This window comes from Lutra lutra, chromosome 3, assembly GCF_902655055.1.
Source record: "Lutra lutra chromosome 3, mLutLut1.2, whole genome shotgun sequence".
NCBI lineage: Eukaryota > Metazoa > Chordata > Mammalia > Carnivora > Mustelidae > Lutra > Lutra lutra.
This window is the reverse complement of record NC_062280.1, coordinates 27,182,887-27,254,515: the sequence shown is the minus strand read 5'-3', so window position 1 is coordinate 27,254,515 and position 71,629 is coordinate 27,182,887. Positions and strand designations below refer to the sequence as shown.

General features: G+C 48.2%; 1 protein-coding gene across 1 annotated transcript; it reads left to right on the top strand.

The window, feature by feature from the left end:
- The first annotated feature begins 45,722 nt into the window (after positions 1-45,722).
- On the top strand, positions 45,723-66,453 carry IGFBP5 (insulin like growth factor binding protein 5). Its single transcript, XM_047721428.1, has 4 exons — positions 45,723-46,836; positions 60,049-60,278; positions 60,490-60,609; positions 61,854-66,453. Exons 1-4 carry the CDS (start codon positions 46,503-46,505, stop codon positions 61,983-61,985), a joined length of 816 nt encoding a protein of 271 aa, XP_047577384.1. The 5' UTR covers positions 45,723-46,502; the 3' UTR covers positions 61,986-66,453.
- Positions 66,454-71,629: the final 5,176 nt, after the last annotated feature.

The following is a 71,629-nucleotide window of genomic DNA, read 5'->3' as shown; positions in this document are numbered from 1 at the left end:
TCTGGCAAGCCCTCAGTGGTCAGCAAGCAAGACACAGATGCTGTGAAAAGGAGCTGATGATTCTTTTGACTCATTTTTTAGAAATCATAAAATATCAATAGCTGGAAAAAGGACCTCAAGGTTTGTCTCAAAAATTCTTCCTTTTGCAGATGAAGGCATACAAGCTCAGTCAGCCCAAAGTCATGGCAAGTTAGGGCCAGAGCCAGGGTTGTAGCCACGGTGTCTTGAATCCAGCCCTAGGGCTTTCTGCACTGCTCTGTATTCATGTTCACACCACCAGCATGGAAGCCCCCCAGCCTCACCAGGACATTCCCCTCCCCATACAGCACCCAGATGCATCCCACTTTAGAGTGAAGATTAGTTCCCATCAGGGCTACCCTGCCTGTGATTGTATAGTCTGATGCCATGCAACAGATGGAGAAGCATGTGCAGGGCAGGACACCGAGCACAAAGGTCTCTAGGGAAAATCTTAGGAAATGACAAATGGCTGAGAAATAGGAAAAGAGTGAAGATCTGAAAGCATTTGCCATGGGTGGGGTTAAAAACCTACAGTGATACTGGAGGAGAAGCTAGGAACTTCTGCTCTGGGCAGAGCCACAAAATGGAAGCCTTTGGGCTCTCAACCTTCCTTTTCCTTGCCTCTGCCTCTCCCAGACAAGGCTCTTCTTCTTCATAAGCAACATTTTCTTTCAGGAAAGCAGTTAATGAGCACATCCACATGGAAGCAGAACTGCCTGAAAATTCTCTCCAGCACATTCCATAAGATGTCAGAGCTAGAAGGGACTAAGACATCATGTTGCCAACCTAGCCTGCAAAAATGTTTTAAATCCATAAGCTAAGTAGTTAAGTATCCTCATTATCTGCACTGTCAAGACTGTAAATCTGACCACTTTGCAGCCTGCCTGACATGTAGCAAGCCCTCAGCAGAAGACTATACTTCACAGTACATCCCTTCTCAAGACCTCAGTATTTGCAGGATCCCACATTATTTCTTGACATAAGTTCTTTTGAGATAATCTGCCGCAGGCTTCATGTGGGGCCACCCTCTGGTCACTCCAAGTATTTAAGACCAGATTCCTTCCAAGAGGTCATTAGCACTTCTCTACTAGAACGCAGGAAGAGTCAGGATGGGACAATACTCCCCTTTCCTTTTCCTTGGCCACCATAAGCTCACACATGAAACTGCAGGTACATGCAAATTTCTTTGTTGAAGAATTAGAGAAAACTCAAAAGGGAGTGATCCTTTAGGCTGACAAATCTCAAGTGAACTGTGAACATGGACTCTTTTTCATTTAGCTCCCAAGGAAGTCATCTAACATTTAGGCTTTCACAAGGAAGAAGTCATCTATGCAGGGCCACCATATTGCACAATGCATGAGAGCACCATTCGCATGAGGGTCTACATAATGCCTCCCCTGGGGTTGTGCATGGCCTTGCTTCACCCTGAACTTGACCCACTTGCATTCAGATTATCCACATGGCCTCAAGCACCCACTTTTAGGACACCCAAGTCTCTGTGTCCTAAATGTTACTTTCCTTCAAGAACCATCTCTCCTTTCCATACAAGGAGGTCTCAGCTCCCTAAATTATTGTCTTTTACTCTCCCATATAGAGCTCTAGATAGAGCCATTTGGTCATCATTGGCATGTTGGCCATCACTGAGTCCCAACGATACTAGTGGAAGAATGGGCTCTGGTCCCATGAGCAAGAATGAATATAGATCCTCTAGTCCTCCCATCAGGGAGAGCTACTCCAAGACAAACATGAAATGGGGAAAGGAGAAAAAAAATACAATTTAAAACATAATGAATAAATGCCCTGACTCCACCCTGGTCAGTGGGTGCTCAATATTGTACAAAAATCATTTGGTTTCTTTGAGGGTCTCTCCTGTGGACAGCCACACCCATGAAAAATCTACAATGGGGTCTATTCGCTTCTCCATCGAATCAAAAAACTTTAATAAAAAACCTGCATGATTTCCCCAGATAGCAGAGCCTCTCTCTGATACGCATCCTCAAGATAGGCAATATTGTTGTAAAAATTTGTCTGAGGGTAAGGGAGGATAAAAAAAAAATCTCAAATATGGCAATAATTTGGACCACCAAAAGTCACAGTATGAACAGATATCAAGTATATAAAGGAGGAGGGGAAATGTTAAGGAAATCATAACACGCATATGTGTAAAAAGGCTCCTTAGGGGAGTGACAACCAAAAAAGTTGAGATACACTGCTCTAATACAGGAGGGAGACAGGGATAGGGAAACTTGCCAATCCTAACTGCTGTCATAGTTTACTATTACTGTTACTATTATTATCATCATCACTGCAATCATCATTGTAACTAAAAACATTTTGTAATTAAAAACATTTTGTAATTAAAAATTAAAAACATTTTGTAAATAAAAAAACAAATTGTAACTAAAAACATTTTGTAAAAAAAAAAAAAAAAAACATTTTGTATGCATACCCTAAACTAATCCTCCTAACAATCTTAAGGGGTATGTACTGGGGAACCTGAACGGCTCAGTCAGTTAAGCATCCAACTCTTGATTTCAGCTCAGGTCATGATCTCAGGGTGGTGAGATCTGGCCCTGTGTCAGTCTGCACTCAGTATGGAGTCTGCTTGAGATTCTCTCTCTCTCCATCTCCCTCACTCTAAAATACATTAGTAAATCTTTTTTAAAAGGGGGGTAAGGAGGGTAAGTACTATTGTACTCATTTAAGATGATGAAACTGAGCTTTAGGGGTCTTGTCCAAGGCCACACAGCTAGTAACTGGCAAAGGCACAATTCCAACACCATTCTGTCTGACTCTGAAGTCCATGGGCTCGACCATCTTAGAATACTGACTGCATCATCCATCCAGTAGAAGAAACGTTGACAACAGAGAAGCCCATCTCTAAATTCTACCATCTACTCTACCATCCCACAACCACCTCTAAGACGATGGAAAGTAGTTAAGTTCTAAGAACAGAGATAGACAAATCCTGAGAAAATTCAGGTTTAGGTTGAGGACGAGGAGGGAGGAAGATGGCCCCACTGTCCCCTGAGTCTGCCTCCTCCCCCACTTCTGGGGGGCACTGAGCCACTGGGACCAGGATCTTGGAACCTGGGGCAGAGAGAGAAGTGAGAAAAGGGAGGGCGGCCCCCGCTGTGGCTCAGCTGGGGCTGCAGCCAAGCCCCAGAGATGGGGTGACCTCTATGCAAACAGAACTTCCCCAGGCGGTGCTTCTGCAAATATAAACACGGACTCACCATGTGATGGGTTCAACCAGTTCATGTAAACACTCCAGAGAGAAAAAATTCAAGGGAAAAAAATATGCTCCAAGGGACAGAGCAGGGTATGGAGCTTTGTGACTCAGAGGGAGGAATTTCAAGAGCTAAGGGGCTTGGAAGCCACGGGTTCTGCAGTAGGGTCCCAGGGGCTACTCCATACCTGGGCACAGGGAGCCTTGATCCCCTCACAGTGTGGGAAATCCTTTGTCAGGGCAACGATCCACGCGTGGTTGGCTTTTCCCCTACAGCTGAGGTATATCGGGTTAGATTTCCATCGAAAATGGAGAGGGGAGTCCAGAAGCAGGAGGACCAGCCCTTTGCGATCAGAGGGCCTTCCCCACTGGCTAGTACCTTCGTGGAAGGAAGGCTCTTCTAGAGAGATCCATGTAAGCTTGGTAATAGCCGACCCTCATGGCAGCTGGAGGATGGATGGATGGATTGAACTCTGAACGGCACACCCTTCCTTCTTACCCACATGAGCCCTCTCCCTGTTGTTTGTGCTGGCAAAAGGGATGCTTTCCCCCACAGCCCTTCGTTATCTGTGAGAATGCCAGCACAAGCTCTGTTGTTTTTGCAAATAAACCCACGCCACCCCTGTGGAAAGAGGGCCCTCTCCAGAGCATTTGCAAATAGCACGTGGTCCTACAGAAGAGTTTGGACAGCACTCTGTCTCCATCTGTCCCAGGTACCAGTTACCCTAAAATAAACCGGCCAAGGAGCGGGTTGGCAGCTGACCCTGGTGGACAGTGGGAGACAGGATGCCCTGTGCTGCTCTGGTGGTCTCCTAAGCATTTCCAAGAGAAACCACAGCGCTCTAGGACACCCCACAGCCAGGCAGTTGGCAGTCTCTGACTTTGGATGGCACCAAGAGGACCATGGGTGCCACCCCAGGCCCCACCATTGTATCGGGATTTTTCCAAAGAGGTTTGGCCTCCTGGCAGCACAAGGGACTCACCTGGCCCCGTTGGGAACTAAAATTGCACCCAAATCCCATCCAGCATCAGGATGGGAGAGGGACAAAGAGAAGGACACATGAGGAGCCCTGGCTAGAAGAGTCCGGAAGAGGCTGGAAGGGCATATAAAGAGAAAATAAATCCCGGTGGGCAGGGAGGATTGTCTATCCGGGAAGAATTAGTAACAGACAAGTCCCATAAGCAACAGGAGATACACTCCAGTGGTCTCCTAGCTGCCCTTCTGCCCCCTTCTTACCTGCGTGCCCTTGGGTGAGTAATAGAATTCCTCTGTACCTGGGTTTTGAAATGGCATTAACAAGAGTACATATCTCATAGAGTAGTTATGAGAATTAAATGAGTTACTATTTGGAGAGCACTTAAAACAGTGCCTAGCACATAGGAAACATTAGCATTTGTTAAACGCTCATAGGCCAGGATGATTTTGCCCCTACTTCATGCCAAAGGGCTGCTCACCCTATCCTTTCTCTCATTCGCTTGTCTATTCAGTAAATATTGATTGGGTGCCTACTACATGTCAAGCTCTGCGTTGACCCTGCAGCTGTAAAAGTGAGCAAACACAACCATGGCCTGCCCACTCCTGGGGCTTAGTGGCTAAACGTCAGCTCTTTTGACGAGCTTTTCCTCTGAGCACCTCCAAGTCCCTGTCAGGTTAAACCGGCCCAACCTAGATCAAATCTTGCCTATGGGCACACGCCCCCGAATGCAGGATCTGAAAAGGAAAACAGCCTGTGGTTTTTACAGCCTTAGTCCCAGCTTTAGTATTCAGGAGAGCAAGCAGTCCCTGAACCCCCGTGTCAGAATGCCAGAAAGCCGAGGGCGGAAGCCCAGGCTTAGCTGGGGTGGGAGGGTAGGCAGCCTACCTTGCTCAGCACCCATTCCGGCGTCTAGCAGGCTTTTCTCCAACCACAGAGGCTAGAACCCCAAAACCCACATTTCTCAGATGCCCACGCAGTTAAGGGTTTGAATGTGTCTTAATTTGCAATCAAGGTATTAGGGAAGAGAGAACCAGTATGGGATGTCTGTTTAACTGGAGCAGACTGGAGCCAGGGCAGGTGGTCCCTGAGTCAGCTGTGTCTGTGGCCTCCTGATTGAGCAGGTGGCTTTCTGAGCACGGCAGATGGGGCAGCTCCCACGGGCACCCAATTCTGCTGCATGGTTTTGAGAGACATTCCTGGAAATTCGCCTAGATGCTTTTCTCCCACCCTCCCCATTGGTCCGTGATATATCTACACCTGTTTTAATAAACCCCTTTCAGCCTACACTAGCTGGAGTGGATTCCATTATCAGCAACTAAAAGCAGGACCACCCATCCAGAGCCAAGCACCTGTTAACAATGCAATTATGATCAAACCAAGGCAGAAACCTAATGAGAAAACTCTATTTCCAAAGGTGCCAGGAAGGAGAAGACACCAGTTTCCCTGTCATTTGGCCAACAATGCCAGCAAGGCCAGTCAGGAGATTCAATGAATCCCTCCTGAGCATTCTCTCTTTGGAGAAGGTTTCCCAGGATCAGCAGGCAGAGCAAAAGGCTGGAAGATGTGGGCTCTAGAGGCCACAATGGAGTAAAGGAGAGAAGGTGGTACAGCACTACATCCTTCCCTGCCTGAGCCCTCAGTCTTATAGCACGTCTTTCCCTCTCTCAAACACACAAAGTGTGTCCCTGCCCCAGGCCCTTTGCCCTTACTGTCCTATGTGCTGGGAAGTGACTTTTTTTCTTTAAAAAAAAAAAAAAAAAAAAAAAAAAGATCTTATTTATTTGTTAGAGAGAGAGAAAGAGAGCACAAGCAGAGGACAGGGCAGAAGGAGAGAGACAAGCAGACTCCCCTCTGAGCGGGCAGCCCAATGCAGGGCCCCAAGACCCTAGGACCAGGACCTGAACTGAGTCAGATGCTTAACTGACTGAGCCACCCAGGCGCCTCGGGAAGTGACTTTCTAGCCCATTTCTCTATTCTATCTTCTTTGCAGCATTTATCAGTTATTTTATTGATTTATTTGTTTATGTTTAGATTATCTGTTTTCTGCCATTAAGCACAGGCTTTTAGAGCCCGGGAGATATGACTTGTTCACACTGACTCCCCAGACACCCAGACTATAGAATATGCCTGATGCATAGTAGGGGCTCCAAATGAATCTGTCCACTGACTCTCATTCCTCAAAAACCTCCTTCCTAAGGTCAGAGGCTTTTGAACCAACCAAAAAGGTCCAGCCTTTTAAGTACGAATTAAATCCCAAGTACATTTTTTTGAGAACAGAAGGGGCTCATGGGTTAAAACTTAGAGGTCAACGGCAGGGAAATCCTTCTCCCCTGAGAAATTAATAAGTTAAATCAGATGGAAATAAATTTAATCTTCTCCTTCTTCCCCTTATTACCCTAATTGGTATAATTTTGTGGCAAACTTTTCAGTATTCTCACAATAGAAAGCAACTCATGTTGCATTGGTAGCCCAGAAAGTAATTATCCTGTGGTTTTATCCTAATTCACTAACAGACACTCTCCGGCTTTGAGGACCCCTCAAAGTGAAAAAGTAAATAAAGAAGATCAGAAAATGATTTTTCCATTTCTCAGGCTTTTTTTTTAATTAAAAACTATGATAAAATGATTAGATGTGACAGTCCTCTTTTTTTGAAATTAAAAAAGAAGGTACATGGTTTAGAGCATGATGTAAGACAAATAAATGGAAGCAAAAATCTAATCAGACTCACTGGGCGTCTCATTCACTAACCTTTAACTGGTTTGAAATATTGCTGAATGCAGCCTTGGTTTTATTCCAGAACTGAGTAAATTAAACTCTTTTTGATTATCCTAACTTGGACATAAACTTTCCCCGGGACTTATCCCAAGTCTAGTGTGCTTTGTGTCTTTGTAACAGTGTTTTGTTAAAAAAAAAAAAAAAAAGACAAGGAGCTTCTATCCAGCTTTGATCTTTTTCTAACAAGAAAGATCTTTAATGTCTTACTTGCAGTTTATTAGAGAAAAGTCCAATTTGTCCTTTTATGTCCCCAAGCTCTTTTCCCCTGCTTCCTCTCCCACTTTGCTGCCCACCGAAAACAAAGTAAAAATCAAACGTTTTCAGCCTTGATACAACCTCACTGTGAGATTTCCAAGCCAAAATGTATCTGAAAATTTTGCATAGAATCATGCCAGCACTCCCAAGCAATGTCTGCCATGGATACAGACTATCCTGTTAAGAAAGCATCCCTTGAAATAAAATTAAAAAAAAAAAAAAAAAAAAGAAAGCATCCCTTGACACCACACTTATTTTAAACTGGTGAAAATGCTATTTTCGGAAGGTATGGGAAGTGATTTCTCTACTGTGTTTGCAACCCACCCATTACATCCAAATGTATGTGCAAAAATCTTCTGAAAGTCCTGAATCAAGTGACAAAATAGAAACTAGCGCGATTGTCAACAGAAGGAGAAGGTGCTGGGGACAGTCATCCCAGTGCCACAGGTGCCTCTTTCCCATCCCCATCTCCTTTGTTCTAGACTTGGTGGCACAAATAGGAGGTAGAAGCCTCTCGGCTGTCCTGGGGCGCTGAAGTTTAATCCCCCACTTGTCAAGCAGCGGAGCAAACTTTCTCAGCTGTCACCATGAGTCAGCTCACCCAAACAGATGTGGACAGTTTGGTTTACAAAGAAGAAAGCCAGACAAAGACAGGGGGTAGGGGGAGCAGAAAAGAGGATGGGACAATGGTGTTGCTCAAGGAGCCTGGCTTTCAAGGACACACCGGTCTCCAGCTTCCCCAGGGAACCCTGTTTCTGCTCTTCCTCTTTCTCCCTGCACTAGAACATCGATATGTAGCAAACCTTCTTTGTCCCATCATCTTGACTCTCTGATACGCACTTCTTCTCAGCCTTTCCTCCTTCTTGGTGGCTCTTCAAGCTTGGAGAAACCTGCGAGGATCATCTTATGGGGTGGTTTACAGATTATTGAGAACAGCAAGATGTCCTCCAAAGTTTGGGGCCAGTGTGGGAATGACAACGCCTCATTTTCCAAGGGTGATATTGTGATTTATGAGAAATATAGATATTTGATCTTTGTCCCCATTTCTGGCACAGAGCTCCTAAAACCTTTGGAATTTCCTAAGTAAGGAGAGCACTAAAAGTGTCCTTTGTTATGTTAATGGAGTAAATTTTGGAAAGAACATAAGGGTGAGGGTTGGTTGCCAGGAGAACCAACCTTGTTTAGTGGGTTGGAACTTTTTGTACCACCCCCTTGACCTCTGGTGAGGGGAAAAGTGTGAAGGGCTAGAGGCTGAGTTTAATCACCAATGACCAATGACTTAATCAACCATGCCTACTTCATGAAGCTTCCAGAACACCCTAAAAGGATGGTCCTCAGAAAACTCTGAGGTCAATGAACATGTATTGAAGCAGGGAGAGTAGTAGCATGCCTAGAGTGGCCATGGAAGTTCTGAGCCAATTTCCCCCCTCTTGCCCCATGCACCTGACTCTTCCTGACTTACATCCTTTCATAATGCACCGATATCTACTGAGTAAAATGTTTCTCTGAGTTCTGTAAAAAGCTCTAGCAAATTAGGTGAACCCAAGGAGAGGGGTGTGTTGGAACCTCCAAGATCAGAAGCTCTGGTGATTAACTGGGTTTACAACTGGTATTTGCAGTTGGTGGGGAGGGCAGTCTTATGGGACTGAGCTCTAACCTGTGGGATCTGAAACTACCATCAAGTGTGAGAGGTGAGTTATTTGCTTGGTAGTGTTGGAAAACCCACACGCACACTGGATTTTGGTGTATAATTCTACCAAGTAAGTGTTATATCAGTTAAGGGGGTTTTCAGAGACAAGTAACAGAGAACCCAACTCAAACTGGACCAAACATTAAGGAGATTTAAAGGATGAGAGTGGCTTCAGATACGGTCACATCAGCAGCCTAATGACATCCTCCATGCCCTGAGGTCCTTCCATTTCCCCAGTTCCTATCCACAGCATCCATATTCTTCCATGTGGTTGTAAGAGGCTACCAGTGGCAATGAAGCCTACAAGTAAGTTTTCACATTCCAATGAGAGAAAGCAGAGAAATCTCTGCCCCAGACATGGAATATAAATCTTTCCATGATCTAATCTGATTGGGTTAATTTGGATCACTGACATAACCAAAAGCTGTCACCAGATTAAATCAGTGGTTCTCAAACTCTTCCAACTTGGGATCCTTTTAAAATTCTAGAAATTACTGGGGAAACCAAAGAGCTTTTGCTTTGCTGGGTTATCCATTGTTGTTTATTTTATAATAAATTAATACTAGGAAATTTTTAAAAATATATACTTATCAATTCATCTTAAAATAACAATAAACTCATTACATGTTAACATAAATAACATGTAATGAAAAGTGACTATTTTTTTAAAGTATAGTGAGATGTATGGCATTGTTCCACATTTTTGCAAATCTCTTTAATTTTTAGTTTAATAAAAGACAGCTGGATTCTCATATCTGCTTCTGCATTCAATCTGTTGCAAGATCACATGACAGCCTCTGGAAAAATCCAGTGTATACTCATAAAAGAATAAGTGAAAAAAGCAAATAATAGCTTAGTCTAAAAACAGTTTTGACCTCCCAGATGCCCTAGAAGGGTCTCACGGCCACACTTTAGGAACTGCTGTGCTTAGATTAATCGGGGTGTAGGGAATGGGGTGGAACTCTGAACAAAACTGGATCCTGATGGAGAAGGGAAAAGGGTCTGGGTTTCAGTAGCAATCAACTGTGCTGCTTTCACTGATACTAAAAGCAGGCAAACAGACAAAAACAACTGTCATCTACCATCCCCTACATTTCTTTATTTTATGAGCATTCTGATATGAAAAACACTGGGTGAACACAATTTCAAGATGAAGGGTAATAATTTTGATTGAATACATAAAATTTTATGAAAATCTTACCATGATGATTGGACATGGAAGGACAGAGGAAAGAAATGGATGGTCTATAGCTTGAGAAGCAGGAAAGAGAGGAAGCCATTTACTGAATGAAACAGAGAACCAGATTTGTGGGGGTGGGCAGACTTGGGGCAAAAATGATGAATTCCACTCTGGACATGTTGAACTTGATGGGGCCTGGGAGACAGCAAGTGGACAGGTCACAACTGAGCACAGAGATCTGGAACCAAGGGAAGGGTCATGGTTAGAAGAAAAGCTTTGGAATCCTATGTATGTGAGTGACAATTGAAGGCCCTGCCAGAGAGGAGGTGGCCCTGAGCGACAGGACAAACAAGACGTGAGAGACAACATGGGGGAATGCTGACTGGCACCTATCTTTAAAAAGAGTGGGTAGGAAAGGAAAGACAGGCAGGGAATAATGAAGAGGAGTTGCCAGAAAGTTAAGAAGTCATGTTTCAATTGACGGTCTTGAGAGCATTCAGGAAGAGAGAAGGATGATGATCAGAATGGATCTGATCTGCTAGCAGCCTTCATGGTTAGCCTCTTGCCTCCAGTGCCCACAGCCTCAAGCTTCTCCCTATTTAAAAACAAAAACAAAGAACAAGAAAACTGTATTCAGAAAAGAATCTCTAGAGGCATCTGGGTGGCTCAGTCAGTTAAGCCTCGGACTCTTGATTTCAGCTCAGGTCATGATCATGATCTCAGGGTATGAGATCCAACCCAGGTGTAGGCTCCATGCTGAGTGTGGAGACTACTTGGGATTCTCTCTCTCCCTCTCCCTCTGCCCCCGCCCCCTGCTCAAGCTCACATCCTCTCTCCCTCTCTCTCTCTCTCTAAAAAAGAAAAAAAGGAATCTCTAAAAAAATGTGTAAGATTTTATTTATTTATTTGACAGAGAGAGAGAACATAAATAGGCAGAGTGGTAGACAGAGGGAGATGGAGAAGGAGGCTTCCCACTGAGCAGGGAGCCCAACGTGGTGCTCAATCCCAGGACTGTGGGGATCTCGACCTGAGCTGAAGGCAGACACTCAACTGACTGAACCATCCAGACACCCCTCTAAAAATTATTTTTAATAACTGTGTAGTACTCTGCCATTTAGATATGTCATCCATGCATAAGTGTAAGTACTCACAGTAGGTAGACTGTCCAAAAAAAAAGCAAGACACCAAACAGTATATGAAGCGTGATGCCAGTTTTGTCGGTCTACGTAGATATGTCAGTACGAGTTTATACATGTATATAAATCGACCCACACATGGTTAAATAGAACGAGGTGCCTGGGGTGTTCTTGGATGGGATTTGTCTCTTTAGTTCTACTGCATGCAGCTGTGAGCTCTGAAAGCTGATGAGATTTCTAGGGGGTGGGAGGGTGTCTGTGCCAGGTGGCTGGAGAGGCCAAGGAAGATTTTCTTGGGAAAGAGAGAAGAGACAATGAGAAAATTTCCACCTGAACTAAAATTTTGGAGAAAGCACACAGATGTTTAAAGTGTATGGAAGAGAGGCTTGATTTCTTGCACAGCATGATATAAACATCTCCCCCATCTCCCAAGAAATTCTAGAACAATCTACATTACCCAGAAATGATTTAGAAATTGGAACGGATAGGACTAGGGGGCCCAGAGAGACTTCATGGCTTATGAGTTACAGCACAAGACTAACGGCAATAATAACACAGAGAGCTCTCAGTTCTTGAATCAGGCAGTGCTCACTCAATCTTCAAAACGGCCTTATAGCATAGGCTCCGTGATCATCCCCATTTTACAGATGAAGCAGGTGAGGCAGAGAGGAGTCCATCATCTGTAGAAGGTCACAGAGCTAGTTACTGGCTTTGCACCTGCTTAGGGGGTCCTGCTTCTAGCCTCTGCACACCACTGTACCTTCAGTAAACTAACCAGTATGCCTATTAGAACCAGAACAAAAGTTCTGCCATTGTCTCTGAGTTATACAAGCATGGGTGATTTGGGTTTCCTTGTTTATGCATATTCCATATATTTCGTCTTTTCTATGGTGATCGGGTGGTACTTTTACAATTGGATGAAAATACAAAAAGGATCTTATTACATCATCAGTTACATAAACATGAGTTACAATTGATCAGAGCATAAATGAGACCTCTCTTCAAAGGATTTACATTTTAATCAGAAGCAAACTCCTAACCGGAAGGAGAGAGATTTCTCATCAGCAAGCAGGCTGTGAAATGCTAGAAGGGAGGGGAAATCCCTCAGACTCTGAGGTCAGGCCACTGCTCACCACCAGTGCCTGGCCACCATGGTGCTCCCTAGAGCAGCCCCTTGGAAAGAAGAGAATTAAAGGGAGAGTGACCTTTAAGATAATCAAACCTTAAGGAATGCATGAGCCCCTGACTTGTTCTTCAAGGTGCCCCCTTAAGTCAGCATGATATTATACAGTAAGTGCTCAGTAAATGCTTATTAATTCATGTAATTTCCATGTTCACAGATGACCTATAAAGAAGGAAAGAAGGCATACCTCCCCCAAGGAGGAAGTTTAAGAGGACTTCTGAAACCAAGGCATGGGGTCCCAAAGAGACCAAAATGGCTACCCTGGAGGTATTTCCCAACATGACCAACTTCGGCCAGCCTAGGAGCAGTGAAGAGGCAGAGGGATGGCCACCAGGACTTTTGATGACTCCAATGACCTAAGCACAGCCAGCATGCCCCAGCTGAAAAACAACCAACCAATGAAACATAACAAAATACCTCCAGGCCTGGGTTCGAGTCCCAGCTCACAGAGGTTTGTAGAATCTGGGGTTTGATGAGACCTCATGGATCTTCCCAACCCTGCTCCCAGCCCACATGCAAACCGCTCCTACCATCTTGCCGGCCGGTGGCCCTCCTACCTCCCTCTGACCACGCCTCCCTCAGTCCCCAAAGAGCCTGTTCTATGAACAGTCCTCAGGAAGACACAAACATCTCCAGAAGTGTCGATCACCTGAGAGACAAATGCTCTGAATTCCCTAGGACAGGAAGCCTAGTCGGACAGGCAAGCCACAAAGTTCATGAGACCCACCTCTGCCCTCTCTCACACCCTCCGGGCCACAGACTGTCATCAGAGCACCCCACCCCACCTCCCCCCACCGATGCCCTCTAGAATGCTGGATTCATTTCTTTAAGCCCTATTTCCAGATGAGACAAGCCACCGCTCACTCCGTGAACCTGATCAAATCTCCAACGGTTCTTGGGCCTTCATTTGTTCATCTGGAAAATCTGAAATCTCAGGCTAACATTGTGATCCTGTGATTACCCTTCAGGGTCACGTGGAAGGTGGGGGAGAGAGAAAGTACTCCAGAGTCATGTAGGAGTCACACCTGAGCCCCAGGTAGAAACGGCCTTGGCACTTAGCAAAGTCTCAATCAGGAAAAGTGGGAGTATTAGCACTTGAGAGCTGGATGGCTCCCAAGGTCCACGTACACATAGCAAGGCCAGGGTCTCAGGTCAGCTAAGGGGAGGGCCCCACTGGCCCAGCATCTGTCGGGCTGTGGGGGAAGGTGCCTACAGTTCCCACTTACACCAGACCTCAAACCACACCCACCTAGAATGGCTCTGACCCACAAGGGCATGGGGAAATGGGGTCTTTTCTGGCAGAGTCTCCCAAAACTTGCTTACAGGGCTGAGGAAACCACTGAGGTAAGGGATAAAGGGTAAGCCCGCAGGGAAAGCAGGCCAAAATAAGAATCTGGATATCCAGAGGCACTGCCCAGAAAGACTCGCCTGTTCCATAGACAGGATGGAGTGGCCCCAAGATGCACCCACCATGTTCCTCAGCCCCGTCCTGGCACAGAGCCGGGCTGGCAGGGTGGCGAGGTAAAGAGCTCCCTCTGACATTGTCTGGCTCCCAGTCCTACTCCTCCCCCTGATTCACAGCTGGACTACTTGGATCCAGTAATTAACTTTTCTGAGCTCAGTTTCTTCATCTGTATAATGGGGATGCTATTAACCTCATAAGCTTCTTATGGGGATGAAGCTGGATGATTTCAGTAAGCACTCAGGGAAGTGTCCAGAACCTAAGTCATGGTAAGGTTACTTAGCAGCAGGGATCATCTCTGTCCACCCTTAGACAGGCCCTCACCCAGCCCCATGCCAACAACCTAGCTACTGCCCGTTCCCAAAGTTCCTGGGTTTGGGGGAGATGATGAAAGGAAGGGGGCAGGAGGGAAACCCATCCCCAGGGATAAACTAGAGGAAAAAGTCTTTTCCTTCCCTATGCTCCACACCCAGTCTGCCCCCGTAGCTCCTGGCAGGGGACTGCGGCATCTATACCCACAGCTGATGTGGACTCGGGCCCATTTCTTTTCAGTGACCTAGGAGCACAGGTGGCAGAGAGGGCCTAAGGGACAGAGGGGAGCAAGTGGGTCATGGCATGTGGTGGAGAGATGGGAAAAGAAATGTTTTGCAGTAATGGGAACGGGGAAAAAAAAGGAAAATCAGTGGACAAAATCCAATGCGGAAAGTGGAACAAGAAATAATTTTATACTACAAGTAGGAGTAAATACCGCAGGGGGCACACTTACACTTAAAAAAAAAAAAAACTGTTATTTATTTGAAATTCAGATTTAGCCTGACATCCTATGTTTTTATTTGCTAGATCTGGAAGTGTTGGCCGGAAGCACGAGGACAGCAGGCTGGAAAGGTTCCTGTGGATGGGAAGAGGGGAGCTGGGCTCAGCCTAGGAGGGAAGGAGGAAGAACAAGGGCCATCAAGGCATCCAGGAGTCAAGGGAGACTCACCCCCCAAGTGCTTGGGCTATGAAAGGTGACAAGTCGGTGGGGCAGAAGAGAGAAGAGAGAGCACTCGGGCCTTGCGTGCAAAGGCCCAGAGTCTGAAACAGCACATGCTCTGAAAACAGCTAGCATCCAGGGTCACCGGTGAGGCTGGAGCAAAGGGCACGAGGCAGGGAGAGCAGGGCAGGGGGGGTCCCCACCTCGAGAGGCGGTCCTCATTCAGAACATGTTCACGCAGAACCCTGAGAGCTGCTGCAGTGTGCCAGGCTTGCTTCCTAGGACAGGCAGTGAGCAGACGGACAAGCTCACCGTTCCCATGGTGTGGTTTACACCCTAGCAGGAAGCGAGGGCATTTCAATAAATAATAAATAAGCAATAAATAAGCAGCGGGGGGATGAAAGCCAGCGACAGTCGGGATGAAACCCCTCTCCCATGTTTACTTGGCTAATTCCAAGTCATCTTTAGGTTTTACCAGGATATTAGTCCCTGGAGGAAGCCTCTCCTGAAGCTTGCAACTGGGGCTGGGAGCCCTCCTGAGTTTCCCTGCGCGCAGCACTTAGCACACAGGATTGAATGGAGTGGTCCCTTCTCTGTGCCACACACTAGCCCTGAGCTCCCTAAGGAAGGGGAAATCTCCAGTAGCCAGCAGGGTGATCAGTACCTAGCACAAGCTGAAGCATGATCTGTTGAAGAAACATGTGGGTTTTGGATACAAGACCTGGCTATGTGCCTCCTGGTGAAGCCTAGTCCAGTTGCAATTACGGATCTGGAAACAGGGGAAAGATCAGGTATTTAAAATCGGAATTTTCAATTCCAATGTATGGATGGTATGTTGGGAGTCATGGGTGTAAATACTCTTGTCTAGGGAAAGCATAAAGCATCGTAAAGTTTTGTGGGGTTTTTTTAAGATTTTTTTTTTTTAATTTGACAGATATCACAAGTGGGCAGAGAGGCAGGCAGAGAGAGAGAGAGGAGAAAGCCAGCTTCCCACTGAGCAGGGAGCCCAATGCGGGGCTCGATCCCAGGACACTGAGATCATGACCTGAGCCGAAGGCAGAGGCTTAACCCGCTGAGCCACCCAGGTGCCCCAAAGCATTGTAAAGTTAAGTAAGTTTCCTCGGTTAGCCACAAATAGGACTAACCCTAGCAGGGACTAACCCTGGCAGACTTGAAGAAAAAAACAACCTGTATCACACAAACAGTAACAAAACCCATTGGAGGTAGAGATCATTTTGGGGGCTAACACAAGTAGCTCCCAGAAACAGCAACAACAACAAAAGTTGGGAATCAAATTTAGAAAGGCCAGATCCAGGGCACGTGGGTGGCTCAGTGGGTTAAGCCTCTGCCTTCAGCTCAGGTCATGATCTCGGGGTCCTGGGATCAAACCCCACATCGGGCTCTCTGCTTAGTGGGAAGTCTGCTCCCCCCCACCCAATGCCTGCCTCTCTGCCTACTTGTGATCTGTCTCTCTCTGTCAAAAAAAAAGAAGAAGAAAAAGAAGAAAGGCCAGATCCAGAGTGGGTCCAGGCATCTGGGTGGAGCAGAAGCTCTGTGTGCCCAAGACCCACAGAGCACACCAGTATGACTCACTCATCCTGCCCATTGACACCCACCATGCCAGGAAAGAAGATCTAGATGGCATAGCTTGGGGCACGGACCCACCTCTTGGTTGAACCAGGATAGGACACCTCTTGGTTGGCCAAGGACAGGACTTATGGAGACCAAGATGCACCCACAGATAATTTTACCATATGACATGAGGGTGGTGTCATCTGAGAGAGGAGAAAATGGATGCCCAGCAGCCAAAACACACACATCCTCATAATTACAAAGCTTTGCCAAAGAGTCAGAATGCAAAATACTTGCATGAGTGAGCCAAGAAGACCACAAAGCCTCCTTCTATGGTCATTCCTGAGGGAAATCATATACAAACCACTGCCTGAGATCATTCAAATGGAGCATCGACTGGAAGTAGGAGAATACATGAGGCAATATCTTCAGCTGTTTCTAGAGCTATAAGAATCAATGTTTCAGGATGGCCAAGGGAGCCTGGAAGGTTTGATGGCCTCTATTATGTGTCTTTTCTAAGTGAGATAGTGTGAAGCCCTGCCCTTTCATTTCTGGTGTGGTGGTGATGGGGGTGACCAGGGCACGTTGGGGGAGCTGTTGGAATAACCAGCTTCAGGCTGAACAGGTAATGTCTAATTTACGTGTCAATGTGCCTTCAGTGGTGGGAGTGCACATGGCAGCAGAGACACCCAGATGTGTTGCTGTGGGGCAAGCAAGTTGTCCTCCATAGTAGATAGCCTAGGATCTACAGATTTGAAGGAGCTTCTCCAAGCAAACAACTGTCAGGAATTGTGGGTGCCCAAGATCTCAGAGAGGAGGAAGGCACTGGGAACCTGTTCGAATTGAGTTCCATTCTCCTCATCCTTGACGCTCAAGGATCAAGGACTGGCCATTCTTTCCAGGTTGCCCAGAGGACATGGGAGCCAAGGCACCAGAGCAGCGATTAAAGAGGTAGTGAGAACAACGTAGGATTTATCTGATCAGAGTGGAGGAGAGAGAGGGAGAGGGGAGCAGAGTGGTAATGAGGGGCAATCATGGGAGCAGAGAGCCCATGGGGGAGACCAAGAGGCGATTTCCCATGTCAGTAAGAAACTAGGATGATTTTCCTCTGAAACTATTATTTTAGACAAGGAATCATCCTCTCCAGCTGTAATACCAATCCACTTTCTTCTCATTTTTAAAGCTCAAGAGTCTTTCCTTCCCTCCTAAATTGCCCTGCTCAGTTTGAGTGTCCCTACACCTCCCATGTCGCTGTTTCCTACTCACAGTCTTGAGGAGACCTTGTATAACAAGCAGTTGTGATATTAAAATCCACAGAAGCTTTTCCCCAGTTTTATAGTAAATAACAGCAGTCCTGTTTGGGGTCATATCAGCCCTGCGAAACAAGTGGGGTTGGCATTATCTTTTTTCAAAGCTAAGAAAACAGTACTGAAGAAGTAAAGCTATGTGTTTAAGATAGTGTAGCTGGTAAGAAGCAAATGGAGAGTTTAATCCTGGACCGCTTTTTTTCTTACTGTCAGAAACATCTTTTCTACATGTGTTTTTAACACGATTGACAGGTTCTAGAGTGACTCTCAATCTGAAGTCTGTATACAAGTAGTTCACATCGAATTATCTTTTTTTTCCCCCCAGCTTGATGGTGGAATGGTTGACAAATAAAAATTGTATAGATTTAATGTGTACAATGTGGTGGTTTGACATAGGTATACATTGTATAATGATTACCACAATGTATACTACTTCACGTATCCATCACTTCTTAATCATTGTTGAACAAGACATTCACATTTTCCTTCACACTGGGCCCCACAAATTCTGTTGCTGGGCCTGCACAGGACTTTAGCTTCTTAGTTGGGGATGGACAAAAACAAGGAAGCATACAGCCATGGTTGTGATGGGCTGCTATCCTGCAGCCGTGAGAAAAACCAACCTGAGGACCAAGCCAACACTTAGAGGAGGACTGACGTGAGAGAATCACAGAGAGCCGGTGGATACTGGTGGATACTGCTTGTTATACAATCACAGAGAGCCTGATGCAGCCATGCTTGAAGTCCATCACGCAGTTGGACTTCTTGATCATATAAGCTAAAACATTCCCTTCTTGGTTTAAGTAGATTTCAGGGAAATTTTCTATTTCTTGCAACAGAGCAGATCCTAACTGATAGAATAACTAATGGCAGCTGTCAATATATTCACTTAGACACTTAGAGCCACATCTATAGAACAGGAATGGGTAACCTCAGCTACCTCCCCTACCTCCCCTACATATTCTGCACTTCAGTCCCATCTTCCCAGTGCAGTCTATTCTGCCCACTCACTCCAGCCCCTGGGGTCACTCACTCATCAGAACTCTCCCCCATAGTATTTGCTCAAAGTTATCATGTATAGATATTTAACTCTTCAGTTGATGGTAAGCTTTTTATGGACACATGCTTAATTAACCACCTTCCCGAAGCTCCTTCAGGACATGTCATAATTAAGTAACGTCTGCCCTAGCACCTAGGGCAGGGCTCTTCACTCAGTGAGTACTCAACCCTGTTGACTCATTGGCCCACCTCCTCTAGCAGATGGGATGCAAGAATTTCCCCTTTTTCAGCTTTGGAGAAGTCTAGCTTTCTGGTTTGCAAGATGAAAGATCCAACCAAATAATGTTAAAAATTGGCCAGTGAAGGGAAGGTTTCAGGGACTTCTTGAAGTGGCAGGGACAAGATACCTATTCTTTGTGCCAACTATAGACAAGATCCAAGAGAATGGGGCTCCACAGCTGGAGATATTTGAGTCAGGTATTAAGAAGAAGTTCCTCTCTCTACTGCAGCTCTGATACACTCTCAAAGAAGCTCATGGTATTTTCTGGACACTTCTAGAAAAGGGGACACTGATTTCGAGTATGGTTGGCATGAGGTGCTCACTATGGATGAGTGGATGGATGTTTCCTGCTCTTTTGTAGGTCTGGGGTAGAACAAGAGCTAAAAGCCTAAACATCCAGCGGTCCCACTGCTGTGCCATGCCAGCTCTCTCCCCACCAGGAGGGTGCGATCTGGGGGCAAACCAGTGTGAGGCAGGGATGAGGCTGTGAGGAATGAGAGACATAAATCCCCTCCAGCAATCTGAGCTCTTGGGAGAAAAGTATAGCATAAATACCAGGTCTTATTATTATGAATCAGAATTTTTTTTCTCTTTAAATCCCTTCTTCACTTAATACTCTCAATGTTGAACCATTTCTAAGAAAAAGGAATTGAAGACTGGAAAGGTGGTTTTCCAACTGAGTGGAGGGTTTGAGATGCTTTCAGCCAGGCTTCCCAGATGGTTTTTTTCTTTCTCTCTTGGGACCAGATGTCATCAACTGACCAGACACCGTTCTGTCTAAACAGGGAATTCCATATACCTGACCCCTCCCTGACCCCTGCCTGCTCCCCCTGATTCTCCCCCTCTTTTATTTACCCTTTGACCTGAACATAATATAAATATTTAATCTCCTTTATTACCTGAAAATTATCTGTATGTATTCTGTTTATTTAGTGACGGTTACTTCAAAACAAAACGAAAACTATAAAAGCAGGTCAAACAACCAGTTTGTCTAAATTTTCCACTGAGGTAATCTCTGCTGGTATTTAATTTCAATAATTGACTGGTTGCTCCCCAAACACAGGTCAAGTTTTCCCCATCCCCTTACCTTCAGCCTCCCCCTCCATACCATCACATCCCTTCTCTGCCTGGCAAAATCCCACTCAAGTCTCAAAAACCTATTTCCAGCACCCCTCATCTGTGAAGACACCCCTGACCGTGTGGCCACCTCTACAGCTAGACTACACTGCCCCTTCTGTGTTTCCAGGGCCCTGGGTATCATCACAACCACTCCCTGAGACCCACTGGGAGGAAACAAAATAGAGCTGTCTCAAGAGGACTCCAGAGCACACTTCCTGACTTCAGATACGGGCCCTACAATTTTCTAGTTCCATTACCTATCACAAGTGTCCTAACTTTTCTATGGACCAGGGATCCCATCTTACTAGGTTTTCCTTGATATGCTTCTGGCCTCTAAGAGATAGGTGTAATCCTCAGGGGATGGATAGATAAAGAAGAAAAGGGAACTAACCAGAGGAATAAAGATGGGGTTGGGGAAAGTTAGAAGATAAAGGTGGGAATAGAAGAGGATTTTTCCAGAAAGGAAAGAACAGATCATTTGGAAGTGGTTGAGACATCAAACATCTCACCCCTAAGTATCCACACCTCAACCTAGCAGCCGCTGTGGCCTATGGTTTGGGAGGCATGAGTTAATTTGTCAGCTAGCTCTGCGTTCCTGTACGCCAGTGAAGTCTGGGCTGAGACTCAGATGCAGTGACAGGATGAGAACTGAGCAGGCAGGTCTCAGCAGTCTGTCCTGGCACAACTCACAAAGTCTGCCTCCCAACCTCACTTCGGGACTATCCCAGCCCGCCCCTGCCAAGCCAGATCTACCTAGCCTAGGGCTAGGAGAAGCCCATGGCTTTATAACTCGGGGATCAATGTACCATTTTAAAATGCAAGTCAGCCCATGCTAGTCCCTTGCTCTCAGTGCCCTGATGGCTTCCCAGTCACTCGGGCTATAGTCCCAGGTACTTATGGTAGTCTGGCCCCCTGGCTACTTCTCTGCACTCAGTCCCCACCTGGCCTTCTTGTGGTTTCTTAAGTACACCAAACCGGTTCCTTTCTAAAAACCTTTGCACTTGCTGTTCCTTTTCTGCAGATCCACTCCTCCAGGTACATGCACGCATTGCCCCTCCTTTTGTCCAGTCTCTGCTCAAATGGCAGCTCTTAGGGGATGGCTGCCATGCTACCTTATCTAAGGGAGGCTCCATCATTCACTCCCCACTTACCTGCTCTACTCACCTGCATCACACTCACCTCGCCTGCATTACATCTGCTACCTGCTTGCTCATTGTTTTACTTGGTTTTTGTCAACCACTCTCCCTGCATACGCTCTGTGATTGCAGAGACTGTATTTTGTTCACTGCTGCATCATTGGAGTACCTGGCACATCATAGATGATGGTCAAGAAGAGTGGTTAAGTGGGTAACAGAATGCAGGACTCCAACCCTCTCCTTCACAGGGAGGAACCCAGGGCCCAGAACAGGAAGATGCTGTTGGAGGTCACACTCACAGGCTGGCTTGCTGCAGATCCTGAGTTCAGCCCATGTCTCCTGGCTCCTAGTTGGAGACTCAGATCACACTACGCTGTGATCTGAGGATTGGTCCTTGCACCCTCATTGTCCATAAGCACACATGGCAAGCTGGACTCTGAAAGGGAGGCTGAGTGTACAAGGCATACAGGTTGCTTGCTTTCTTGTACTTGAGTCTCTTCACGTTTCTTACTCTGAGTAGGTTCTGAACTTGAATGAAAAGGTGTTTCAAAAACCCAGGTTTTTGAAGATGACCAAAAAAAGACAGAATAATAGTTAAGCCACAAAGGGATAAGACATGGGCAACCTATTCACTACACTTGCTGTGCCCATCACATGCCCAAAGACAAGGCCATGAGAAGTTCATTATTCAGAACATATTAGAGGCCACAACCATCAGGGACATTTCTGAGGTGTGTGTCTTTGACACCTATGTGCTTCCTGAGCTGTATGTGAAACTCCATTTCTGTGAAAACTGTGCCATTCACAGCAAGGTACTCTTGTGAGATACAGAGGACCAAACACCCCTAACCCAATTTAGACCCACAGGTCCTGAAGAAAAACTGTTCTCTGGGGAAAAGAGAGAAGAGGAGAGAAGAGAAAGAAAAGAAAGGAGAGGGGAGGGGAAGGGACAGGGGAGGGGAGGAGAGGAGAGGAGAGGAGAAGAGAAGAGAAAAGAGAAGAGAAGAGAAGAGAAGAGAAGAGAAGAGAAGAGAAGAGAAGAGAAGAGAAGAGAAGAGAAGAGAGAAGAAAAAGGAAAGAAGAGAAGAGAGGAAAGGAAAGGAAGGAAAAGGAAAGGATAGGAAAGGAAAGGGAAGAGAAGAGGAGAGGAGAGGAGAGGAGAGGAGAGGAGAGGAGAGGAGAGGAGAGGAGAAGAGAAGAGAAGAGAAGAGAAGAGAAGAGAAGAGAAGAGAAGAGAAGAGAAGAGAAGAGAAGAGAATAGGAGAATCCAGGTGTTGAGATGATCATAAGGCTTGGGGAGCCAGTCATGAACAGATGGCCACGGAGGACAGGACAAGAGTCTACTGGATTTGATTGGGTTGGAGTTTGGTTGGGTTTTGTTCCCAAAAAGTCAGGTGGAACTGGAATAAGTATCTAAGACATTCTAATGGAATCAAAGCCCTACAGAGACAAGAGAAAGTCACAGCTAATTTTCAGTCATTTAGCAAATATTTATTGAGCATCTACTAGAGTATTTTGGTATATCTAAGGACTGGTGCATGGACAGGATGACCTGGGAAGCCTCATAGCACACAAAACCTAATCCTGTATGACTTTGTCTTCAAAGGACCTCTTTGCAGAACAGCTTATTCATTAACTGAAGCCCTGTGTACTAGGAACAAGAAGTATCCAACAAAGAGATACAAGCTTCTTCCTCCTCTTTGCTCTGCTTCAGCAAATTGGATACCAATGATACCCATTTCATGGAGGTGTGGAGGCTGGGTACCTGGACCCTTCATCGCTCATTTTCTCCATCTTCCTACCCTTAAGAGTGAATTCTACTTTCTTGGACCCAGGCAAGGGTGGGTTATTTCTAGAAATCCCCCTCATAGTTAATTCCATAGCATCCTTTGGTCCACTTTTCTTCACCATGGGCCTTTTCCATCATAAAGTTCCTTCTGAAGTCACCCATATCTCTCTGCTATACCTGGTTAAGTTCTTTTGTAAAGTTAGTCTCAGTTATCATAGGTAATTCCATAGACACCAGACCCCCTTTGTCATCACTTACCTAAGACTACATTAAAATTTTAATCAATCAGCAGCTAGCAAATAAGCACTGGGCATCAGTTGTATGCAAAACTCTGTGGTAAGTTCAGGTAGAGGTACAAAAAGAAGGCATAAGAAAGAGCAGTAGGTCTGGAGACAGATATCAAGTTGGAATCACAACATTGACACTTGTCCCATGAGGACAAGTCCTCTTCCTCATGTCAGGTTTATCAACTATGAAATAGGGTGACCAATTCTTGTTCCACCTAACACACTGGATTGCTATGAAGCTCAATTTAAAAAGTACAATAACAATAAAAACAGGGGTTTTTTAAACTGTAAAATTCCATAGAAATATGAGTCAGATGCAAGATGGTACAGTGGAAAAACACCAAACTTCCAGCCACAAGGCTGAATGGGCCTTACTCTGTCACTTCCTTCCCTCAGGATTTTGGGCAGGTCATTTCCTTCTCTATTAAAAAAAAAAAAAAATGGCTTGTTGTGCAGATTGAGACACTGAATGTGGAAGCATCCATCATTAGCCCCTGGTACCCAGCAGATTCCCCATCTGTATTTGTTCATTCATTTGCAGGTGACAAGGGGCAAGAAGTACTTGCAAGCTGACTAAGGATAGATTGCAATAATGGTGAATGCCTGGTAGCAATGGGAAATGAGACCATAAGGGCCATGAAGGGGAGTGGGAGGGTGAATGGCAGACTAAAGAATTTGGGCTTGAGAGAACCATTTACAGGCGTTAAGGAGCCATTGGTGGTCTTAGGACAGCAGGGTAATAGATGAAAGGTATTTCTGTTCTTTATGGAAAGTGGCTCAGTAAGGGGGAATATTCTGGAACTCTTGGATTCTCCTCTCCGGGACTGGGTGGCTAACCTGCTGGAATGGAACATGGGCTTTAGAGGGGGAAGGCCTAACCAGCACCTCTTCTGACATAGCTAGAACTCAGAGCAAAACCTGCCTAGGCTGCTAGAACTTGGACCTTGTATTCATCATATAGAGCTGTGTGACAAATTACTTCAAGAAGTAGTGATTAAAACCAATATGAAATATTTATCATTTCACAGTTCCTGTGGTTAGAAAATTGAGAGTATGCTAGCTGGGTGGTGTAGACTCTGAGTCTCTCATGAAGCTATAGTCAAGATGTCAGCCCAGTCTGTAGTCATCTGAGGACCTGACTGGGACTGAGCCATCCACTTCCAAGATGGCACGCTCACAGGGCTGACAAATTGGTGCTGGCTGTTGACAGGAGGCCTCCGTTACTCAACCCATGAACCTCTTTACAGGGCTGCTTAAAAGTGATCATGACATGGTGACTAGCTCTCCAGAGCAAGTGTCCAAGACAAAACAAGGCAAAGGCTACAATGTCTTTGATGCACTAGCCTCAGAAGACACACACACTCAGTTTCATGATATTCTGTTGGTCACACTGGCTAATTCTGATATAACATGGGAGGGGGCCTACATAGGGAGTGTTCAAGGATCACTGGGGCCTTCTTAGTGGCTGGCTATGATAACAGGAAGAGTGGAATGTCAAAGAGAATTATCTCGGAATTGAATAGACCTGGGTTCAAATTTCAGGTCCTTGACTTACTCCCTGTGTGACTTCAAGCAAGTCACTTAAAACTCAGGCTTGAGTTTCTTCTCTGTAAAATAAGAATAAAATTAAGAGTCACAGCCTCATAGAGGGTCATGAGGAGTCAGCAGGGTGGAGCACATAGGGTGATTGATCCAGCTCCAAGCACAGAGTCCATATTTGGTGAATGACAGTTTTATTTACTGGTGTAACACACAAGCCAGTAGGTAGAGAGCTGTTCTAGAAGCACAAACCATTCCCAAAATGGTGGCAAAAGAGAGAAATAAGAGTAATAGAGCAATTCCAAAGATGACTGGCTTGGCCTTCCAACTGAAAGTGCCTTTTGTTTAATGATGCATCTGAGAAAGGATTAGTATCCAAAATATATAAAGAACTGATACAATTCAACACCCCCAAAAACAAATAATCCAATTTAAAAATGGGCAGAAAACATGAATAGACATTTCTCCAAAGAAGACATACAGATGGCCAATAGATGCATGAAAAGATGTTCAACATCACTCATCATCAGGGAAATGCAAATCAAAACCACAATGAGATAGTATCTCACACCCATCGGAAGGATTAAAATCAAAAACATGAGGAACAAGCATTGGCGAGGTTATAGAAAAAAAAGAACCCTTATGTGCTGCTGGTGGGAATGCAAACTGGTGCAGCCACTGTGAAAAAGAGTAAGGAGGTTCCTCAAAAAGTTAAAAATAAAACTACCCTATGATCCAGTAATTGCACTACTGGATATTTACCCAAAGAATACAAGAACACTAATTCCAAGGGATACATGCACCTGATGTTCATTGTAGCATTATTTACAATAGCCAAGATATAGAAGCACCCAAATGCTCATCAATAAATGAAGGGATAAAGAACAGGTGGTAGATATGGGATATTATTCAGCCGTAAAAAAAGAATGAAATCTTGGCCATTTGCAACAACATGGATGGAGCTAGAGAGTATAATACAAACTAATTCAGTCAGAGAAAGACAAATACCATAAGATCTCGCTTATATGTGGAATTTAAGAAACAAAACAAATGAACGAAGGGAAAAAAGAAAGAGGGAGGCAAACCCAGAAACAGACTTAACTATAGAAAACAAACTGCAGGTTACCAGAGGGGAGGTGGGCAAGGAGATGGGGAATATAGGGGATGGGAATTAAGAGCACACTTACCACAATGAACTCAGAGTAATATAAGGAAGTGTTGAATCGCTATACTGTACACCTGATACTAATATGATACTGTATGTTAACTGTATGGGAATTAAAATTGAAAACTTAATAATGAAGATAAGTAAACAGACAAAATGCCTTTTGCTTGACAAGAAGTAAAATTGTGTTGGTCAGTTCCTGATGACCTCTGAAGGCCTGCTCCAAGATGGGCATTCTACAAACTTCTTTCTCCCCTGAGAAAGGGGATAGAGGAAGGGACTAGGAAAAATGGTCTCCTGAGATCTTGGGGAGATGAGAGGGAGGGGGAAAGAAGGAAGCCCTACTGACGGGCTTGCCATGGACAGCCCATTAAAAAAAAAAAAACAAGGGGCGCCTGGGTGGCTCAGTGGGTTAAGCCGCTGCCTTCGGCTCAGGTCATGATCCCAGGTCCTGGGTTCGAGCCCCACGTCGGGCTTTCTGCTCAGCAGGGAGCCTGCTTCCTCCTCTCTCTCTGCCTGCCTCTCTGCCTACTTGGGATTTCTCTCTGTCAAATAAATAAATAAAATCTTTAAAAAAAAAAAAAAAAAAACAAGCACAGGATTTGGAGCCCCAAGCTTTGGCGACTCCAAGAAAGTCAGTTTCACTTCTCCAAGGTTCCCATGTGTCATCTGTCATGTGAGATGGTTATGAAGATCACACAGGTGAAGCCACATATTTTGTCCTATACAATAGGCATAGAGTAAGGGATCAATAAATGTCAGCTATTATTACAGAGACTCATTCCATTTAGAAAGGATTTATTAAGTTTTACTACATATCAGGCAGTGTAAACAGTGGACAAGCAGCAGTCGGGGCTCTTAATGAGTTTGTGGTTTGGTGAGGGCCCCAGGCAGGTTCCTGTGGGGCCTGTGGACAAGCCAGAGAGTCCCAGGACCCCCTGGGCTCTCTGGATGATAAACAAAGGGTTTCTGGGGAGCACGCAGACTTGTCTTGCAGGCCACTTGGAGGGGGCTAGTCAGTGCTAAAGAAGGCAATCAAAAAAGTCTGCTCTAACCTCCCAACCCACAACATCCCCATCTGTAAGAGACACACTGCCCCGTGGTTGGTGTAAAATCATCAGTAAAATAACCCATATGCCAGCAGCCCCACTAACATCAGTTACTCTTAATCATCTTTAAGAACCCAAGCTTTGGAATCTTACAATTCATTCCAACCCTCACAGAGCACTGCCAAGCAGTCTCTTTTGATGTGCAGCTTAAATTCACTCAGTATCAGTTGTCCATCCCTGACATAGGAACGATGACCCCTCCTTACAGGTGGTTGTGAAGTCAAGGGACATACATCTATCTCAGGGTGCTGGGCGTGGCATAGGCTCTCAGTAAGCCTGGTCACTGGCCAGGCCTCTCACACCAAATGAAAATCAAATGACCTCTAAGAATCGTTCTGCTCCCCTGTGACCCTTGCCGCTCACCTGGCTGGCACCTCTCAGGAGCAATGGTGAAGGCACTGAGCTCTTGCTTGTGCCAGACACGGCCAACCGGAGAAGTAGGAGAGGAGCAACTACCCAGCCAGGAGCCGTGCCAGCCAGAATACCCACAGGGCCCTCCGCTTCCTATGCAGCTGCCTCCAGGCAGCCTCATCAGCAGCGTCGCCCTGGTCCAACGCGAAGGCAGTGCCTCCACTTCCAGGGCCCATGCCGGCAGGTTACAGCTGGAAGTTCTCATTAGCACAGAACCTCTGTCCTTGCTGTGGCAACCGGGCTCTGGGTGGGGCTAGAAGGCAGGTGTCTGTCCCCTGTCCCTTGGCAGAATCCATGCAGTCTCCTGTAGGAGCAACAGTAATAGAAACTTCTATCTTTGCTTGTCATGTGCCAGCGGCTATCCTGGACAACCTTCTGAAGGCAGAATATTACCGAATACCCATTTGACAGATGAGGAAACTGAGACACAGCCTAAGTAATTGGCTGCAAGTTACTCAAGTGGGAAGGAGAGCACCAGGATTCACATCCAGCCATTTGACTTTAGAGGCCCTGCTCTTCTCCATCTGGCCACTCAAGCATACTACCCTGTGGACCTACAGTCATAGACATCACCCTCCCTCACGGCCAGAGACCCTGAAAAGCAGTGAGGAGGCAGACACAGGTACAATGCTCCCTGGGACCACAAGAAGATTCCTACCTGGGAGGAACCAACCAGACTGCACTTGCCCTACTTGTGCCCAGTCCCCTCCCTCCTCCCTCAAGACCTTCTGCACTGATCCCCTAGGACCTCTGCAGAGTTGGCTCCCAGATCACTGGTAGAGAGAATCCTGCTTCAACCAGGTCCTCCCCAGCACCTCCAGGCCAGCCAGAGGCAGAAAGTTTCTTGACCAAGACACTAGAAATTTTCCAACCCTTCACAAATGCCCTCTGGATGGGAGGAGAGGGAGGAGGAGCCAGTTGAGAAATGAGCTTTCCCCAAACACTGAGCCAGCCTTAAACATCCTGAGAACTAGAGTCCAACAAGTTGCAACTCACCAAAACATCTTCCCCTCCAGTTGCACTGGCTAATTACAAGAGAAAGGTTGAAAGGGAAGGTTCAAACTTTCCATGACAGTGTGGCTTGCTCTTACTCTCCTTCCTCCCACTCCTCTGTTTCTCCTTCTCTGCTCTCTCATTTGCTCCCCTCTTCTTCCCTAGGCTCAGGCTCCTGGCAACATGCTCCGGAAGAGAGGTATGACTTGGCTGTGTGCACTGAGCACTGACCCATCTGCTGGAAGGGCCTTCCAGAGGTCATTGAATCAAATCCCTGCCTCCTTACAAAAAGATCTGCTCACCTGTCAGCATCATTCAGAAAAGGGGTAACAAAGGAGAGCCTGTGCTGCTCCCCTCAAGATAGCCTCCAAAAGTAATGTTTATTTCTCTCTGTACAAGTGATGCATCCTCATGCAAAAGACAGAAACACCTAAGATCACCCCTGATCCCAGCAACTGGAGAGAACACATTATGCATATTTTGCTGTACAGTAAACCCTTGACATTCCCAAGAATTATATCTCAAGATCTTCATGAGTCCAAATTTAAGAAAATGGATATGTGAAGGACAATCCCAAGAGCCTTGACAAAGAGATTCTTACTCTCCATCTAAACTACATCATTGTAAGCTTCAGGAAGAGAGGCCCTAGTTTGAGGCTAGAGGATAAATGAGGTACAACCACTTTACAGATGAAGAAACTGAGGCCAAAAGGATGTATCAGTTTTTCTGTGGCCCTCAGTTAAATGGGAGTCAAAGATGTGGCAAAGAGAAATTAACTTCCTGGCAGGGTCTGCAGAAAAATAACTGATGCCTGCCTTGGCCAGGAGCTCAGAGGTGCAGGGAAGCCAGTAGGAATCTTGTCCTCCACCTGCACTAACAGGTTGAGTCTCCAGCTTGACCAAACCCAAGTTTTCCAAGATCCACAGCCAGATGTGTTGGTCTAGGTATGGGAAGTGAGACACTGGTAGGGCTGAACTGCCACCCCGTGGCCTAGGTGGCCCTATGCTGAGACAGGGTGTGTGCTCCCAGGTAGTAGAGCTGGACCAGTGTATCCCCAGAGAAGGTCACCAAGGAGAAGTCCAGATGCTCCCATTGGATGTCACAGGAACAACTCATTCCAGAAAGCATGTCCTACCCAGGCATTCAGGGAGAGCTTGCCAGGACTAGAAACCTGGGATCAGCCCGCCTCCTCATCCCTGTCCCGCACTTAACACTACTTAACCCTGGCCAAGTTCTCTGACAGCTAGCATCAAACAGTGCAAATCTTTCTTGAACAGAAAGATCCAGACATCCCGGACTGGTGACTGAGCTACCCCTCCATTCCAGGGCAACCAAAAAGTTCTGGGCAATGCTTTGGAGTTGGTTGCAACCTGTAATGCTGCCTGTCCCTCCCCTTCCTCCTCCAGGATTGAGCCTGGAGCTAAAAGCCCTCACTTGCCACTCCCTTTGCACAGCCCAGAGCCAGCTGCGTAGAGTCTTCCATTCCTAGACCTGCCGCGGACTGACTCATCCCCTGCCAGCTTTCCCTGAGTCCTAGCCCAGAGTCTGTTCTCACTGCACCCACAAACCCCTTGCTGGATGCCCTTCTTTCTTGTGCTGGAACCTCTGAGAAGAGTCCGTTTACTTCTCCCCAACTGCGCCTAAGCTTCTACAGCTTCTGTCTTCATATTTCATCTCCCCAGTGACTCATCGAGGAGGAGAAAGAAGAGTTTAATGAGAACAATTCTAGATAATGATAAAATGAGGAAGGAAGGATCCGCACACTACTCTAAGAATCCCAGCTAGCTCGTTCTTCCAAATGACCTAGTGGGGAAATTTAATGTAGGAGACCAATTGCCCAAGTTTCACGAGGACCTTTGGAACATATCAAGGATCTCCCGAGTTCTTGGAAGAGTTTGGAAATAGAAAATTAATAATTTTGGACTCATTCAAAAGCCAAAAACTAAAACCACTGAGATGACTTCTGCCTTAGATATTGTTTCCTCCTGAGATACAAACATATCCTGCATATTTGCTTTGATACCCATGACTCCTAAATGCAAACATATGTGCATATCACTTCCACACAAACCTGGGGATGCCAGGAATTTGGCCCACCCCAGAGAGAGTGGCCAGGTAAAAAAAAAAAAAAAAAAAATAGGCCACCCAGTTAAATTTGAATTTCAGAGAAACAACAAATTTTAAAATAAGGATGTCTCAAATATTGCATGACATACTTATATTAAAATCTATTCATTGTGTAACTGAAACTGTAATTTAACTGGCCCTCCTATATTTCATCCAGCATCCTTAACCCTAAGGCACCTACCTCTAGGTCCCCCACAGAAGCCCTCTTACCTAGCCCCACACAGACTCTCTACCATAAACATTAACTTTGATCTGTTGTGAATTCTCCCTGTGTTCATATAATCACCTGAAAATTGCCAGGGCTGAAGATCCTGGGAGGAGCAGGTTATTTGAAGGCCTTTAACCATCTACCTTTCTCCTGATCTCACTCAGGAATATGGTCAGTGACTCAAAGATTAGAGATGTAGGGGTGCTCAGGTTCACCAAACATGAGTTTGGTATCCCAAAAGTTAGTATCTCTCTCATTCTCATCTTTCCCTCCATGACAGGACTGGTTTGGATTAAGAAGCTGAAAGTCTTGGTTCATGTGAAGAGTTTAATTCCCAGGTGCTAGAGAAAATCAAAGTGGCGGCTTGGCTGGTTTCTAAGGTAATATCACAGAGATGTCCAGGACAGTAGTGGAAGCTGTCTTAGCAGATCTATTGTTAAAGGACTAGATGTGTTTTGTGCCTATTATGAAGGCCCCTAACCCTGAACTCCATGAAAGTGACCATGGCAATGGAGGCAGTCCATCTCTAAGTCCTTCCCCTGCTCATCACCTGGACAGCTGTGCACTCTCAATTGGATGAGCTCTCTCTCCTTGTGGAGAAGAGCAAAGATATCCAAAAGCCCTCATACGGCTCCTTGAAACATCTCTGTTGGGGCCTTTCATTTGCTGGGCACGTGTGGACAAGACTCCCTCATGTTTTTGACTCATCCTGCAATAAGCTCTGCCCAAGGCTCAGGTCTCTAGCTGGCAGCTTGGCAATGAGCCTGTGATCATTGGGGAAGGAGGCATTCTACTTGGGTTTCTAATGCTGACTTGCCTCAGAGATCCACAATTCCTCTGAGCTTCTACTTCCAGGTTGGTAGAAAATGGGTTTATTTAACTAACTACATATTGTCAGAAGGACCAAAGAGAAGATGTCTGTGATTATATGGCGAATTCTCAGAAAGATAGGGTCAAGTTCTAAAACATCAGTCTTCTTCCAAGGATAGATACAGTTTAAAGCTTTCAAACAGACTTTATATCTCCAGAACTTCTCCCCTGAGAAAGTCAGAGTCTTTAGGATGCAGAAAGATCTCTGAGAAACCACATAGTTTGGGGGGGCAGGGAGTACAAGGCTCTCAGAGAGAATAAAAAGAATGATGGAAGAGGGGGGTTCAACCTTCAGCAAGAGGACCAGTGTTGGACTCTTCAGGAGTTTTCTAAGAGTGGAAGATTTCTGCTCATGAAAATTGACCAAATAATGAACCCTTTTCATGGAGCTTCTTGCAGAGTCAACATGCCATAAAATACACAATCCCAACACTCTTCAGGATGGCAGAAGAGGACTTCTGTGACAGCCCCGCACCACCCAAAATCAGAAAATCCATGAAGACGTTTTAGTGGAAGCTCTTTTGATTGCAAAAGATGGAGACCCTCTCTGACTAGTTCAAGGGGAGAGAGGAGCTGTGGAAAGGATATTAGGAATGTCACAGCATCCTGGAACAAGAAAATCAAAAGGCTTTGTGACCCTGGGCCATTCTCACATGTCTCTGGCCTATTGGATGAAGATCCTCCTCACTTGCCACTGAGCATTTGTTCATCTTATTGCCCCAATAGCCTAGTCTCCTAAGACTTCCCAGCTCCCATGTCATTGGTCATTCCTTCTGTGCCTTTCCCTCACATTTATGAGAGAGGATCTAATGGGCCCAGCTCACTGATGAAAGAATCCTTATGGGGTCAGGTGTCCTTCCCTGAGCCAATCGCTGTGATGGGGCAGGGAGGGTTCAAAGCACTGAGCAGAGGCAGAACAACCATCACGATACCTGGTAAGAGGGAAAAGGGAATACATTAACAGGGGAGGCTAAGGCTATCTTTAAAAGAGGACATAATCTTGCAGAAGGCCATCCATTTAGTGGGCAGTATGCTAAGAATTTTACATATGTTATCCTGTTTAGTATTCCCATCAACCCTGCACAGTGGTCTAATTATTCTCATTTTACAAGCAAGGAAAACTAAAGTTCAGAAAGGTCACTCACCAGGTCCCTCAGCGAATGGGTGGAGATGCTATGGTCCAACCCAGCCCTGTAGGATTCCTGACTTGCATTTGTAGACACAGTCAGCCACAGAACAAGACTCTCCCTCTGTACATGGACTCAAATGAAATGCAGGCAATATGTGGAACCACCCCACCCTTCCCTGGGAAGGGACAGGAAGACCAAGAGAAAAAAATGACATGTTTTTCCTGAGTAAATATGAACAAAAAAGTGGAAGAAGGGTGGTCTATCTGAGGATCTTGGGAGTGAGGCAAAGGACAGCAGAGAAAAATGAAATCCAGGGCCATAGAAAAGTACTTACTTTAAAGGAGTGATTTTTTGTTGTTGTTCTTTGTTTCTGTACCAGAAGTGCCTATTAAAAAACAAAAACAACACACACACAAAACACACACACACAAAAAAAAAAAAAACTGCCGTTGCTCTAGCAACAGACAGAACCAGAGCCCTGCAAGGTCTCTACCAGGTCGAGAGCTTTTTCTATTCCCCCAACATTTCCATTGTCAAGATGAGGGGTAGAGGCTTGCTGAGACACAGCACTCAGAAGATATGCCAGAAATCCAGACCTCACTTGAACTGGAAAGGAAGCTAAAAAGGTCTTGGGGTAGCAGTGGGGGCCACAAGATGGGCTCTGCCCAATCCTACCCGAAGACTGTGACAGAGGTTGAGGACAAAATCAAGTTCTGAAGATGATCCACACAGAAAGTAAGAGGAAGGGGAATGGAGAGAAATGATCAAAGCTAAAGCACAGGCACCTACGCCTAAAGACCCAGAACCAGACTCATAGACATTCTTGCAGAAACAGGGAAACAGACCAGAGGGAGAGGAGGACTGCCCTGTTGATTCTCCTGAAAGGCATCGGGATTTCTCAGTGAGATCCTGATTTGGGTCTTTTCCTCATTTTCCATCTGGACTGAATGGTGAAATGCCTGGCATGAGAGGTGCCGTGAGTCAGCTGCAAATTCAGGCTTGGTCCCTCTGCCCCTCTGCTCTGCTCTTTGCCAGACCACATGGCCTCCCTCCCCTCCTGCCAAGCATGGCTTAGCTCACCATCCAGGTAGCACACTTCAAAGACTTGGGAGTGAGGTGGTCTGGGCTGGGCCAGCCTCAGGATGGGAGCAGATTCCACTCCCAACCCAAACACTCCTCGTCAGTTCTCTTGAATGCCTTCCACTCCTCTCACACCCTTGACACTTTGAATAACCCCTGGAAGTTAGAGCTGGAAAACCCAACTGTTCACTGGAGCAGTCTGTCTCTGCTGCACTGCAGGTCCATGTGGGGTTGACCAGATGTCAGCCAATGCCCAAGCACAGCCTGGCATTAAGGGAGTCTTTTTGTGTTTTTCTCCAGAGTTGGGGATACTCCCCAGGGCAATCAGAAAGACAGGTGGTGCTTACGTGACCAGAAACCACAGGACCTCTATCAAGGTGTGTGGATTATAGTAACCATTATCAATGTGTGGTCTGCTTCCTTCATCCCCTAAGACACGGCCTTTAGGCCACTTTGTATCAATTATATTTGTCTGATCCCCCATAGAAAACTATAAAGTTCTCTGCAATCAAAAATACACTCATCTTTGTGTCCCTCACAACACAAAGGGAAGGATAGCACCTTGTGGTACATTGCTTTCATTAAATGTTTTCTGACTTCAGTGCCCTGGCTGGTAGCCTCCTTTAACTTTTTTTGAAACACTACAGAACTTGAGAAGCAGGAAAACAATGTCATGTCTCTTCCTTTCTCAAATCTTTTCTCTCCTGACAGTTGAGTCTATGCATGAGATTGAGCACTGGTACAAGGACTCAGAGACCTATTACTTTACTGGTAGAAAACGAGAGGATGAAAAGGTCATTGACCTAAAAAAAATAAAATAAAATAAAAGTTTTTAAAACTGTCATTGACCTGTCAAGCATCATGTTGGACAGAATTCTAAGATGACCCCCAATGACCCATGTTCTTATATAAAATCCACCTCCCCACCCCAAGTGTTGGTAGTACATGTAATTTGCTTTTAACCATTAGAACATGGCCAAGGTGACGGGATATCAGTTCTGTGATTGTGGTACCTTATATGGCAAAGGTGATGTGACTGCAGATGTGATTAATTTGCAGTTGACTGAGTCAATTCAAAGATAGATTATCCAGGGTGAGCATGAGCTAATCAGGTGAGCTTTCTTTAAGAAAGAGTCTAGATGTTCCCTAAAAATTCAAACCTACAGAGGTGCTTCCCCACACACCCTGTCTCTTTGTGTGTGTGTGTCTCTCCCTCTCTCTCTCTCTCAGAGATGGAATAGATTTTTTTTTTTTTTGGTGTGGGTGGAGGGGCTTGGTTTCTGGGTAGGCAGGCAGCCACCCACCCCCGACATTGCCCCATCTGTCTCCCAGCAGTCCTGTCTCCCCTCCAGTCCATCCCAGTTGTCTTAACTGTTCATTTCTTTCCATACATCCCAACCTCTTCCTACCTTGACATAATGACCAGCTCTTGACCTCCTTCAGCAAGAGCAAATCAAACAGGTGTCCTCCACCCACACTTCCTCCCCCCGAACTATCACAGCAGAGGCTTTCCTGCAAAATGAAGTATGACTGCCTGTAAAACTTGACTTCTCCTCCTAAGCCCAAACTATGGCGCTCTTTTCTCCCAGAGCCCTACCTCTGGGAGTTCATACTCTATTATCACATTTGTATGGATGGTCCCCAAACCACTCCCACCAGCTCTGCTCTTCCTAGCCCAGCTGTACTGTCTGTGTTCGAGCTAGCTTTCCCCGGATGTACTCTATCTACCTCCTTCTCTCTACTTTTCTCCAGTGCTTCCTCTGCCCGGATCATCTACCTCCCACACCATCCTCTCAGATGTCCAGACTGTAGAACCTCAAAGTCATGTATCCTCCACACACCCACTTTCCTCAAATATTCCTTATTGGTCACCAAATTCTTGCTCCATAATGTAGAAGAAAATCATCTATCTCCCAGTTATCTTTCGAGAATGTCTGGGTGAATTTTCAGGGTGGAAGAAAAAAGAAGCTCCATCAATAGAATAGTGTATCCGAAGCTGAAGAGTTACATTTTCACTGTGTGTTAAGATTCAGTCAGTAGAAATGGAGGAAGTGGGTAGAGCCCATACATATGGGGCAGGATGGCTGTAGAATAATGGTTGCTCGGGCTGAGGGATGGGCTCATGGCGATTGTGATATTCCTGTCCACTTTTGTGTATGTTTGAGATTCTCCACAATAAAAACGTTCTTAAATAAAGCTAAATAACTAGTTAAATCTTTAATTTAAAAAAAGCCAGGGTGAGCGAGCCCACACTGTTTTAATTGGCCCCAAATTGTACCCATGGGCTGAAAGTGAACTGCGACTTTGCTACTGCCCCTCTTGAATCCATGTTTCTCCCCAGTCCCCCAGCCAGCCTGGATCCTTCCTGCTTTTGGCTGGGGGCTGCGTGCATTTGGGACATTAGTTCTACAGCTCTGAGAAAACAGCTAGGTAGATAGACAGATACACAGGGACCTCTATGATGCTGGTACATTATTAGTGTTTTTTCACTCATTTCTCTTTTCAGAGTAGTGGGGGATTGAGTCCAGATACCAACTCATAGCTCCTTAGCCTATCTATGACAGTTCATCTCTAAGTCTGTAGAATACAGAGCATTTTCCATCTGTGTTTCACACTCCAGTTCCTGAGTCCATGACTCACACAACTCCTGACATGTTTTCAGAACAGGAGCCCACTGACACAGGTGGCCACATCTTTGGGGCCGGCACTGGTGGTTTGTGAACACAGAGTCATTGTTCCAGATGAAGGGGGCATCCACCACTCTTTTCTGACCCCCACTGGTGACCCTGTCACACCCAATAAAGCCCCTATATTTTTCCAGGCCTGTGGTCCCTCATTTTGACTTTGACTTTCAACCAAAAGAGCCAATATTGACCTCATTGGCTTCTTCCCAGACACTTAATGTTGGATCATATGCATTCCAAACCCCCAACCCTGCCCAAAATCAAGCCCCAGGAAGGGTCCAGATTGGGCTCTAGCTATCTCCAACACAGGCACCTCCACCCCCTATCCCCATCAGCAACCCCGCTGCCCTCTGCCATCTGGCTGGGTTTCTAACTGGCTGCAGGGAGCAAGTGATTATGGAGGATTTAATCATTATCAACAAAGGAAATTAAAATTTGTTCAGTTTCATGCCTTTTGCCTTTAATATTTTGGCAATCTGGAAAAGGTAACTAGGGAGAGAGGCTGGCTACTGAGTAATAAAAATAAATAAATAGAAAGGAAGACAGAAATAGACCTCATTCACTTACCTACAAACACTCACTGGGTCTGCTAGGGGCCCGCAGCTGCTCTAGACCCTGGACAGCACAGTACTGAGCCCCACAGTCAAACCACCTGCTCTCGGGGCACTTTCTTTCTAAACATAATCAAGCCTGGAAAGAACAGAGACGTAGACCTGGAGGCAAAAATGGCCCTATGGAAAGGTGTTTGAAGGTACTGTGAATAATAACTACCACCTGAGCATTTCTATGTGGTATGGGTTGAATTATGCCCCCCGCCAAATTCATATATTGAAGTGCTAACGACAAGTCCCTCACCGCATGAATGTGTTTGGAAAGAGGGCCATCCATCACGGGTGTAATCGGGTAAGACAAGGTCATCCTGGAGTAGAGTGGCCCCTAATCCCATATGACTGGGGTCCTTTTAAAAAGGGAAATTTGGACATAGACTGCAGTCAGGCTGCCAAAGCCAAGGGAACTACCAGAAGCTACCAGAGAGACCCTGAACAGATCCTTCCCTGGTGCCTTCCTAAGGAGCCGGGCCCTGCTAATACCTTGACCTTCAGTTCACCTGAATGGTCAGACCATAAACTTCTGTCACTTGTGTGACTTTGTCGCAGCGCCCTAGCAACTCAGACACTATGGAATAGTGCTAAGTGATTTAGAGATTATCTCATTTAACCATCTTACCAGCCCATTGATAGGTACCAGAGCCCATTTTACAGAAGAATAAATTGAGCCAAGGGAAGGTCAAGTAACTTGCTCGAGGTTGAGCTGCTTTCATCTGAAAGGACAGTGGTGTTCAAAGCTCGGGGCTCAGACTGCATGTTGTATGGAAGCACGAAATCACTGTCCTGTACACCTGAAACTAAAATAACGTTGTATGTTAACTATACTGGCATTAAAATCAAAGTAATTTTTTTTTAAAAATAGAGTCATCCACCACACCCAGTACTCCATGCAATACGTGCCCTTCATAATACCCACCACCAGGCTCACCCAAACTTCCACCACTCTCCCCTCGTATTGCATGGAACACTAGGTGTGGTGCATAAACAATGAATTCTGGAACACTGAAAAGAAATTAAAAATAAATAAAATTTTTTAAAATTAAAAAATAGAAAAAATAGAGTAATCATTGAAACAAAAGTGAGAACAAAGCATGGGGCTCGGGGAAACCTGTCCTCCACACCCAGTGTCTGCTAACTAGGTAAATCCCACATCTCTCCCCTCAGCCTCTCAGTCCTTACTCCAAATAGATGTTATCTCTCTGGTTGGCTTATGATGAAGATGCTTCTCTGCCCTGCTTGGTGTCTAGATTGGTGCTTGTATCTGTTCTAAGTCTACACGAGTAAAAGGGTCTTGTGGGTCGTGATATTCATGCTGTATGTGGTACATCCACTCCAGCACTCATGTTTACCTGCAAATCGGTGGCCCCCTCGCATGTCTCATGCCATCTCTGCGTGCAACCTCCAACACACACCTCCCCGCCATCATAGTACAGACTGTTCATGTTCTTTTTTTTTAATTTATTTATATATTTATTTTGAGAGTGTGTGAGTGAGCATGGGGGGGAGAGGGGCAGAATGAGAGGGAAAGAGAATCCCAAACAGACTCCCCACTGAGTGTAGCTCCAGATGTTGGACCCCAGGCACCCTGAGATCATAACCTGAGCTGAAACCGAGAGTCGGATGCTTAACCAACTGAGCCACCCAGATGCCCCGTTCATGTTCTTTATATTTGCTTGATACGTGTTTTTGTCCAAGGCTTGTCACCAGCTGTATGCAGATTTCCCACATCAGTCAGCCTTGCCTGCAGCTCTAGAAAACATGTTCCATCTTCAAAGGCATGAGAGCCAAGTAGCACCATGTTCATTGTCATGGGCTCAAGAGTGGATGTGAGCCCAACCCTGAGACAACCCACAGCACCGAGTAGGGGGACACGATACCATGTCATGGAAGTAAAGATGTCGCAAGGGATTAAAGGAGTTCTCAAGAGGAATTTTGATTATACTTGATTTTTGTATTTCAAGCTTACTTTAACCACTACATAAGCCATGACTCCATTGTAATTTAAAAAAAAAAAAATAGAGAATTAAATCATCAAAAGGACATCAAACACGTATACACCAACCTCAAAAAACTTGCTCTGTAACAGTTAAACCATAATCATGACATGAGTGATTTCTTTTCAGCAAAACATCAACTAAACATCCACACACTAAATTAATGGTATCACTTTGTATTTTGTTGGGATTGCAGTTTTGATTGAGTTCATTTACGTATTTGTTGGATTTTCCGGTGAGATGAGCTTATGAAGCCTATGCCTTAATATGTACATATTTAGGTTACACTATAATTAACATATTTTAAGCTCAACAAGAGGAGTGTATTGGAATTTATTGTTATTTTAAAAGATTTTAAAATACTGTTATTTAAATGGTTCACATTTGAGAAACAAAGTGTTGACCAAACTAGTATATAAAGGGACAGAATAGAAACACACCAACATGGACATTACCAACTGTCAGAGTGATGCAGACATAGAACTAGGTGATTAGAAAAATGTTGGAATCATTAGGGGTCAGCAAATGTTTTTCATTCAAGAGTAATTAATAAGTAATTATTAAGGGCCTTCTCTGCTAGGAACTGTCCTGGAATCTCCTGGCCAAGAAGTAGGAAAAGAAGAACAAGTGGAAGTAAGATAAAGATGAGTAAGACCCTGGGTCCTTCAAAACATTCTGTCTAAAGGGGAAGATTTGGTCTCATAGGTAATACTGAGTAAGCATTAATGAGGCTCACAGACACTGCCTCGATCAAGGCTCAAAACAACCATTCAGGGTAGGAAATAAGTCTCCCCCCACCCCATTTTACCGATGAGGACACAGAGGACCACATAGGATAAATGCTGCTACACAGGCTTCTTTAGGAAATCACACATGTGAGTTGGGGAAATCTGTTACGTAGATGTGATTTCAATTGGATCTTTAGTAATGATTAGTTCACTAATCAGAACAGAGGGGAAAGCCATTCTTGCCAGAATAAACAGCTTGTGCAAAATCACGCAAGCATGGAAAGGCATGGTTTCCTCTAAGGAATGGCACAAAGGTATAGACTGGCCCAGCTGAGAACAGAGTCAGCCAGCGTCAGCTGCTTTGAAGGGGCTCAGGCCCATTCAGGCTCAACTCTGAAAACCATGTCACTAGACCAATCCTTTCCACACTAGTAGAAAAACAGTGTTTCCTAATGGTTTGGAACCCAGGCTTAACTTTTCCAACCAGTACTACCACATAGTTTCGCAGGTTGGGTACTGCATAATAAGAGTCCTGTAGATTGCACATTCATTATGACAATTTCCTGGAAGGGAGAGTAAAGTTTCTTATTCAAACAAAGTCTGTATTTCATAGCAACTTGCTGACAAATAGATGTAAAGTGTCTTGAGGAAGGGTATCTTTTTCTAAATCACACAAATCTGCCCTATGGACTAGGCAGTAAACTAGTGGTGGTAAACTAGCTCTTACGGTTTCTTTCCCTTGAATTGTAATGGAACCTAGATTCCAACCATGCACTGTGGTTTTATTTGGCCTTTTCGTGGCTCAGCTGCATCTGCTTCAAGCAGTTACCATACTCTCTCTCTCTCCTCCTATCGCATGTGATTCCATCTTCCCTCTGTAGCCCATCCCCCTCCCTCCCAGATCTGATTCTACCAACACTGTTTTTTTAAACCACAACAGATCACTTTTTCTGGTTAATCTCATTTTTCCAAAATTCAAACACAGCTCTAGGGCTGTCCATTGTACAAACATGTCAGATCCCATGATCCAAGAAGGCCTCCATCCAGAAACTGTATTTATGGAGCTGTCCCTATTCTGCCATATCTCTCTGGAACGGTTCCAGAAGCCTTCTAAACATCAATTCTTAAAACTATTAACTTGCATATTGCTCACATAGAAATATAAGTCCTGTGAGTCACAGTTGGCTCCAGCTCCATCAAAAGTCAGCCCTGGGGTCAATGTAGACTGTAGTTAAATTGCCACCATACCAAGCACCACTACAAAATTAACTCTAAGTAGCTTGTGGTTTCACCCTCAAAATCGTTCTAATTCTGTTCTGTAAGAAACTTCACGTAAAACCGAGGGAAAATGCTGTGCAAAAAGATACAAAGCTCTTTCAAAAGAGTGGCTACGTCTGCACAGAAGGGGCAGGGGCTGAAGGGGAGGGGGTGTGCGGGGGAAGGGGGGAGCTGTTCTCTGTAACACTGTAGATCTTTTTAACAAAATCTCAAACAAGGATGGCAACATGGTAACACGTTAAACATGTGTGGTGAGTAGAGGCTATCTGCTACACTATCTTCTCCTCCTGGAATGGTTGAAATATACCATAATTAACATTGAAAATTTTTTAGAGGACCTTTTATGCACTTTGGCTGAAGGTCATATTCTAATTATTCATCAGAGAAGCTTCAGGACATTCTTTGATGAACACAAAGTAATCAAGCTCTGACCTGGCCCTACCTGTCTCCAAGGTACAGTGATCATGAATATAGCTGCTGGTGGGACTTGGAAGCTGCCCTCCTCCACTGGATCGGTGCTGTCATGGCAAAGGGCAGTGCCAAGGCCAGGGCGATGTACAGAGGACCCACAGGGTATTGATGTGGCCCTCCATCGCTGCCTTTGCACCCCCGCTCCCAAACCCTGTCCCTGTTGCTAAAGACTTCCACCGGCGTCTGCTTCTTTCCGTGGAGAAAGGAGGCGGGTTTGAAATGATGTATCTATTCTGCCACCTAGCCTTCAGCCTCATCACTACAACAGAGCTGCCTTAAACATTCTGCAGAGACCTCAGTCTTGCTAACTTCCCTTACCTGGGGAGGAACCCGAGCGACCAGGTGCTTTATTTCTTAAAGGTGACCATACCTTCATTTTTTTTTAAGATTTTATTTATTTATTTGACAGAGAGAGATCACAAGCAGACAGAGAGGCAGGCAGAGAGAGAGAGAGAGGGAAGCAGGCTCCCTGCTGAGCAGAGAGCCCGACGAGGGACTCGATCCCAGGACCCTGAGATCATGACCTGAGCCCAAGGCAGCGGCTTAACCCACTGAGCCACCCAGGAGCCCCCCATACCTTCATTTTAAACTAAGATGAAGTGACAGCATCAGTATGCCTGATGTGTGCTGGTCTCTGGGAAAGGGACTGATGTCAATCTCATAAGATATTTAACACAGAGTAATTACTCAGCACAGGGAATGGTTTCGGCAAGTCTGTCTAAGGCCATGAGGAGAGTATTGCAAAGGAAAAGAATGAAGACAGACCCTTAGCTGACATTTTTCCTTTCCAACTAGAGGAACCCATGATACTTTAAGTCGTATTAAAAGTCCAGTTTTCCCAAACTGTGTTATCGGGTGTCTCCCTTGCCTTGAAAATCACTTAAAAACTCAACAGAAAATAATCAAGCTTTATAAAATAAAAATGTTACTCGTCCTTTGAAAGTTGTCCATAGAAAAGCATAAATCTTTTACTTGGTTGCATTTCTTGAGACTTGGTTTTGATATGTAGTTAGTTTTTTAAAAGAATGGGGAGGAGTGATCTCTAGGGGATGAGACACAAGTGGATGATATTTAACTTCTTACTTCTCCAAGAAAAATGTGGTTGAAAGCATCAAAACTCGGACATGGCAGGGTGGGAAGCAGAGTTGGGAAGCTCATGGCAGGGAAAGCACGTCAGCAATAAAGGAGGGAAGGGAACCTGACCTCTGACATTTGCATTTGGCAGAAATAAATGAGCCCCTCCTAGCTAAATTCATTGATGCAAATTATTTTTTTTTCCAAAGGTGATCGTGAACAGATCTAGGTCTACAGAGTGGAGGGGAGGAAGGAAACAGAATGGAGAAAGGCCCATAGGCATGCCTCATAATCCAACATCACATACCAGAACCTCTCTTCCACTCTCTTATGTTACGTATGGACTCATGCAAGCAAACCCAACTGGTCAGTCCCGTCTTTGGAAAAAAAAAAAAAAATCACAGTAGACAGCCCCAGGCTACCAAGAATTCTTTCTCTTGTGTTTTCAGAAGCCTGCCTGAGGTCCCCAGAAGAGCAGCTCTGTCCTACCAACTCTCAACCCCTCATGACTTAGGCTCATTTCTAAGCAGACACACGGAATGGTCACTTCACATTTACAGGGTTGCAGAGTACGCGCCCTCCACCGCCCCTCTGCGTGCTACCCCAAGGACCAGCTCCAGCCACTACCTCCACCTCCTCTCCACAGGCTTTTTCGTCTTCTGCATGAATCATCCCCCTCTTTCTTCTACCTGTCCTCACACATTTTATTTTCCAGCCACTGGAAGTCGGCTAGACAAAAAGACGTGTCACTGGAGGCTGTCTCTCTCAGAATAGAGGGTGGCTGGAACTAGCAACTCATGTTTCTCTGGAAGGAGCACCACAATTTCCCCATTCATCTTAAATGCTACCAGTGTGCTTGGAGTCAGCTTTGCCGCTGAGCTGGTGCAGAAAGAAATAGGAGCCGGGGTCAGAACACACACCGCACACTGCTGGGCCACTACTCTTCCAGTCTGAACTTGACACAAAAGGGAAAATAACATGATCCCCATGGTTCCTGAAATATTTCAACCAAATTTCTGAATACTAATTCTCCCCCTACCTTTCCAAGCGCCCAGACAGAGGGGAGAAGCAATGCAAACAGGTCTTGCGGTTTGGGGGGAGGGGAGGTTGTTCAGGGTCTTGTTGGTTTTTAGGTTTTTTGGGGTTTTTTAATCACTACACACAACTCCTCCTCCCTCACCCAGCCAACACCTAAAACCCCTCTGGCAATACAAATAAAAGTGCAGCTTTAAGCTTGAGCTCTCTTTTAAAATATGCCTTTCAGCAAACAGATAAGCAAGCAGGAAGATCAGGATCTGGGAATGTTCACTGCATACAGTGAGATGCTCCTGAACCAAACCAGCAAGAGAAATATTTTTCTTAAAAGCAGTCCTACAGACAGAATTCTTATCATAGATAAGGGTGCAGTCTAGTGGCAAACTTCATGAAATGCAGCCCCTTTTTCCAAAGGAAAGTGAGAGCACTTCTAAAAGATGAAGGAAATGTAAAAGGGGTGAAATCCCACCCCAGGTCCTCCCAAATGGGGCCGCAAGGACAAGTCATTTCTCTCTGATCCGGAAAGTCCGCAGCCCAGCCATGTGGATTTCAGAAACAAAGGGAAATCACCACCTTCCTTCCTTTAAGACTTTAGCTTTCATTCTGTTTCACTAAGGAAAGCAGGGACCCAATAGTGTTTGAAGAGGTTGCCTGAGGTTTCAAATAGAATAGTGATGTCCCTGGTCAGGATCTCTTCAGAACAAGTCCCACGGCCCTGTCAGCTCTCAGTCCTGAGATGTACCTGTGCGTGCCAGTTAGCCTTATAACAAGGTGCGCCTCTGGTCTGTCACCCACTCCCTCCAGAGATGTGGCCCTACCCAGTAGAAATGCTCCAGTAAACCAATGTGAAGGGAAGGTATCACCCCAATCTGCCTTTCTTCCATCCCAAAACCCCACACCAGGATACCTTAGGTCACCAGGCAAGATTTTCAGACTTAGCATCTTCTGGGAAGCACTAGTATCTGAAACTTACTGCTCCCTACAATGCTGTTGAATGAGTATCCCTTCCCACAAGTATACACAACACAGATACCCAAAAGCTTGAGCAAGTGCGCAGACGTGTGTGCGTGTACACACACACACACACACACACACACACACACACACACACACACAAAACCTCCCTGGGCCAACAATGGAGCTGAAGGAAAGTAGCCACCTCTTTATCATATGACCAAAGACAGTCACTCCGCACTCCAGGGGCAGGAGAAATGCTCTTAATTAAATCCCCTTTCCTGGGCTTTTAGAGGGGAAAATCCAATTTTGCTTTTCTTTTTTTTTCCCCCTTTCTTTTTAATTCAGCTCACTACCCTCAGCTGGCCATCCTACACTAACACTCCCCTTCAAACACACACACACACACACACACACACACACACACACACCCCTCTCACACAGTAACTTAGACACCAGCAGACAGCCATTTCCCAAAGCTTGGGAAGAATTTCTTGGGCACTGTATATATCCACTTGGCTAATAAGAAAATGCTTCTCCCTGCAGCCTGGGCCTTGGCTAGTTAAGGGGTGGGAGGGAGGGGGAGACCGAGTTAGTCTTCATTGTGTCCACCAGCTCCTCCAATTCTCCCTTATACTCGCACTCCCCCCCCCCCTCGTAGGCAGCCCAGCTCTGTCCCCCAACCCCCTTTCTTACACTGGGGGGAGGGGGGCACTGTTCCGGGAGCTCAGGGGAGCCCCCGTGTGTCTAGAAGGCCTCTCCCCACCCCCACCCCGTGTGAGTTTGTACTGCAAAGCTCCTTGGCATCCTCGCCTGGGTTGGGTGTTGGGGAGCTCAAATAGCAGCTACAAACTGGCTGGAGGCCAGGGGCCGTCTATTTAAAAGCGCCTGCTCCACCGGAGCCCGCAGTCTCTTTGGAAACTTCTGCCGGGGAAAAGAGCTAGGAAAGGGGCAAATCGGTGTGGGATTTCCTTCTCTTTTCTTGCTCCTTTTAATTACCCCTCTTCCGTTTGCACCCTTCTTCGAGCTTCTCGGAGAACCTGCAAATTTCGAAGAGGTGGTGGCAGAGTGGGAGCAAAGAGGTGTTAGGGTTTGGGATTTGGGCCTTTTTTTTTTTTTTTCTTGATTTCGACATTTTCCCCCACTCTCGCGGACACCGCAGCCGCCGCTTACCTGTTCCCCGGCAGCCGCGCGCTGCAGGCAGCTGCAGGTTAGAAAGGAGCAGGGTGCATTTTAGACTTTAAACAAAATTTTTGCAGACAGCCCCATTTTTCTCCCCCCCACCCCCACTCCCTTCTCCACAGCCTCCGAGCTCATTATTCCGGTGGTTGCTTTGGGGTGAACAATTTTTGGCTTTTTCCCTCCCTGTAATTCTGAGCGGGTCTGGCTGGGGGGCGGGGGTTGTTTCTCCGGCTTCCACTCCCTCCGCGTGCACCTGGCGCGGCTCTTTTCCCCCCAACCTGTTGCAAGTCCTTTAATCCTTGCAGTTGGGACTTGCCGGCAGGCACCTCAGCCTTCCATCTCTCCCTACGTTTTGCAATTGTCTGGGGGAGGGCACCTGCTCTACCTGCCAGAAAAAAATTTTTTTTAATTTCTCCGGGCGCCCTCTTAGCCCCTCTCTCCCTACACGCTCGCTCTCGTGTCCCGCCCCAAGGTAAAGAGGAAGACTCGGAGAAGATGGTGCTCACCGCGGTCCTCCTGCTGCTGGCCTCCTGTGCGGGGCCGGCCCAGGGCCTGGGCTCCTTCGTGCACTGCGAGCCCTGCGACGAGAAAGCCCTCTCCATGTGCCCCCCCAGCCCCCTGGGCTGCGAGCTGGTCAAAGAGCCGGGCTGCGGTTGCTGCATGACTTGCGCCCTGGCCGAGGGGCAGTCGTGCGGCGTCTACACTGAGCGCTGCGCCCAGGGGCTGCGCTGCCTCCCCCGGCAGGACGAGGAGAAGCCGCTGCACGCCCTGCTGCACGGCCGCGGGGTTTGCCTCAACGAAAAGAGCTACCGCGAGCAAGCCAAGATCGGTGAGCGCGCTCAGTGTGCCAGTCAGTTACGCGGCGCACGGCAGGGGGACACAGGGCAGGCTGGCCCCGCGCGCTTGGGCCAGCAAGTGGCTTGGAGCCGGGGTGTAGCCCGGGAGGAGGGCGGGGAGGGTCCTTGCACCTCGGAATTAGAGCCTGACGGATCCAGCTACCCCGGGCTGCTTTCTTACCCGTGCCTCTCGCAGCTTTCGCTCCTTCTCCTCGCCCCTACCCCCACCCTTCCCCACCCACCTCCTCCCCCTCCTTCTGAATACTGGCTCTGAGGGCATTCGGTCTCCAGGTCCAAACCCCCACGTACTCAATTTCCAGTCTCAGAAGGTGCGTGTTCCTGTATCAGCTCCCTCCTCCACGCACCTACCCACCTACCCAATACGGGTTTTTTTCTAAACTTGAAAAAAAAAATCTCTTTGTTAAAATATTGCTTCAACTGGGAACCTGGAGAGAGAGGCGTTACCGGTCTTCTGTGGTGATTCCACCTTTGTCCCTTCCAGCCCCTGCCCCCTACCAGTCCGTACTGGCGTTTCTTCCCCTCTATCCCGACACCCACTCGCGCGCTCACACACACGCAGAAACGCTTGAAAGCTAACGCCTTAAGGGTGGGGGCTTTTATGCCCCTCCCACGTGCACACCCATCGCTCGTGACTGGTGTGATTGTTTGTGGCATACGGTAAAACATCTTAAAATGCCAAATGCCTTTTTTCCTTCCGGGAAGGATAAAATTACTTTAGCACGCTCGGCGGCTGCGGGGAGGGGGGAGGGGGGGCTGAGAGGAATAGGAAAGAAGGATTTCTGTTCCCCTGTTGAGTGTTGGTCCCTGAATCTAATTCCTTTTTCCCCGCCCCAGTTCAGATTTACCTAGGAAGAAAGGTGGATATAGGGGCAAGAAGGGATATAGAACTCAGACATCGCAACTTCCCCGCCAGTGCTAATCTCACCCCCCACCCCCCACCACCTCAGTCTTTCAAACTGGATCACAAGTGGGTGTGGTGTAAATGCTAGAGGGGCCCTGGAAACACAGAATGCAAAATCAACTGGGCGGAGACCGAAAAGCCGCGCTCCGGGAGCCTCCCCTCCGCCTCCAAGTAGCCCCGCCCCCGAGTGGCCCCGCCCCCAAATTCTCTGCGTCTGGAGTCGAAGGTTTAAAAAGTTAACAGAGCTACTTGTTCTGATCAGAACAGTTCTGCCCCCACTCCTTCCTTAAAATGTGGCTCCTTTGGATTTACCTGATCTCACTTTTTTTTTTTTTAAGTCTAATGAGTTCTACACGAAAATCTGGGCTCTGAAACGTCAATCTGGTTATTAATCCTCCCCAAAAGGGCTTAAGACTTAGCTAAATAATGTTTGCTCTGTGTAGTTTCCCACTGGAGCGAAGCCCTTTTTTTCCCTCCCATCCCGTCCATTAGGGCACCCCAATATGAGTTTTCGTAACTACAAGCTGCACACTATCGCGCGGGGTAAGAGTGCGTCAGCGCTTGAGAAGGGGCAGGAGAACTTTCCTGGGTTCAGCCTGGATTCCCCACAAAGCTTGCAGGGTTTGCCTGTCGCCCTCAGCCGCCCCCCACTTTTCGAGAGGCAGTGGTCCTCCAGACTGCAGCCTGCCAAAAAGGAGCAGAGTGCGACGCGCAGGCCCCGGAGGCCCTAGAGGCCGGTTTGTGGAGTTATTTTTATTAAGAGCCACTTTTCGAAGGCGGTCCTGGCCGCCCTCATCTTCGGGGATGTGGATTTGGAAGAGCTTAGCACCGGGCGGTGGCGGAGGAGGGGGGTAGGCGGGGTGGGGGAGGGGACGGGGTCGGGGGGACGGGCGGAGAAAAGGCATGAATCGATTTACTGACTAGGAAGCGAGCGCTCTGGGTAATAATCCGGTCACGTCGAAAGTATGCAGGGTATCACTCAGCCGCATTCTGGCCCCGCTTTTATTTGCCCAACCGTGTGGTTGGTGTGATGTGGTTGGTGTGGAGGGTGTGCGCGCAAGGGGCGCGCGCGCGCGCGCAATTGCTTGGAAGAGCAAATTGGCTCATCATCCAACTTTCCAGTTCAACGTAACACACACACACACACACACATCGGTTTTTGTCCCAAGCAAGATGCCCTTTAGACTTCTCTGCCGCCCATTCTTCAACCCCCACCTTCAAGGTGCCTCCCCTCCCCACCCCAGACTTTCTTGGAACTCCACCCTTCTTTGGCAGGTGCCTGTTACAGGATGGCAACAGGAGCTGACCCCTTCCTCCCGGAAGATAGTATGGTAGTAGGAGATCCTGGCTCGAGCCTTTCAACTCGAAAACTGTTGAGTGGGTCCCCCAAAAGTTGGAGATGGTGCAGAGAGGGTTCATAAAGAGAAGGAAATGACCAGAGAGAGGGAGGAGAGTGTCCGCTCCCTTGACCAAAAATTCTGCTCCTCAACACCCTACTACCATGTCTCCTTACCAAAGTCATCAGTGAGAAGTTGGCTTTGCTTCTCTCTCCTGCGGTTGCCATACAGATAAGAGAGGATATGCATATATATGCGCACACCTAAGTCAAAAGATATATGCATAAAAGAAGAAAGATATGGATATAGATACATATCTTTTTTTGACCAAAAGAAACTGAGCATTTCCAGAATCCGAAACAGGGAGCTGAGGAGAGCGAGCTGGCAGGCAGCCAAAGCTGCTGGGAGGAAGAGCTGAGGGCGGGCGGGCCCAGACTGGTGTTTTGCTGGGCGCGTTGCTAAGCAACGCGAGAGCGAGTCTGCTCTGCCCGGGAATTGGGTGCTGAGAGCACACTGGGCCCTGCATTTTATTTTGGCCAGTTCTGGGGCAAAGATAGATATAGAAACAGAGAGCAGTGTGCGTGAGGCTGGAGGGAGGCGGGAGACGGGAGCTATTTATTGATCCAAGCTCAATAAATATGGGTGAGCTGGGTCCAGCCAAGGAAGCACCCGGCTTTGCTTGGGCATTGTTTGGAGAAGGACCCTTGTGGTTTTCTGGGCAAGAGGGCGAAATACATACTTGCCCCGTTCTGGGAGATCTCTCCTGAGCGCGTGAGACATTAAGCTTGGGTTACAGGGAGAAATGGGTTCTGAGTTTCAGTTCTGTCATTGAGAAATAAGAGAGAGAGGACAGATAATATGATCTAGGAACGAAAAAATATTACCTAAGTAAAAATAAATTCGGTCTTTGCTTCTCTGAGATGTTTGGCGTCCATCACCCTGGCATCCTCTCCAAGCCTGGTCCAAATGCCATGTTGAAGTCAAGCCCTGGAGTTAGGTTTATTGGCCAGATTTGTGTCTCAGTTGAACAAGATCATGGAAAACCAAAGGAGCCAAATTTCTTTCCCACCCGCACACCCTCCCTTTGAAATAAGGCTTTGAGAGGCTGGCTGTGTCCTGAGCCAACCAAAGTGGGAGCGGGGAAGACAGAGATGGTGCTTTTAACTTGACTTTTCTTGCCTCCCGCCCCCTCTTTCTGCTGTGTCAGCTCAGACTGGAAGGGCAAGGACAGTTGGCCACAGTGAGAGCTCATTTTCTACCATATTTCTCTTTTCTTCTTCCTCCCTCTCACTCTCCCCCCCCCCTTCTCCTTCCCCTAGCTCCATGGCATTCCTTGGGGACTTGGATTTTAAGTTGGAGCAGCTGCCAGTCAGTGCTGGGGCTTGGGTTGGATTTGAGCAGACAGGTGGGTTTGCAGCTGCAGAGGGAGGACCAGGCTGACCTAGGAGGCAGAGGTCACTATGAGGGTTACAGCAAAGGGCATGGGAGCAGGAATCCCAACAGAAGCCCTGGGCCCCTTAATAAGGGGTGGGGGGGGGGGGCACAGGAGGGGGAGATGGCTAGCAGGAAAGGAAGGTGATTTTTATCTGTAGTTTTTACTTTGTACCTGAGCAATGCCTTTGAAACTTTGGGTTATTTAATGCATCGAACATAGATACTTCGGAGAAGGGATGCACACATTCCAAGCCCACTGCACCCAGAAACTGGAAGAACTCCATAAACAGACCAGGTACCAGTGAGGGACCAACAGGGAGCAGAAGTGAAGGGGGAGGGTGGATGTGGTGAGAGACGAGGAGGCAATTTGGAGGGGTTTTGTCTGAGTTTTTGTTTTGCATTTTTACTATGCTGATCCAAAAGTTCCAGTCCCCAGAGAGCATCCTTAAATGGCAATCTGGATGTGTTTTCCAAAACAATGAGATTTATTGCATATTTGCAAAAATAAATAAGGAAATAAACAAGGAAGCTGGTTCTAAGCTTCTACTCCCCACTGCCCCATATCCAGAAGATCTCCCACTTGTGTTTCCGGTTCCATTTCTTTCCATGATTTCTATTATGATGCCTTTTATATATACATATATATAAATCCAGAGGAGCTACTGAAAACCTCAGTGAGAGACAAAGTGTCTTTTTTTACCTGGACACTTGGCTCAGCTCAGTCCTAGTGTCTCCCCAGGAATGGTCTAGGTATTGATCCAAGAGTGTTAATGCTGGAGAGAACCCACAGATCATATAGCACTCAAAGTGATGGTTTTACAGATGAGAACACTGAGGTGGAGGGTACAGAGTCACTTGTCAGTTGGGCTCTTGCTGGAGCCCTGCCTAACGTGCCACAAGGCCTTCAGCAAATATGGCACAATACTTGTCTTCCTATAGTAGGGGTTGTGAAGACGAACTGGGGGAGAGTGCTGTCTTTTAAGGGAAGAAGTGACATAGCCCCAAAGTGGAGAACACAACACCCTTTCTATTTTCAATCATACTCTGTTGCCTCCCTTTTCCTCCATAGTCTTGGAAGCAAGACTGGCCTAGGCCAGTTGTTTAGTGAGGGGTGGGGACAAGGAGGGTGGAAAGGGACAGTGCTGAGCCCAGACTTTGGGTCCATGGACTCAACTTCCTTTGCTGAACTGCAGGGAGCTCTCTCCTGATGTGGGAAGGCAGGCAGGCCCTCACTGGCCCACCGTGCAGAAGGAGAACATGGCCCAGAAGCAGCCAACTTCCCATGGCAACCAGCCCCCACCAGCATAGGCCTTTCATGGAGGCAGGCAAGCAGGACGAGGAGACCCGAGCTCCAGGGGGTAGGAGTGGGAAGAGAAAAACACTGCCCCCAAGAGCCCCTAAGGAAGAGAGCAAGAAAATCACCGGGTTTGTGAACAAAGGCAGGGATGTCAGCCATCCTTCCAAAGGAGAAGGGAGACAGGCCTCCTGATTACAGCTGGGGGCTTCAGATGGATCTGAGGAATGGCAGAGAGAATTCGTAAGAATCCAAAGGAGAAAGCAGATAGGTTAAGGTCCTCTTCCCAATAGGTTAGACCTGCCAGGTGCACCCCAGTGGAGTTTAAATATAAAGAGATTAGTTACCTCATTTCTCGTCCCTCCACCTCAACCATCAGACATGGGCCTTCCCTTGCCAAAACCTGAGGCAAGGCCCAGACCAAATTTGTACTCAGAACCTGGCGACCTTTGACCTCTGCTGGTCCCCACAGATGAGTTGGGCCCTAGTTATCCTGAACCATTCGGGTTGTCCCATCACAGCTGAGCTGACTGGTCTCCACGTTCTCTTTGTCACCCCACTGAAGAGGACCCTCGTCCCAGACCCTTAAGAGCAGCACTGGCCAGTTGAAGTCCAGTACAAGTCACACATGTAATTTCAAATTTTCTAGTCAGACATTTTTTTAAAAAGGCAAAAAGAAACAGGTGAAATTCATTTTAACCATACTATTTTAATTCCATGTTTCCAAGATATTATCATATCTACATACACTCAAGCAGTTACAATGAGATATTTTACATTCTTTCTTCCATATGCAGTCTTTGAAATTGGAGGTGTAGTTTGCATTTACAGCATGTCTGAATTTGGACACAAACTTTGCATTAAAAATACTGTATATTTAAGTTTCTGTATATTTAAGTTTCATACAATTTACAGTTGAGGAACTGGATTCATACACCTGAGTCCTTCCAGACACACTCAAAAAGTTTCCAATAACCACACTGAGTATTAGTTTTTAAATTTAAATTAATTTTGATGAAATAATTTTTCTTTGAATTGGGGGCAGACGGAGGAGAGAGAGAATCTTAAGCAGGATCCACATCATGTGGGAGCCTGACTCGGGGCTCCATCCCAGGACCCTGACATCATGACCTGAGCCAAAATCAAGAGTTGGACGCTCAGCGGACTGACCCACCCAGGCTCCCCTAAATGAAATAAATTTTTAAATTCAACCCCACTAGCCACATTTCAAGCTTGAATGGCCACATGTGGCTAGTAGCCTACCCAACTGGAAAGTCTAGACGCCACCAGCAAGTGCCCCTGCCCCCAACCTGAGAAGGGAAGTAACATCTCCGTTCTCCCCTCCTGCCCCAAAGAGTCCAAAAGGAAGAGTCTGAATCTGGGTTGCCAGATACCACAGGACTCTTGTTTAACCCGCAGCAGCTCTCTTTTCTTAGGGGGACTGGGGAGGGTTCTGGCTGCCTGCTCCCTGCCACCCCCTTCTGGTCATCCAGGACCATTCTCAAGGAAGGTGGCTGCCTAACTGTAATGTTCTGAATGGACTGTGGTGAGTCATGAGTGGAAGTGTAGCCAGGTCAGAGAAATGGCCAAGTGCTTCCTTTTCCTCTCCTCTGAATGGCTGCTTTGCACCTAGCCCCTCCATTCCCTTCTGATTAGATAGAAACGTTTCCAATGAGCGTGCTATACCTTTCCCAGTTCTAGAGAAACCCAGCCAGAGATACTCATCTAGGACGTTGTATGTAAGTGTGTATTTCTCATGTGTGTAAATGTATCACCACCTGTCTCCCAGAGATCAAGAAATCGTGTACTGGAGTCTCCGCCCTCCACCCTCCTTTGGCCATAGGGAAGAAAGTTGAGGCGGATCCTTTCTGTACCTCTGTTCCCAAGACAGTGAGAGATGTGTGGGTGAGACCCCAGCCTTTCGTCCTGGGGAGTGTCACCAACTTGACAGCAGCTATCTATGCCATCAAGGGCAGCTGGTCACCTCTTCTCTCTGCATCTTTTGGAAGGAAACATGGTGCCTTGATGCACCATGAAGGAATGCCATTAGACAGGGGGATGCTTCGGAGGGAGTTCTCCCAGTGAGGACTGGTTGCTCTCGCCTGGGGCTGACAGTCACACTTTCTGGCAGTCCGACTCTTCAGACTGTTCACCCACCAGGCTATCTGGTGTCTCTATTTCTCTGTTTAGGATAGAGATGTTACATACCCACATTGGCCAACTTCATATTGGTCTAGAGCATCTAAGTCCCTTAGTTTCCCTGGACTGAAACAGAGTGAAGGCTGGAAAGGATCTCAGCAGGGTAAGCCCGTTGTCCTCCTTGTCTAGTCACTGAGGCTCTGAACCTGCTCCCCGCCTCTGCCATTCACCCCAAGTCAAATTTCTCCTCCAGTGTCTTTTTGCAACTGTTCCTTGGGATCACGGTTGTTTGGGTTTGTTTTCCTCTTGAAAAGACAGCGCTCCTTTCCTTCTCAGCCCGTAATTCATGTTAAAAAGAGCCCAGAACATGCAAGTCTGTTACTGACCACAGAGGAAAAGAAAACAGTGTCTTCCAAGAGAGATCGGAGCAAGGCAGACACTGGCCAGGGATGGAATGGCTAGGAGGAGGCACACTGTAGTTCCCCTGGAAGGCTCAGCAGCCCCTCCCTGTGCCTGCACTCTTTATGCAAAGGCATGCACACACAGTGTCATTGATTCATTTGGCATGCACAGCTGGGAAACGGTCAGACTTCAGGAGACTGGAACACATCTCACAGTTTTTTAAACAGTGAGCGGCTGATCCATCATTCCCCCGTAAGCTTCATGTCCTAGCAAAAAGCTGGAGGATGGAGGTTGGCGGGGAAACAGGGCAAAGTGGGGAGGGGTTGCAGAGCATCTAGCCACAGCCTGGCGTGGATCAGTGCCCTCTGACCAGCTGTCCAATGGGACTCTCTGCAGGGAGGAAAATGCCCTCTATCTGCTCTGCCAACGCAGCAGCCACTCTCCACTGTGGTCATGGGTCCTTGAAAAGTGGATAGAGCAACTGAGGAGCTAAATTTGTAATTTGATTTAATATTTATTCATTTAAGTGGCCACATGTGGCTAGTGAGTACTGTCATGGATAGCACAACCTTAGATCAAAGAAGCCCTGTAAACCCAGGGGAGCCCCGGCTTGTTCCCATCCCCCGAGACATGTTCCTCTGCTTCTTGGCTCCCTCTGCAGCAGCTACAAGCTTACAGGCCAGAGCATGAGCGAGGTGACCTCTCGAGGCATCCACGGAACTGTGGCATGCCCGAGCTCATGTTACAGGCGCGCTTCTAGACCCACTTCTCTTTACCACTCCAGGAAATCTGTGCATCTCCCCATTTAAAGATTATATACTGAATACCATACAATGGAGAGAAAAAGATAGATGACAAAGCTCCACCCTTAAGAAGTTTACTGTTTAAATTCCACCAAAGGAGTTAGAATGAAAGCCGGAGGAAACCCAGCTCCCCTTTTCATTCCTTGTAGAGAGATTCTGGGCAAACCCATCTTGTCTCCTGGCTAGAAAAAGAGACTTTCCTCTCCCCAGGTCCAGGTGGCCTGGCAAAGCCCTACATTCCTCCTGAAATGTGAATTCTGAGTACGCCTTGGTTTCTTCAATTTCCGTAAGCAACGTTGCAGTATCTGGGCCACCCAGAGTTCTCTGGAGTTCAATGATGAGGTTAAGATAGAGTGGGAAACTACCACGAGCCCTGGACCAGGCGTTCATGGTGCTAGGGAATGACTAAGAGTTCCAGGATGGAGGGTTAGACGGCAGAGGGCAGCAAGGTCCCCAACATCGCTCCAGTCCATCGCCGGACTGGAGAGCAGGATGGTATCAAAAGGCTTCTTAAGAGCATGTGCCTGCGTCTGCTGGCGCGCCAGCCGGCCCCCGCGAGAGAGCTTGAGTGGGAAACAGGCATGGTACACTCTGGTGTGAGTGGCACTGCTCACCCTAGGAGGTCTCCAGGTCCATAGCAGCAGGGCCTACAGCAGACACCCTCTGTGTTTGCTGGGACAGGGAGATGGCGTAGTCCTCAAGCAGGTGTTCGCGTTGCCAGAGGAAGGACTGTGTACCTGTGTGTGCCTCCGTGGAGGCTGGTGCAGCAGCGTGACCCGGGAGTGCCTTATGAATGAAGGAGGGGCTGAGCTGGCCACCCCGACATGGCAGGGGCAGGGCCCATCAGAGAGCTGGCTGGAAGGCAGACCAGACTCAGAACCCACCTGAAAGGCAACCATCAGGACAATGTGGTAGCCCTCGCTTCCGTGGTCTTCAGATGAGATCAAGAAATTCACAGGTCATGCCTCTGCTATCCTTGCAGGAGGAAACAATACTGAGCATTACATATTTTCCATCTGCTGCAGAATCCTTTCAAAATGACATCTAGAGGTGGGAAGGGGGGACCCCAGACAGGTCTCTCTTCTACCCCGGATTACTTTTCAGCTACAGATTAGAGAAGCAGCATGGGGCTAGGCACAGGTCTGCCTTGTCCCCCCTTGAGCCTCCAGCTCTCATACCTGCCCTCACCCTCCTTGTATGTGGGTTTTTTCCAGTCCTCACCCATCCATCCCCCTGACTCCTGAAATGCGTGCTGCAGATACACAGAAGGAGAGGATTGGGGTAGCTGTCAGAGAAGCCGGGGAGGGCAGCACATAAGTCCCAGATCTGAAAATTGCTTGCAGTCCCCAGAAACCAGCACTGGGGACGTGTTGCGTGGCCATCAGTCTACTCCGCCATCTACTGGCCATGAGAGGTATTGGCCTGCTTGTGGAACAGCCTCCAGAGCCTCCTGCACTTACAACTTCCCTTGCTGTTCAAGGGCAGGGCAACTTCACCAGGAAGTCCTCCCTTTCATCCACCTAAATCCCCTCTGCAACCTTGGTCCATTTTCTCTCGATGAAAGATCACAGGAGCCACCTATCTACGTGTGCCTGCTTGTCTTATCTAAAACGTAAACCCTGCCCAAACTGAAAGCCTATTTATGACTTGGCCAGAAGCTGCTGAGTAGGGCTCGCAGGCTCTGGCATTCCAACTCTGGTCTTACTTTCCAGCCTTTTAATCTCCGTAGCTCTGCATGGGGTTTTGCTACATTTCTGTGGTCTCTGCGCCTGCAGGGGACCACAAAACCCTGATGAGTATCTTTGCTACTCCACTGTCCTGCTCTCTGTGTAACAGGTCCCACAGGGTCACGTGGCACCAAAACCGGGAGGCACATGAAAACTTTAAGCCTGACCTTCAGAAGCAGCCAAAAAGCCTGTGAACTGGGGAGGGCATGCCCTCAGGAACCCTACCTCTGTGACCCTAGGAAAGGAGAGAGGGTTTGCAGAAGTGCTTTGAGTTCCTTAAGGAACATACAAGAACATATGGGAATCAACACCGTTTTCCAGTATCAACATGTGCTTAGCCCCAAGGCCAGAACAGTTTCAGAGAAAAGACTAAGGTCAAAGAAATTTGCTCCCAAGTTCACTGAGCCCCTGTGAACAGCCCCATCCTCCTCCCAGGAAGAGTGAATCAAGGTTAAGGGCAGCTCACAGCATTTCTTAGAAAAGGTCCTAGAAGAGGGAGGGTCTTGAGAAGAGCTGTCAGTACACGGTGTGCAGTGAGCTAGCATGCCTCCATCCACGTCCACTAAGGTCAGAGAGAGAAGCCCGTGAAAGGTGGCATCACATCTGGTGGCGGAGGGCATGACACCCTCTGACCAGATGTCTTTAAGAACTAGAAAGAGTACTCTGAGACACATTCATGTCCTTGTTCCTGCTTGGACACAGCGAGATGGACCTACCGGTCTAGCGAAAGGATTCCAGGAGCTGGTACTGTCTGCCACTGGGAGTAAGCACCTTCCTGGGATCTCCCGGTGGAAGAGGGAACCCCTAGAGCCCAGCCACGCAGGTGCCCCTGAGGACAATTTACTGGCCCTCCAGCCTCAGCTGAAGCAGCCTCTAGAATTGCCGTCCAGCCCTCTCACAGGTGCTGGTCAGCTCCCGGCCCTCCCACCCGTCTTCCCTCACTTCATCTGCTTACAATCTCGATTAGGGAAAGGGCGTGACCATGCACCCCCAGAATGCCCCCCCACCTTTCAGTGGCAACCATCTCTTGTCCTCTCTCCTACCAATGGCCATCCGCTTTTTCAGGGTCAGGATGCTTGGTGATGCCCAGAGAGGTTGAGTGAGGCATCTCAGATCACCCAGCAAGATAGGCTCAGCCACCCTTCTGAGCCACAGTCAGCTTTTCCTCTCCACGCACCTCTCCCCGAGACCTGAGCCTTGGATTTGGGCCTATGTACTAGGTCACAGAGCCCTTTCTTTCGGTTTGTCCAGAGTCCCCCAAGCAGGCTCTGCTCCCCTCTGCACGCCACCCCATGCTAGCTTGTCCCACAATCAAGGAAAGTTGCTTCACTCCAAACATCCCTCCTTTAGCTAACCCTAGAAGGCTCTCCTCTGCCTACCAGGCACATCGCCGTGCTGGTGAACAATCACAGCAGGTTTGTAGGGTCGTAACACAGAGTCAAGCCAAGGTGGGAAAAGGACAGAAAGACCAAAAGTGGGGGATGGGGACCTGGCACTGAATTTTGCTCAGAGAAAGCCCGCCCATTGCTTTGCCGTTTGCTCTCTCCCCATCATCTCCCTCTCCGGTGACTACTTCCCTTCCTCCTCTGTGGAGAAAGATCCAAATCAGCTAACCGCCCAAAACTCTGCAGACCTCTGGGGGCTGCTTCAGGGCGGGGGAACGCCTCTGCCAGGGCCTTAAAGACCGGATACCTATTCAATTAAGTTTGACAAATCCCAAGCCAAGAGACAAACAGGTGCTCAGGGGTTTCCTGCCACCTGCCGTCCGGACCTGGTTAGGCCAGATCCCCACACATCTCCCTTAACCCACACCTGGCACTTCCCCTGGAGAGAGGGTTCCTGCCCCTGGGGGCACAAAACAGTGTCTTCTCACCAAGATTCTCCTTCCCTGTGCATCTCCTCTCCCTCCTTCCTTGGATCCCTCTCCTTCTATTCTCCATTCCAGGGCCTTGTCACCGTGGTTCCTGGAGAGCCCGGTGATAGTGAGGCGGGTGGAGGAGAGGATTTTCCTTCATCTCATCCAAGTTATTCGGGGTCACTCCAGAGCCCTATTCTTCTCTTTCTAAAATGTGAAAACAAAAGAGGCAGTGAAGATAGGCCGCCACACCCCTGCCTGGCCCACCTTACACCCAGTCTCACTGTGGGCATCCTGGCCACATCCTGCCCACCTGGAAAGAGCAGTGGAGCCCTCCTCACTCTGGGTCTGCCGAGGCTGGCAGGGTCAAGGAGCCGAGAAGGGAAAGGGAGCCCCAGAGAAGGGTGCCCGCGAGATAAGAATGTACTAGAAGTCTGTGGATGGAGAAAAGGCCAGGGGCTGGAATTATCAGATCAACAAATAAATGAACAAAGTCCTATTTCTTTAAAGGTCATAAGTCAGCTAAGTATAGACTGTCACCAAGTCTGTCCTATATATAACTGCTCTAGTCCCAGCCAGCTGTCCACCTCTCTTGGCCTGGAGCTGAATTATGTTCAGCCTCCCAGGGCCCAGAACACAGACCCAGCCCTGAGCCAGAGCAGAGCCTTGGGGTTCCAGGTCCCCCACCCACCTGCACTGCACCCCTGCCAGACCCACATGTCCGGCTCTCTCAGGTCCCCTCCTCGCCGTGATGCTCCCCACCACCCTGCTAGTCTGGACCCCAAGGACCCTCCTGCTCCTGGTTTCCCAAAATCCAACAGTCCTGGAAGCATGAAGACCCCACTTGGGGATAGACATCACCTCCTGTCCAACTGGGCTGTCACCTCTCTTCCTCCATCAGCCTGCATCTCCACCTGGTGCCCTTCTGGGCCACCCCAGCCACTGCCCGGCTACCTAGCCAGCCCCTCGGTAAGCAAGACCCTCACCAGTGCCTGAGCGCCCCCAGGGGCCCCTTCCCTCCCACTATCCCCTTCCTGCCCCCAGCATGTCCCCTCTCCCTCCTGTCTGACCCGCCCTCTTTGATCAGCCTGGTCTTTTCAACCCCGCAAAGTCTTCCTAGCTTTGCTCCACTGGACTCCAATCATGCGACCAACGTCCCAGCTCTTGGACGAGTGCTGACTCTTCCATCCTACTTCTGCTTCCCCCCAGTCAGGGAAGCTCCTGGAGGGCAGACACCCTCCAAGCCTCAGGCTCTGCCCCAGAGACTGACCCTCTGCCCCCTTCCCCTGCAGAGAGAGACTCCCATGAGCATGAGGAACCGACCACCTCCGAGATGGCAGAGGAGACCTACTCGCCCAAGATCTTCCGGCCCAAGCATACCCGCATCTCCGAGCTGAAGGCTGAGGCCGTGAAGAAGGACCGCAGAAAGAAGCTGACCCAGTCCAAGTTTGTGGGGGGTGCTGAGAACACTGCCCATCCCCGGGTCATCTCTGCCCCTGAGATGAGACAAGAATCTGAGCAGGTGCGTCTCGCGGACTCTGCAGGCTTTGCACACTTCCTACACCCAGGGAGCGTGACAGGTACAAAGAGGAGAAATCTTTGGGAGCCACTAGTTGGAACAAAATTCTCCATATATCCTCTGGCCCCCAGGGCCCTGGGCCATGCATTCTGCATGTAGAGATGCTTTCCTCTCAGCTCCTGCCACATCTCTCACCCCCACCGTCTTCACACAGGGCCCCTGCCGTAGACACATGGAAGCTTCCCTGCAGGAGCTCAAAGCCAGCCCCCGCATGGTGCCTCGCGCTGTGTACCTGCCCAACTGTGACCGCAAAGGATTCTACAAGAGAAAGCAGGTACGCCCCCGTCCCACGCACCCAAGTTCAGGGGGCTCCTGAAAGCGGCACTTGCCAGAAAACCTTTTCCTCTCAATGCTTACGGTTTCTGTCGTTAACAATAGTGTTTCCAGAACCCCCAATATCCACGCGAGTACCCCACTCAGAACTTTCCCCGCTCCCTCCTGTACTGTGGTCTGCTTCCGTTTTAGTGATCCCCCTCACTAACGTGAATTCCTTAAAAAGGAAACTTTCTATCACTGTGTCATTCACATGCTATGTATACTGTTTTCTGATGAGCACACACATAAACACATGCACAGAGATAAGGACTGCAAAACAAATGTTCAGAGGCAGCTAATCATTTACGTCCCATTCACAGCCAGGCTACCCTTTGGGCAGCACTGCTGTTGGTTAAACCAGTAGTACTTAGTATAGTATTAGTATTAGTACACTTAGTATTAGTATAGTATTAGTATTAGTACACTTAGTATTAGTATTAGTATAGTATTAGTATTAGTACACTTAGTATTAGTATAGTATTAGTAATACTAATACCTTAGGCCAGTGGTTCTCCCTGTTCCTGGAGCATCGGAATCACCTGGAAAGCTTATCAAAACACTGATTGCTGAGTCCCACCCCAGAGTTTCAGGGATGGGCTCTGAGACTTCTGCGTTTCTAACAATTTCCCTCCCAGGTGGCCCTGATGCTCCCTATGGGTTCCCTTCATCTAAGTTGGGGGTCAAGAGCCAGATGCCCTTGAGTCAATTGTTGGGCTTCCCCCTTCTGAGCTTTGTCCTCCTTACCTAGTTATTTAATGTCTCTGCCTCCAGTCTCTCATGCAAAATGATAATTGTACCTGCGGTCCTTATGTAATTTTGACAGATTAGGGATTAATCTTTATAAAGCACTTACAGTCTGTACTCTGCAGGAAGTGTTAAGTAGTGTCTGGTACTGTAGAAATGATGCACCATCACCATCATCATCATCAGATCACGTAGCCCTATGGAGAATCCCAAGTTGGAGACCCTGGATGGGGGACAGAAAGGAGATTGTAAGAGCTAGCCACTGGCAGACTGTCTAAATGAGCATCCCCCCTGGGGCCGTCCCCCGTGCAGGAGGCATCCCAGAACCCTGAGGGTTGGGACAGGGAAGACAAGGAGCAGGGCCAGAACAAGGGCCAGGCAGGAGCAGAGCCCCCCACCCCGGGGAAGGGGGCGGCAGGGGACCGCCATCCTCACTGCCTATCGCTCTCCCCACCCCAGTGCAAGCCTTCCCGTGGCCGCAAACGTGGCATCTGCTGGTGCGTGGACAAGTACGGAATGAAGCTGCCAGGCATGGAGTATGTCGATGGGGACTTTCAGTGCCACACCTTCGACAGCAGCAACGTTGAGTGACGCGTCCCCTCCCCGTCCTTCCCTTACCCCTCCCACCCTCAGCCCCGACTCCAGACAGCACCTCCCTCCACCCCAGGACGCCACTCATTTCATCTCATTTAAGGGAAAAAAAAAAAAAAACATACATATATCTATCTATTTGAGGAAACTGAGGACCTCGGAATCTCTAACAAGGTCTCAACTTTCAAACTGGCAACAGTGGAGAAGCAAACAGCTAAGGAGACCCCCCCCCCGCCCCCGAAAATAGTTTTCTCTTTGAGGCAAGTTGAATGGACAGGGAGGGGAAGGGAGGAGGAACACGAGAGAGAGAAGGGAAGAAAGTGAACGTGTAGAGGAGATGGGGAGACAAACTGAGTTTCGAAGAAGGAAAGAAGAATGTGGATAGGAAGGAAAGATCCCCAGGACCATGGCTGGACCCACCTGTTGTGTCCAGCCCTGGCCTGAGTTGGGAGACATTTGGGCACCGGAAGGTACGGCCCCAGGTGTGGCATTCAATGGCACCCTTGGAGGTTTTCCTGTCTGGATTAGTCACAGGAGAGAAAGGAAACGACTTGTCTCCACCTCCAGCCAGCAAGTTGAATGGCTTGACCCCGCCCCCGCTCCCCTCTCCCCCAGCAGAGGGTTCTCCCTCCCCAAAACTTATGAAAACTAAAATGCATTCCATTCCTCTCAAAACAAAGCAAATGACTAACCGAATGCTGTTAGATAGATAAGTTTTCCGGAGCAGAATCACAAAGATGACGTCTGTATGCATACTCCAGTCCTGGTGCGGACTTTGGGAAAGCAGTACGTGCCCCGAATGGAGAGACTGCTCTTCCAAGGGGACTAGATCATGCCGACACGGGTGCTTTCAGCCCCTCGTGGCACTCCATTCACTACCAGTATGGCCTCTCTGGGGGAGGATAGGCTGAAATCAAGGCGGCCTTGTACAGACTTCTCTACGAGGCTCCATATAGTCATATGTAAGGCATATACGTCTATGTTCTTTCTTTTTTGCTTTCTTCTTTCCTTTCCTTGAAAGGTTTGCATTAACTTTTCAAAGTAGTTCCTTGGGGGACTCTGAGGAGCTTCCTCATTCTGGGAAAACCAAGAAAACCCATATTCTTCTAACACACCCGTAACTGCCGTTTTTGCCAGCCTCCCAGGAGCGGCAGACACAAGCCCTCAGTGGGCCACAGTGTTGGACGCCTTCACAATCTCCCGGGTGCAGGTGCGTCCATGGGAAGCACCCAGCCAGGTAGATGAGGGCTGTCCATGGGGCGCCCCGCAGCCCCAGCCCCACTCGAGTTAGCCTTTAGACCCTCGGGAAATCGCTGGCTCTGGGCCCTGCACCAAAGGAACACATCAGGTCCAGGTTTGACCCATGGGTCCTGCCCAGCCTTTTCCTTTCAAAGGGGCAGAACCTGCATTTTGAAGCCAGCAGAGCGGGAGAGAGACTGAAATGAGAGATGGCAGCAGGCAGGATGGAAGTGAATGGATTTAAATACAGGGAAATGGAAAAGCGATTGTGCCTGCCAGAGAAGAGGGAGCGGAGGGACGAAGAGGGGAGAACTGCTCCCTTCCAGCTTTCGAGCAAAGCAGCAGAAAGGGGGACAAAGCCAAGAGCAACTTCCTGGGTCCCCATCCTCTAAGCCCTTTGGGATTGCAGAGGACAGAAAGAGGAGAATAGGGGTGCATTTCCTCAGAGAGAAATGAGGTAGGTTCTAGAACCTAGCCGCTGGCCAGGAGCAACGATCAGCACAGGCCAGCCGTGCCTTTGGAGGGACAAGACTGTGCCCTCGGATGGCCACCTTCTCCCTGTAATGAAGGACTGGGGCCAGAGCCTTTCAAGCTCCTCATCCCCCCCAGGCCAGTGCAGGCTTTCTCCCTGGAGTGGAGGATGGAAAAAAGGCCCAGGATAAAGGGAGGCCTCAAGGGTGCTGGCATGTGGCAGCCAGATTCTGAACCAGGAGAATTCCCGTTCCCGCTGACTTCCTCAACAAATCAGCAGCCGCAGGGCTGTCCTCAGAGGCTGGAGCTAGCCCACCAGGGAAGGGGGCTTGGACTCTGGCAAAGGAGACTCCTCCTCACTGTGAACACGGCTCTCTCTGCTCTTTGCTGATGGTGTGACGCCATGGAGACCACTTCAACACCGAACTTGGGGCCATGAGGAGGGACAGCAGAGAAGCAAGTAGATTTCAGCTGGTGGGAAGCTTGCAGCTACGGAACTTGTGGGGGGGTCTCCTGCCGCTGCCACCCCCCCCACCCCCCGGATAGGACAGTTGGCTGGGACAAGAGAGATGGTCGCTTGTCATAGGACAAAGGGCCCGATGGGGCTGGCAGCCGCCAGGACTTACTTGACCTGCTGCGTCCATGTGCCCCATCTCTCTGCACGACTCTCCCCAAACCCCTGACTCACATTTCTGTGTCTTAGGCCAGTATTGTAAACCTTTCCCACTTCACTCTTCTGTTTGCCCATTCTTTCTGTGGATCTCGAACAGTCCTCTAACTGGGATCTGCCAAGTGGATACTGGGGTGCCATTCCCCCTAAGAAACGACTGAGCCAGGAATTGCATACCCTATCCCACACCCCTCCCAAGACCTGGACCTGTTCCTGAGAGGGGTTCTCTCCTTTCCCCCCTGCTATTTACTGGACTCTGAATGGGTGTCTGTCCCTTCCTTCAGCTCTTTGCCAGCAGCCACAAGGCGGGGAAGAGTATGGCCTGGTTTAAGCCCACCAGTGTCTTCGGGTGTCCAGAGTTCATGCTGACTCCCCCAAACCTGTGAGTCCGGCACTTGCCATGACTCTGCTCAGCTAGCCACGCCCTAGAGGATGCTGGACCTTCATGACAGACAAGACTAACCTCCCAAGAGGGAGGCCTGGCTTCGGAGGGAGTCATGGAGGAAGATGGAGCATCCCTAGGGCAGGGCGGGAGGGGAGGCTGGTGGGAAATGCTGAGAGCCGGGATCCCGAGCAAGGGTCTTCTTGACTCCAGGCCTTAGGCTCTGGAGTTTTCTGTGGCCTCAAGACTAAATGTTGCCCCACCCAGCCAGCAGTAGGCCTCTTCCCATCGCCTTTGACTCAGGCCTCACTCCAGCAGGGAGTTACCTGTCATTCCTACTGCTGCCAGATGATGGAGGAGGGCCTCATCAGGACTGACCCTCCTTCTCCCACAGCTTCCTTTCCCGCCTGGGCAGAGCAGGGCATCCGGGATGGAAGAGACTCTAAGGTTTCTCAGACAGCCAGGCCTGGATAGACAGGCCTGGAGACATTCAAACCCCCTCACCCCAACAGGGGAGGACGGGAGGCCCAGGAGGCCCCATGTGGTCTACCTCCTGTCTCCTCACCCATTTTCCCATCACCGTCTCAGTGGTCTCCACGGTAATCCTGCAGGGTCAGCCTCCTCTGGGGAGGTGGGCCCCACCTCAGCTCACCCGCTACCTAGCTTGTGGGCAGCCACATGCCTACCACACCCCTCTCCAGGAGGCCCAGGGCTGCCCCCCTCCATCTGTTCAGCTCCCACTGCCCCCTCCCAGAGGGCTGCACTGCAGGTTGGAACTTTAGAGGGACTTTAGAGGGCCAAGGAGAAGCATGCCTTGGGCTCAAAGAGGACATTTTTAGAGAAAGGAAGCTAAGTTTTGAGAAGTTGTGGCAAAGGGGGTGGGGACTTGCCAGCCAGCCCCCTGGGCATTGTACTGTCTTTATTTTTAAAACCACTAAAGTGCAAGACGTATGCACTTTTCTCCACTTTTTTTTTCTCCTAGTTTTTGATTCTTTTTATAAACATACTTTCTTGGTTTTCTAATGGAGTTACCGTTTAGCCATTGTCACTCTCCTTCTCTAACTCCTCTCTCTGGACAGGGAAAGGGAAGGTGGGGAGTGTCAGCCTCCTGTGCCATTCCCCTCCCCAACTTCTCTGGTCCCCCACCACCACCCTGAGTCTCTCAAATCTCCCACCACCACCGCCCACCCGCCATCACCACCACACAGTAGCCCACACGGATAGACAGTTGTCAGACAAGATTCCTTCAGATTCCGAGTTGCCTACCGGTTTTTTTTTTCTTTTTTGAAGACAGCAATAACCACCACACATATTACTGTAGCTCTCTAGTCTTACGTACATACATATCATAGCTCTATTCTATCTCCCTTTGTTTTGTTTTAGACTTTTTTTTTAAATAAATGCTCATAATCTTTACTGGTGAAAAAGGATGAAAAAATAAATTGACAAATAAAACCAGTTTGTGGGGAAAAAAAAAAAAGCAGAAAAAAAAAAATCACCTGAATGCAGAGGGGCCCGCCTCCTGTCTAGCATTTTGTACCTGAGGAAATAAAAAAAAAAAAAAAAAAAGCCAGAGGATCTCACGTTTTATTAAAAAAGTGAAGATTGCTGTATACTATTTATTCAACGTATAATTTATGTTACTCCTTGATCTTTGTCTTTTGTCATGACAAAGCATTTATTTAATAAAGTTATGCATTCAGTTAGCCTGCGTCAGCGTCCTCCAAGGGCCCAGGGAAGGCAGGTGAAGGGCGAGAGGCACGCGGGGGTCAACTCAGGCCACACTCCAGAGGGGCAAGGAGAACAGACCAGGCAGAGGCAAGGCCAAGGGGAACCCCCAGTCCACGCCTCCCACGCAAACCTGGGTGCCCCCCTCTCCATGCTTTCAAAATAGTCCGGGGAGTTAACATACACAGTGTGCTTAGGACAGCGAGGGGCCCATGCAGGCTCCGCGCCTGCTTTCTCTACCATCCCCCACACCTGAATCCCAGCCCTTGCTGTTCAGTCAAGTGGCCTTAATCTACCCTTTAGCCCATGATGGGTCTCCTTTCCTGGGAGAGGATTTTCAGGAAGGCGTTTCTAGAATGTGCCTCAGTTGCTTCTTCTAGTGCCTCCTAAGCTCTTAACGCCTGGGAACCTCTGGCCAGTGTGAACCCTAGCTCCTGCTCCTACCCAGACCCTGGCCGCCTGCCCAGTGGGGAAGAAAGCTGTAAAACGGTTAGTGACTCTTTCACCTTCCAGCCGTTGTACTACGTTCTGCCTTTCCTTCCTCCCGGGCGCCTTCTTTCCAAACTCCATGTGCCCCCTTCATGGGTGGGGCACACGGCAGCACACTGCCCTTTATGCCTCCCCCACCACCCTTACAGCACCCCACAGGGCCTCCCAGTCATCGGGCCCAGCTCAGAGACAGAGTTGGTGGTGACCCCATTCTGCCCAGCCCAAACCCAGGACCCCGCCCCATCCGAGGCATATGACCAGTGGAGGAATTGGGAGCAGCCCAGCCTGGCAAGGGTCCTGGGATCGAGGCCCTCGTCGGGCTCTCTGCTCGGTGGGGAGCCTGCTTCCTCCCCTCTCTCTCTCTCTCTGCCTGCCTCTCTGCCTACTTGTGATCTCTCTCTCTGTCAAATAAATAAAATCTTAAAAAAAAAAAAAAAAAGAAGCATGCATGCCCATCACTGGGCATGCATGCTTCTGAGGGGTCACTGAAACTGTTCCCTAAGACCCTTCAGCCATGCCATCGTTCAGCCAGCGCCCAGCAGTAAAGGCAAAGATGGAGTGGGCCCCTTGACCTTGCACTAGGAGGTACACAAAAGGATCTGGAGTCTTCTCACTTCCCTTTACAGGGGGATCGATGCGGGGGCTCAGGAAGAACAGCGTTCAGGAAGGCTATGCTGGTCCAGCCACCTGGCACCGCCTGCCCCAGGACTGTTCCTGGCCTCTCCATCAGCAGCTCACTCTACTGTCACCCACATCCTGCTGGGGAGGGGATATGGGTGGGGGTGAACCAGGCATCTTCTCTGCGTGGCTCCCCCCTTAGGGCCCCCCTCAGCCAGGCCCACTGTACAATGCTCCTCAGCCGTCCCCGGGCCTCCTCTCGGCCCTGGAGCCCTCGTCTGTGAACTCCCTGCCCACCCACAGGTCATTTAGGATTCCAGCTCCTGGCTATCCCACCCCCGCTGCACCCTACCCTACACAACTCAGGGGTCATTCGAACAACCCGCACAGCACCCTGGTGATCAGACACTCACGGGGTCTTGGTGACCCAGGAGGACTGGACTGGCACCTGCAGGCTGTTCATATGCCACCATCTGCCATGACCACCACCCCGCCCCCCCGCCCCAGCATGCCAAGCTGGTCCAAGGCCAAATTCCAGAGACACTGCTCATTACGGTCTTGACTTCACCAGTCTGGCCTCCATCCCCTCAAAGCTCAGAAGCCACACGCTGAGCCCCAGGGCTCCCAGGGAGAATCTGAACACCCCACTCTCTCACTCTGACCATAATCTATATTACGGCAAGAAACCAGACGGGCTCTGCGATGTCAGCGTTTCACTGATGGGAGAATGAGACTGGTCTCCCCATTCTATTTTCCAACACTTCAAGCCTCTCTGGCTTTGCCTCCTTCCCTAAGGAGATGAGACCCAGGGCTCCACTGTTACCTCCACCTATCTGGGTCTCTCCTGCCCTGCACACCTCAACTCCGGAGAAGCCTCACCAGCCAATGCTGGCACTCCCGCACAGCCCTGCTGAGCCCCCATGGAGAAAGTTCCACCACGGTGTGGGCTGACACCATCACGGAACCCTCAAGCTCCAAATCCTACCTGGGGAACCTGCAAGACTTGTCTCGCTCCCACATCCCTCATCTCTACAACACCCTTTCATGTTTCTCCCCATACTGCCTTCTCCTGATCAGAGAAATGCAAGTGAGAATGTGAGAATGTCCCACCTTCCCATCCAAACCTCTACGGAGTTAGCCAGAAAGCCACGACCCTGTTCCTCTTTCCCGACCCCGTCTTCCTGTTTCCAAAGCATAGCCCTTCCCACCTGTTGTTCCCGCCCTTCTCCAACAAATCCCCTCTCCTGCTGTGTGGGCCACAGAGTGGGGAGTGAAGGGGGCACATAGGAACAGCATCTTGTGGATAGAATCAATGAGTCTTGTTCATGAACCTGGATGTCAGCATGAGGGTGGTGGGAAAGTCTAGTGCGTCTTCTCCACCCAGTGGGCCTCACGCAACTGCAGTTCAGTGTGACCAAAACTGAACTCCTCTTGTACACTCAGGTACCTTACCTATTTTATCTTACATCTTACAGATTACAAGTTCAAAAACAAGAACAACATTTGAACTCATCACTTTTCCTCCTAAACTCTCCCCTCTTCTCTCCCATATCCCTCCTCCCCTTCTGGTTGTGATCCCCAAGATCCCCAAGAATGGTACCAGCATTCTCCCAGCCACTGTAGCCTGACCCCTAGTGTCACTGCTGACTCCTCATTTACGTCCTACGTCCAGCAAGTCCCCAGGTCCCAGGAATCCGCTACCGCATTGAAAACTCTGCCATCTGACCTTGCTCTCCACTTTCCCTGCCTAGGCCAAATCACCCTCCCTTCTCATCTGGATTACTGCCATTCCTTCCTGCCAGCACCTCCTTGCCAGATAGCACAGTAGGAGTTCACTTTCTTTTTTTTTTTTTTTTTTAAGATTTTATTTATTTATTTTGACAGAGAGAGAGAGAGAGATCACAAGTAGGCAGAGAGAGGGGGAAGCAGGCTCCTCCCCCCGAGCAGAGAGCCCGATACGGGGCTCGATCCCAGGACCCCAAGACCTTGACCCGAGCCGAAGGCAGAGGCCCAACCCACTGAGCCACCCAGGAATTCACTTTCTAAAACACAGATCCAATCAGCCCATCCTCTGCTTAAATGCTTTCCTTTCAGTCCGAAGCTGAAATCCCTCAGCAAGACCCTCAAAATCCTTCCTGATGAGCTCTCCTCTGGCTTCTTCTCCAACTGCTCCCTTACCCACACCCTCCCTCTATCACAGGGAGCCTCAAGCCCACGTGTGGCTTGTCCTCTCTCTGCCTGAACTCCACCTTCCCCTCCACACACACACACACCCCCCAAATCTTCCCCTGTGTCCCTACTTCCTCCCTACCACTGTCCTTGCACCCACTATGGGACAATATCTGTGCAGATAATTCCTCCTAAGGGCACCTGAGCACACCTCCGTCTCCTGATCAGGGAGGACTCCCATGGCTGTTTCTGTCCACTACAGTATCAGCCCTTCAGGATGGGGACCAAATCTACTTCATCTTCACATCCAAAACCCAAACACAGAACCTGGGATGCAGGACTAACCCCACTGAGACAAAGCAAGTCTTTGAAGTAGAAATTAACCCAATAGTTAAAGATGAAGCAAAAGAGACTCAGAGCTTAGGAATGTGTCCAAAGTCACCTAAGTCATAAGTCATAGAGTCCAAAGTCTGTTCAAAGACCGCCCACTCCCAGGCGCATGCTCTCACCTACCCTGGAGGACATTACTCAAGGTGGTCGCTGCGAGTGGTGACCCTCCAGATTCAGAGCGCTTAAGAACAGGGCCGGCTTCCCAGGCATGCAGCTCATGCGGTCACACAGGCCCTGTGCTTGGCTCAAAGCTCCGCTGTCACTGTCCTAAAATTCTTAATAATTTCTGAACAAGGGGCTCTGAAGTTGCCCTGAATTCTACAAATTGGGTCACCGAGAAATTGGGTGATTCCACGCATTAGAATTGCCCAGAGGGCATGCTTCGATGCAGAGTCCCAGAAGCCCCCCCAAGGCTCTAGCTCAGGCAGTCTGCGGCGACGGGTCCCCTGCTCCTGCGAATTTAACAAGCACCCACAATGGGCCTCCTGGGACCACCGCTTAAGCAAAAGGACCCCCTCTGCGGGCCAGCGTCAAGTCAGCTGCAGTTCCCCGTGCTGCCCCACGGTGGCAGTATAGCCCCAGTGTGTGTCAAGAGCAGACAGTTCCGGAAGGCCCCAGCCAGCTTGACAGCCTCAGGATCCCTGCCCAGCCATCTTCCCACTTGGATGCAGTATTTTCCCTCTGCAAAGGTTTCTAGGGCATACTATCCATCAGTCAGTGGGGTTCCTGTAGCTAGAACCACAGCAGAGATGCTGCTGGCACTCCCATAAAATCCTCCTTTTCAGAGGGTTTAGAGGACAGGGAGGCTCTGGGCAAGTGGACATGGAAATGGGCAGCGAAGCTGTGACGTGCTCAGAAGCACTCTGCAAAAATATTACAGAGCTGACTCGAGTCAGCAACCTTGGGGCATGGCGGCTGGTGCAGTGCTCACTCCGGCAACGGCCCTGCGATAATCCCTCCCATTTTATAAGGTCCTCTAGTTTGCAGAGCCTATCCCCATCCACAGTCTCACATTGTTATCACCCTGCTATTTGAGGCTGAGACCATGCCCATTAGACAGATGAGGAAAACTGAGTCTCAGATAAGGCGAGTGATATAGCTCCTAGGGCAATAATGCAGCATGGGACAGGATTCAAACCCAGGTGTCCTGACTCCAGCAGTTCTTCTTGCTCAGCTCTGCAGGAGAATCACCTGGGAACCTGAAAACAAACAAACGAACAAAACAACAGAAAAACGTACCTGGGCTCCACTCCAGGCCCATCAGATCCGACTGTCCGATGGTGGGGTGCTGACAAGTATTTTAAGTGCCCCAGTTGACTCCAATGCTAGCCAAGGTTGAGAAACGCTGCCCTGTCCTGGGACAGCAGCCACCAGCTCCCGGCTACAGCTGAGAGGCATGGGGCAGGAGCACCCACACCCATGGATGAACAGAATCAGACCCCAGGGAAGGGTGGCTGTCCCACAAGGTGCAATTCCAAACCACATCCA

Excerpts from the sequence above, each read along its gene's own strand:
- IGFBP5 (XM_047721428.1), top strand. The coding sequence starts at position 46,503 with ATGGTGCTCACCGCGGTCCTCCTGCTGCTGGCCTCCTGTGCGGGGCCG. Across the intron at positions 46,837-60,048 it reads CCGCGAGCAAGCCAAGATCG|AGAGAGACTCCCATGAGCAT; the intron begins GTGAGCGCGCTC and ends CTTCCCCTGCAG. Across the intron at positions 60,610-61,853 it reads GATTCTACAAGAGAAAGCAG|TGCAAGCCTTCCCGTGGCCG; the intron begins GTACGCCCCCGT and ends TCCCCACCCCAG.